The sequence below is a fragment of the Colius striatus genome, chromosome 3 (genome assembly GCF_028858725.1).
Source record: "Colius striatus isolate bColStr4 chromosome 3, bColStr4.1.hap1, whole genome shotgun sequence".
NCBI classification, from domain to species: Eukaryota; Metazoa; Chordata; class Aves; order Coliiformes; family Coliidae; genus Colius; species Colius striatus.
In genome coordinates, this window is record NC_084761.1 from 51510391 (window position 1) to 51571338 (window position 60948).

The following is a 60948-nucleotide window of genomic DNA, read 5'->3' on the forward strand; positions in this document are numbered from 1 at the left end:
CTGTCATGTGAATGTTTGAACACACGTGCTTGTCTGAAAAGTCACTGACCTACAGGCTAGGGGAGAGTATGTGAGAGGGAATATCACTGTTCACCAGGGTTCCTGTCCTCTCATAATAAAAATTCACTGAGTAGCCCTGTCTGGAGGACTTTTTTTTGCTGCCAGATTTCAAAGGCTGCTGCTAAATCACTGGAGTGAGAAAGTTCTTCATGAAATGCCACAGAAGTCCTCTCATTTCCTAAAATGCCAGGCTGCTTAAAAGCAGCAACAATGGGAAGATGTCATATGGGTGTATGGGATTTGAAGCACCTGGGAAAGTATGGAGGGCTGCAGGATGGTGGTCCTTCCTCCAGGATGGGATGGCCTGATCACATTGTTTATCTGTGATAGGAGACGTTTCTACTGGTGGTATTGGCCTGTGTCCGACTCAGATGGGACTTCCTCACTGATTCAGCTGTGGAGGCTGGGTGTTTGTGGCTTGCTGCAGGGCTGCCCTTTTCTGAGGGTGTCCATGGTAGACTGCCATTTGCTGGCCATGGCATCCTTCAGGAATCAGCTCTCTCTCAAAGCAGGCATAAGCTTCAGTGTGAGCTTTTCTGACAAGGTTTGAATGGGATAACACAAAGTACTCTGTGGAGGTCAGAATTATCACATCTGCTGCTTGCCTTTATCTGTTAGATCTTTGAGGGAAGAAATTTAAATAGCTCTCAAGAAATCCCAGTCATCCACTTCTCAGACCCTGTATTAATCTCTTGGTGGCTCTGAATTAATCCTTTGTGGGGGTCGATTTTCCAGGCGTTGAATTATAGATCTGTAAATCAACTTCAAGCCTTTTAAACAGGATGCTAGTCTCATTCTGTGCCATTTCCTTGGTTCCACTCCAGCCCTGCAGCAGTTCTTGGAGAGCATGGCTGGGGAATTGGAGACGGCTCCTCCTCTGATAATGAATGTTTCTGTACACATTTCACCTCACTGGAAGTTCGTGAACCTCTTCTTTCGCAATCCTGGCCCATTTCCCGACCCCTTTTCTGCTCATCGTCATGGCTAAATGCTGGGGCAAGAGTTTGGCTCTAGGTGCCTAAGAGAAAGACTGCAAAATCTCAGCTAGTTATCTTTTTATCTTGGTGGTTTGTGGAGGGTAATTGATCCCTTCAGTGAGATATTCACCTCTAGATTCAATTTTTATGTGAAAGTTAAATGCAAGAAACGTAGCAGAGTCATCAGTTTCTTCCATTTGCTTTCCTCAAATGAACAATAGTGATGGTTTGACCTGCCCCTTGGTCCTCCTCTTCACCCTCCTACTGTTGCTTCTCATGTGCATCATTAGCTTTTTGGGACATCTCTTCTCTCTGGTGAGCAATCATTGGCAAGGCAAACACAGGGTACAGAGCTATCTGATTCAGTCTAAAGCCACTTGCAAACATTTGAGCTTTGCTAATTCTCAGATCTTTCCTTTGGTCTTCTCTTTTCTCTTTTCCTCTTCTCTCCCTTTTATAAAAAGCCGCTTGCAAGGAATTACTCCTGCAGCACTTTGATTTCAGCATGGACATTAGGAAAAAGATCTCTCACGAGAGGAAAGGCAGCCCCCCAGCAGAGGTCCTCAGAGTGGTGGTGGCTTGCCACCAGTGGGGGAAGTTTGAGTGTTAAACAGAGCTGTCTGGCCTGCATCAGTGTTGGCAACAGTCTTCTTCCAAGAGGGAAGCTGGACCAGAGACTGTGAGGGCTCTTCCAGACAATGCTGCTGTGGATCCACAAAAGAAAATACATACCAAAGCTGGGTTATTCTCCTACATTAGAACCACATTTGCATTGCACTTGGACACAGCAATCCTTTCTTTGGCCAGGTCTTAATGCCCTGCGAGGTAGCCCTGTATTACTCATATATCCAATGGAAATGTGGCACATGCAAAAAAGCTGACTTTGTATTCCTCCCTCAGACCTGCCACTACATTTGAAATAGCCTTAGCTGAATGCCTGAACTCCCAAGCTTATTGCTGAGCTGCCCGAGCTCCAGAATTTGGGATCTAATATTTAGAGCAGGGAATGTTTGCATCCCTTTTCGGTGGCCAGGACTGCTCTGGGTGCCTTGGGTGCTGGTGCCTCTTTCATTTTTTTTCTGTCTTTGCTGATACAGCAGTACGTAGGATAAGATGCAAGGCCACTGAGATGTGTTGTGAAGTCATCCGTGTTTTCTGCTCCTTTGCATTCTGGAACGAATGCCTGATATCAGGTTTATAGTGAGAAGCTAGTGGTGAGGTAGGTATGAGCTGGCATTCAGTTCCTTCCTCCAGACCTTCCCATTCATCTGGCCTCTCCAAAGTATCCCATGGGTACTCAACATGTCAAATAACTCTTGGCAGTTGTGGAGGCAAACAAATTATTGTATCTTAGGTGTCTGGTGGAGAAACCAAGGCCAAAGAATCTGGAGATGTGCCCTGGAGGCCAACAAGGTCTGGAAGAAAAGGTGCTCCCATCTTTTGGAGGCACCCACGATCACCCGGGCAGAAGCAGTAAGACCTTATCTCTTGCTGCCTGGACCAGAGGACTGACTGGACATGTTTTTGGATGGTGGGCAGAGAGTAACACATACAGATGGCTCAGCCTGGCTTTTCTAGCCTTTCATGCCAGTGCCTGCCTTTAGAAGATGGAGTAAGAGGCTTGCTCCCAAGCAACACCCCAAATCTGGCAGCAAAGAAGACACTTTTTTTTCCAGGATGTTCACTGCAGGACTTTGAAAATAGTGGCAGTTTACAGCTTGGTCCCTGAATAAACTTGCACAGGTCTTTGCTAACTACTATCAATACTCTTCCCTCAGCGCTCTGATTCACCCAGACCTACCTTGTTTTTGCATGCCAGCAATATCTTAGGAGCTGGGCAGTTATCAGAAGACAATGAATCACCTAAAACATCCGCTAACTCATTCTGTAGAAGCTCATCTTACTCATGGCACGAATTCCAGCTCTTAGCTGCTCTGAAAATTTTCTGCCCACAATATATGCAGCTGCTCCCCGTTGCATTTTGGCCCATCTCAATGAGGAACTCAGGCCCATATAGCTGGAAGACAAGGTCAACAGCTGTAAACCTTACATGGGGATCAAGGCTTTTCCTTCCATTCAGGAAGAGACCGTCACACATCCCTGATGCTTGTTTTTAGAGAGGATAGTTTTTTTCTATGGCAGAGGTTCCCTTTTTATTCTGAGTTTGGCTGGCACTACACCAGACAGAGAATTTTGCTCTGAGACTGGTGCCTCTAGCCCAATAACATGGCAGCAGACTTGTCTTTGCAGGGCTGACCTTTCAGAGAGATGCTCAAGTCGATGACAGCTAGGTCAGGTCTGCTCCTGCTTTTTCTTCTGCCTTCACTGGAGTTGCACCTGGACTGCTTCATAAATCATTGCCCAGTGACAAAATACCAAGGAGGACTGGGTCCATCTGATGCTGCTATGAGCGGTCAAATCTTATCTTTGCAAAAACAGCCCCTAGGAAAGGAGTTAGCACAGAAACATGCTGTGTATCTTCTGACTCCTCCATGGTTTGGGGGATTTGCAAAACCAGAGCCAGTTTGTACTGATGCCAAGGTACTGTGCCTGTTGCAGGTTACAATAATTTTGGCATTCCTGGCAGTGATTAGACTGGTGTCTTCTATCTCTTGCCTTATTTCAGTGCTGGTCGGGCTCCCATTATGCTCTGCATGAGCCTTCTCCATAGGTGATACCTACCCTGTGACAGTATTGTACTCTGCTTGTAAAGCACTTTTCTCGTCAGCATTATTCTGATGTGCACTGCCTTGCCTCATCTCTGCATGCTGTTCGTTGGTAGCTGTGAATATACCCCACAGGGGAGCACCGGCAGCCTGGTGCAGTGCCTAGGAGGAAGTCAGAGAAAACATCTTAGCGACTGTATGAGAAAGGCTGATAAATCCATGTATGCTGAAGAGGGCACGAGCATGCACTGCCTTTCCAACAAAAGAACTATGATCTAGAGATTGCTGAATAAAGCTAGCAAGTGACTCAAAAGAAGCAATAAGAGATAGTTCTTCCCCCAGCCCAGTTCAGAGCTGCAGAATTACTTGAAGCAAGATGTTGCATGGGGGCTCCTGCACTTTCTAGGGTCTCCCGGGGAAACTGTAGTTATTCATGGAAAAGTCTGGGAATTCTAAACCCAGAGACACCAACTCTAACCCAAGAAGCCCTGCAAGCTTGGTTGGGACCAAGAGACCTCCGGATGCCTGTGCTTTTTGGCCACTGCTGGAGACATGATTATTGCCTTCATGAACCTTGGATGTTCTTAGGTAAGAATGTTATGATGGGTCTCAGAAGAGGCACAATAGTATTATCAAGTGGTTGTGCTCCACGAAATTGGAAGGTTTGGCCATCGTGTATTTGTGGCATAAGCCCTTAGGAGTCCTGCATGGATTTCAAGACAGAAATCTGGTCAGCATGGCTTTACATTCTTATACTTCTATGTCTGTATTCTTATCCGTCACAGTCTCTGTTCCAGAGCTCCTCTAAACTGTTACCAGACCTCAAGTCCCAAGTGGCTTTTTGGAGCCTGGACTACAACATCCACTTTGTTCTGTCACCTTATTTGAGGTACTATCTCCCTGCTTAGTGGCTGTTCAGCAGCATCAGTTGGCTCAACACAACTAGCCCCATGGCATGCGTGCTCTCCTGTGAAGGGTCAGAGTTTGAGACTCCACAGCGTCTCTGGGGAAATGTGCCAGAGCTCAGTCACCCTCACATCAAAGCTGCCTTCCAGGGCATCGGCCCACCATCATGTATCAGATTCTCTAAGGACGGAGACTGCATAACTTCTCTGGGCAACCTGTGCCAGTGTTTAGTCACTCTCACATTTAAAAAGTGTTTCCTTATGTTCAGATGGAACCACTCAGTTTTTGCCTATTGCCTCCAGTCCTGACACTGTGCGCCACTGAAAAGAGTCTGGCTCCACCTTCTTTACACCATCTCTTCAGGTATTCGTATACATGTATAAGATTCCCCACTGTGTGTTCCTTTCTCCAGGCTGAATAATTCCAGTTCTCGTAGCCTTTCCTCATGGGAGAGGTGTTCCAGTCCCTTCACCATCTTCACGCCCTTGGTGGGATGCTCCATGTCTCTTGTACTGGGGACCCTCACCAATGCAAGCAGAGGAAAGGATCACCTCCCTCTACCTGCTGACACCACTTCTCCTAATGCAGCCCAGAATACTGTTAGACTTTTTAGGAAGGGCACATTGTTGGCTCTTGTTCAACTTGATGTCCACCACATCCTTGAGGTCCTTTTCTGCCAAGATGCTTTCCATCTGAGTGGCCCACAGCATATACTGGTGCCTAGGATTGTTTCTCTCCAGGTACATGACTTTCCACTTCTCTTTGTTGAACTTCATGAAGCCCTTAAACTACATTTGCTGTCAGCCCATCTCTCCAGCTTGTCCAGGTCCCTCTGGAAGGCAGCACAACTCTCTGTAGTATCAGACACTTCTCCCAGCTTCATGGCACCAGCAAACTAGCTGACAGCACAGTCTGCCCCATCATCTGTATCAAGTTATTGAACGGGATTGGACCCAGTCTTGACCCCTGGGGTACACCACTAGTAACTGGTCTTCGATCAGACTTTCTGCCACTGATCACTACCCTCCAGGCCTGGGCATTTGATCAGTTTTCAATCCAGCTCACTCCCTGGAGTTAGGAAAGCTAAAACCCAACTGGAATTGAGTCTAGATGGGAAAGCTCAGGCAATATTTCTGTCTTATCCCCAGGTTACCCACCCTTGCTCACACCCTCCTTATACTTCCTTTCTGTGTTGGAGTTTGGCCAGGAGCTCCTTACTCATCCACACAGGCCTCCTGGCATTTTTGCCTGGCAACATATCTGTGGTATGGAGGGGTTGATTCTTGACTATTAACCAGCTCTTCTGCCTGCCCCCCCGCTCCTCCCCAGGGTTTTATCCCACAGGACTCTTGCAAGCAGATTTCGGAAGAAGCTGAGGTGTGCTCTCCTGAAGTCCAGGGTCCCTAGATCTCACCCTCCTCCCTTCCCCTGGGATCCTGAACTCCACTATCTCATGGTCACTGAAGCGAAGGCTACATTTGATCTTCACATCCTCAGTGAGCCCCTCATTGTTGATGAGTTATGAGGTCCAGCAATGTATCTTTCCTTATTGGCTCCTCTGACACTTGTCAGAGGAATTTATGATCAATGTACTCCGGGAATCCCCTGGATTTCTTACTTACGTCCTGCTGTGTTGTCCCTTCAGCATACACCAGGGTAGTTGCAGGACATGAGGACACCAGAGGCTGTGAACACAAGGCTGCTCCATTCTGTAGTGGGCCTCATTCACTAGTTCTTCCTGGCCAGGTGGCCTGTAGCAGACATCCACCATAGTAACACCACCTTTACCTGTTCTCCCTTTAGACCTAGTCCATAAGCTCTCAGCTCATTTCTTATCCATCCCCAGACAGAACTCCACACACTCCAGCTGGTCTCTCACATGAAGGGCAACTCTCTCTCATCCCCCCATTCTGTCCTTCCTAAAGAGCCCGCATCGCTGCATTGCAACACTCCAGTCATGGGACCATCCCAGCAGAAGATCACAGCCCTGCAATGGCACAGATCTCCAATTCCTCGTGTTTGTTGCCCGTACTACATTCATTAGTGTACAGAGATGTTAGCATGTTGTGTTCCTGGAGAGGATTTGGGGGATTTCTCCACAAATGGTGCCTTGTGGGGAATTCCTTGTTTATATGCAAGTGTTGACAGCGACCCTGCCTAAGCCCCATTTTGTTCATTCTGTGGTCCCTTCCTGTCACTCCACCCGTTGCTCAGCCATCCTTTCTGTCACTCCCTCACAGGACTGCTGGCTGCTTTCTCTTTCTCCTGTCATTCCTAATGCAGAAGGTGGCTTTGAAATATCAGGGGTGTGAGCACACAGAAACTCTGACGTCTCCTGGCAGACGTGCCAGTGCTCATGGGTGTGTCAGCCAACACTAAGTGTGCCCGTTAGCTAATTGAGTTGTTCTGTTTTCTCAAGTTGCATAGATGCAATTTGCATTCAGTTGTCTCCCCTCTCCTGTGAGGTACTGCTGACTGCAACCTTTTAGAAGCAACAGGCCTGCAGCAAGCAGATTGGTCACCATCTTGCAACTTCCCGCAACTGAGAAAGCACAAACTGGGCATAAGAAGCTTCATCCTCAGCCTGGACACCTTGCTGATATGTTTCTAGAGGTGGCACAGTCCTGCTGGAGGCTGAGGAGCTGGTGACTGCATTTAAAAAGCCCTGATGCAGATGAGATGCTGCCTCTGTTCCCTCTCAGGGCTAACTCCAGTGAAAGGTTGATACGTGTGCTTTTTTTCACTTTCTGGTTGACTTGGACAATTCTCTTGTCCTAGGAGACACGTTTGCAAAATCTCGTGCAAGTACACCTTAGCTCTGAAATCCACTGATTTTCCCCAAAGTAAGCCTTCCTTTTGGATTTCTCAGGCTAGATGTAGCCTACAGTGGGGTGGTGTTCTCTGCACACGTTGTTCCCTGACAGCCAGACCAAGTCCTTCAGCTGCTCTTCTCTGAGAAACTGCAAACACTGAGGATGTGTCAGCACTGATGCTAGTTCTGCTAAGTGGAGGTGTTTCTGCAGGGAAATCTGGTAGTGAATGTAGCCCTGGGAAGGGGAACAGACTCTTTTGGAGTGAGAATTGACCCCAAGGTTGACACCAGGTTGATCCCTTTCCATAGGTAGTTCCAGGCTCCAAAAAATGTTCAGAAATTGCACCATGTTCATGTTGGCTTCAGGCGGTTGTGTTCCCTTCAACCCTGTGCAGGTCTGTGCACTTTGGGGTCCTCTCAGGCTCATCTCTGCAGAGCAGTGGAGGTCAGCGGGGCTGAGCTCCCCCAGATGTGCCCTGTGCAGTCACTGGGCCTGCCTTGCCTTGGTGTCGACAGAGTCCTTTCTTCCAAAGCGTGAGGATTGCTGTCTCTGTCCTCCACAACTTCCCTGCCCGACCACGTCCCAGTGCATGTCAGCCTGTATGCCTACAGCTGTGCTGGCTGGACCGTGGGTTGGACTCTCACCCTTTTCTCCCCCTTGCTTGAGACAGGCCTCTCTGTTTTGGGACTCAATCTTGGACCTTGTTCCCAACTCGCCCTGTGTGCTGGCACTGCCCATGGAGGGGCATAGAGAGGGGATGTTGTCGTGACTTGGCCAAATGCTGCAGTACCCCCCATGTTAGGGTTTTACCAACTTAAACCTATTCTACCCCCTTCTCAGTACCTTCACCCTCCCTTTTTTGATGGCACAAGATATGCAGGGTTGCATCCTGCACCTTCCCAGCATCCTTCCATCAGGGCTGACATGTCCTACTGGGGCCATATCAGCAGGTAAATGGGAATGGAATGGTCTGGGAAGGAGATGTGGGAGCTGCTCAATACTGCCAAAGATCCCTGCTGCTTGGGACAAGGTGCTTTTGGTCAATGTTCTGCCTGTGGTGTGGGAGAAAATACAAGATCACTAGGACATGCCAACTGCCCAGTGGCAGGACATATGGGAATGGAGCTCAGCTTCTTGCTTTGGCCTTTGATGCTCCCAGGTTGAGTCTGGAGATCTCTAGGGTTAGAGATCCTGCATGAGTGCTCTGCTGCTTGCATGTCTGGGAGGCTCAGGGATCCAAGGAATAGTGCAAGACCCTGAAAAGCAGGGACATTTGCTGACTGAGCTCATGGAGGCTTCCAAAGACCCTTTTGGGGCATGCAATATAACCAGTGGTCGGGGAAATCTCTTCCCCGTGGGTCTCCGTAGAGAGGGGAACCAGGTCACAGCACTGGGTAGGTATCCTGTAGGCACTGGCAGCTCTGGTCCTCCTGGGCTCTCCCGTAGGGTCCAGCTGGAGCAAGCCCAGCAGGGAGGCATGGCGAGAGCCGGCACGTTTCTCTTCTGGCACTCATCCTTTGAGGGAACTGTGTTTGGAGGCTTCCTGCCTTCTCTGAGTCATGTCAAAATCAGTCCCAAATATTCTCTTTGAAGCTCTTCGTGCAGCGCTGAAGCTCTCTTGCCTTCAAAGCAGTGCTGGAGACAGACAGGCTGCTTAAAAGGCACTTGAGCTCTCTCACATCGTGTTCAGGCTGTATTAAAATTTTACCATGCTGCTTCGCACCTCAGATGAATCACAGTCACTCCTGAAAAGCATCGGGGGCTGGGGAGGGGAGGAGGATGTGTGCAAGGAAGGGGCTTTTGAAAAGGATTATTAATGCACAGAGATGTTTTGGTGTCTGAGAGAGGCCCTGAATGGCAGCTCTGTGCTTTTTTTCTCTGTACTCATTAACAGTGAAGCGTGTAGCTGCTGAGGAGCTGAGCAATGGGAGGATATGGCTGCTGCTCAGGCGAGGATGAGGCAGGGAGAGGACGTGGGAACAGAGGGAGGTGGGTGCTGACTGTCTCCCTGAGAGGCAGTTTCAGGTTACAAGTTCAATGCCTGCCTCCCTTTGAGAGGTTGCACTACGGCAAGTCGTTTCTTGATGTGCAAACAATTAAAAAGAGGGTGTGGGGCGGGGGGAAGATGGAGAAAACAAACACCTCCTCCGGGATCTGGCTGCCTCTGCAGCTGCTCACCTAAGGCACCTCTTGCGGAGGGAGTTTCACACAGGAAAAATTGTGCTGGGGGCGTCAGGTTACTTGCGGGATGGAGTTTGGAAATGTGAGATCTACCTTTGGCCTCTGGGTATAAAGGGTATTCCTTCCTCCTTTGTCTGGGCATAGAGTGGATCTCTTGGATCATATCAGGGATTACTGTTGTACTTTTGCTGATACCCCAAGTTGCCCTGCAATACTGTAGAGAGGGGGTAGGCAAGGGGACAGAGGTGCCTTTCTTCCCCTCCTAGCAGCATCCTTGGCTATGAGGAGTATCTTTCCTTTGGTGGTGTCCAGAGACACCAATTCTTTGAGGGCTTAGTTTTCTTCACGTTTGTCACTGTCCTGTTAGTTCTGCAGACTCCTGTTGGGTCCCTCAGCTTTGTTAACTGAAGGACTGATTTCTGGTGCCCAGGGCAAATATGTGCATGACTGCCTCTTTCTTTTGCTTGACAGTTCCCTGCCTCCCTGCATCACTCTAGGCTTGTTGCCAATATGCCACTCAAAGCCACTCAGGTCTCGTGGACCAGGTGGAGAGACCAGGAGAGGAGGCAGACATAGACTGGTGGGGTGGGAAACCTCCTCCTGCCAGCTCTCTGGAGGCTGAGGTACCAGCAAAGACCAAGCAGCCGGGCTGGCACATCTTCCCATCCCAGCTCCGCGAACCTTGTGCATACAGGGCTGAGGGCACTCGCTGCCTGTGTGTGCCAGGTGCTGGGGCAGGGGCTGCCTTTGCCAGTCAGATCCAGCACATGAGGAGGGATGGGAGAAACCCTGCTGCTGACAGGGGGAAATGCTTTTGTATTTCTGATCACTTCCTATTTGCTCCAGAGACAGTAAGCCGGGGATGGGGGTGGGCAACCTCCATTTATTTTTTTCATGCTAATTTTCCTTTCTTCTTTGCCTGCCTCAGTCAGTGAAGCACCAAATGGAGGGCTTTATATATACTCTGGAAGTAAAATGCCCCCAAAGCCTTTATTTATTTCTACTGAAGCTGAAATGTGTCTTATCTAAAAGGGGGGAAGGTACACACAGGTCCCATCTGCCCTCCTGCCACTCCCACTGTCCTGATTGATTTGCCACTGCCATGCCCCTCAGCTTGCATTGATGCCTGTCACTCTACTGACAGCATGAGAGACAAACACCAGTTTGCCTTGGCCAGAAAACTTGCCTTGCAAAGAAAAAAAAAAAAAAAAAAGCCAGCTCAGGGCTTTTCACTTGGAGAGAAAGAGAGTGAGAAGAATAGACTTGAAAGCAAAGTCCCGTGTTTTTTTGCTTCGGGAGAGAGCTTTTCCCACGCTCCATTGGAAGGAGTGCAAGGAGCAAATGTTCCCCAGTGCCTGTAAACACCAAACACTGCTGAGGAGCAAGGGAAAAAGCCAGTCTTGTTGGAGAGAAGCAGAAATCAGCGGCTTTGCTCTCCTGCAGTGCCTCGTGTCCATGTGTCTGCTCTTAGCTTTTCCAGACCTGGCTATGTCTGCTGGGAGTGACAGACCCTGGGTGACTCTGACATGAGACCAGGTGTAAAGTTACACCACAGCACTGGTGGCTACTGCTTCTTTCATGATTGTCCCAGCAACCGGACTGGGAAGAGGCTGGTGGGGTTATTTCACAGTCTTCCATCTTGGAAGGCACTTGACATTTGTTTGCCTTCACCTGGTACTGGTCAAGGACCATTAGTGCTCTCTGCAAGACTTTTGGTTCCCCATCTGGGGAAGGCTGGGAAAGCAAGTCTGATTTGCGACATCTCCCGTGCCAGTCGCCCCATCCCTCACTGCCCTTCCCTGGTCTGATTCCTGACTCCTGTCTTTGTAGAACTGAAAAATCAATGAACATCTTGCCTATTGGCAGTCCTCAGCCCTGACTTTGGGAGCAACCTTTTTCAAAGCACCAAGTGCCTTGCCCACTCACTCTCTACCCCCTTAGCCTTTCCCAGACCACCTGTTTTCCACAGAGAGCTGATGTTTAGCAGCCAGTCTGTGCTGGGGCTGTGTGAAACCCATCCGTGCGTGGGAGAGCTTGCCCATGGAACTCACACCCTGGGAACCGGTTCACCAGCTCTGCAAGCGGAGGCCTGTCTCTGGCGAGGGAGTCTCTGTGTCTCAGCACACGAGGGGCTAGGTGTCTTTAAAATGCCCTGAAAAGGCAGATGAGAGATTTGAGGGCACCTTTTGGAAATGAGGAACTGACTGAAGCATCCACACGGGGATTTCAGCTCTTCAAGGGAACTGGTGTGGGGGGAGGTTTGGAAGCCAGTGTCCATTAGACACGTGGGCCCCGCTTCATCCCGAGGTGGCCGGGAGGGTTTGAAGTCTGTCCTGAAGGATGCTCAGCAGCCCAATGAGCCCACCACTTTTCTCAACTGGCCAAGCAAAGAGCATTTATGATAACAAAAGCCCTGCCCAGGGGTCCCAGTTTTGAACAAAGCATTGGTGTCCCATTGCGGGTGCATCTTAGCATCTTTCCATCAGTGGGAAACCATCTTCTTATCCCCTCCCCTTGCCTTTGGTCTTGCTCATAGAAAGCCGTGCTGACAAGCGCCGTAGCCTGCATGTGCCTGTATCTGCTTCTGTGATCTCCCTTTGTTTGGCTGCCAGCTTTCTGCACCTGCGTGCACGCCTGCTCTCCCTCCCCACTGCGGTTAGTCCTTTCCTCTCCTAGCCCATGGGCAGGAAAGTGGGTTTTAGCTGGGTCCAGGGGATAGGGCAATGTTCGGCAGTGGCAGGCATTCCCACTCCAGCAGCAGCCGTGGGTGGGATGCAGGGACACCAGCAGCTTCGTTACTTGTAGATAAAGTGCAAGCTGCCCTGTGATGAACCCTCTGGAGGAGTCCTGCCTACATCTGTCCCAATGCAAGCTGAAATTTCCATGTTTTCCTTGCTAATTGACCCTGGATTGTATTAGCTAATCCCATTCCCAAATCCCCCAGCTGTTCAAAGCTTAATAAGAGCAACCACCACGGATGCCAGCTGGGAGGCTGCGTTCATGTCCTGTTGGGATAGGGATTACAGAAACAAAGTGTGCAGGGGCTTTGGGGTGGAGTATTTCTGCTTGTGGGGTTTCTTTTTTTTTAGGGGGGGTGGGATATTTTTTTTGGCAATCTGTAGCCAGCTGCCATCATCACTATGTCACCATCCACACAGAATATGCATCGTAATTAAAACCCACTGTCATCAGGTGATGACAGGTGAAATAAAGCCAGGGATAAACGGGGTTAGTATCCGTTGATACTGTGTGCTCTCACGCTGTCTCTGCCATGGTGCCCACCCTCAGGCTCATTCCTTTACTTAAACTGATCACTGGGACAAGCTGGTTCAGAGACGATGGTCTGCCCTGCACTCTCCCAGGGGCATGCTTCAGGTTGCCTCCAGGCTCCCTATCCACACCACCAAGGCCCTTGGAGTAATGGCAAGAAGCAGGTGAGGGCCTTGGCCAGCATAGGCTGCAAGTATTCACCAGCTACAAAGGGAAAGAACAGACACGCCCGAGGACATTCCCTGTCCAGGAGGCACCGCAGCAGCCAGACCAGGAACACAGAGCAGCCTCTGCTCTCCAGAGCCCCTGTCTGAATGGCAGGAGGAGATGCTCTGCCACTGTTTTGATTTTTTAGAGGGAGGCAGGGATAGAATCATTAAAATCTTATCTGTGTCATGCTCATTTGCTGAAGCTTTTGCAGCCTCTTCTCCCACCCAAACTACCACAAGAGGAGGCTGTAGCAGCTGTGGGAGCCCCTGGCCACAACGTACAAAGCCCACTTGTTATCGGCACTGTCATATGCCTCTCTGCCCCCTCCCCCTTCCCTGCCCCACCACAACCGCTACATCCCGAAAGCACAGGCCAAGCATCCATCAAAAGGGCTATTATCCTGTGATTTCTGAACAGCCACTGTTGCTCTTGGGTACAGAGAGCCGAGCTCCCCCTTTGACACAGTCCCCTGCGCAAAGGAATAGTGGTGCCTGTCGCTGGCTGGCATACTGATGTGCAGCTTGGCGCAGTGGCCAGGGTGGGATGCGAGCGTGGGATGGGGGGCTGCTTGTGCTAGGGCTTTTTTCCAGTCCTGCAAGGTAGACAGGTCCTACAAAGATCATATTTCATAGTGGGGGGGTAGCTCCCATGGAAGATTATTAAGAGACCACATTAGGTTTTCATTCTTTATGGCTAATGCTCTTAATCTGCACTTCCCAGGAAAGAGGGGCTGGATTTTGAGGGTGTTTTGGATTTGGGTCTTACAGTATCATTTTGGACAGAAGGAGCACCTATGGCTTCTGGTATGTTCTTTTCCTACAGCAAGATGGGGTGTCAGGGTGGGGACAATCTCCCCAAAAGCAAGGAGAAGTCTCAGGGGAGGGAGGATGGGCACTGTAGGGGGCAGCCAGCACATCTGCTGCAGCAGGAAAGGAAGGGCTAGGGAAGAGAAGGGGCACCATGGCAAACAGTCCCTGACTTCTGGAGTAGGAAATGTGTCTAGAGTGCACGGAAAGACACTTTCCAGGGGCATGCACATTGACCTGGGCAGCAATTTGAGTGGCAGCAGGTACTGATGTCCTGAGAGCCTGCTGGAGGATGTTGCTTTGCTTTTGGGTCAGGCAGGCAGTAGGTGCTGGCACTGATTGCCCTTTTTTCCATCACAGATGCTTTTATTCTTGCTGCAAATGAGCAGACAAATCAGAACATCAGCACAAATGGTGACACCTGACTTCCACCCAAAAGATCTACCAGCTGTGACACCATGGGTAAAGCTGGAGTCCTGACAGGCATGGGAAGGTGCTGCAGCACATGGGGGACCATGGTCAGAAGGAAGTCTGTGCACTACAGGTGGAAACTAAGATTTGCTCAATCACACAGTGTGCAGCATAACTGATAAAAAGTGTGAGGTATTTTCTACTGCGTTTTTTTTTAAGTCCTCTGGAGTAAAAGTCACCATTGGCCCTAGCAGTCTTGGGAATTGAGCAGCTTTGCTGAACTCATCTCCAGCAAGCTTTCCTTGTTCAGTCTGCCCAAGGAGAAACTCTCTGTTGAGCTATGCCTGTTTGTCTGCCCGTCCTCAGGGAGTTTCTCTGATAGCTGACACACTGAGAACAAGACTAGTTGATGGTCTCACTTGTGCCAGTGAGGGATGACGTCTGACGTTCCAGTAAGCCTGAAGTTTCCCTTTGTGCCCTCAGGTTTGCTCCAAGCCATGTGCCTTGTTGCTGAGTTGGCATCTTGGGAGACATTTGGCTGGCCAGGATATGGGTCACATCTCAGTGATATGCACCCTTTTCAACTTGAGAGGGATTGTTTCGTGCAAGTTCTCTTGGCCACAGAGAAAATGCCTAAAATGAACAAAGATGGGTAACTGTACTGGAGAAGCCATGGGAGCTTACAGGAGAGCAAAAAAAAAAAGCTGCCATTCTTGGTCTCAGACCTTACAGAACAGTTGTTTCATGAAAAATTGAGGTTGTTCAGTTTTCCACTGAGATCTTTGGACATATAGAGGATGATTTTACTAGAAGAAGAATAAAAAAAAATCATTATGTCATAATCCCAAAGTCTCTGGCATGCGAAAAGTTTTCCTGCCTGGTGTGAACATCTCAGGACAGTTTGCTCAGCAGGTCCAGTGCTGTTCCGCTGTGAGCCTAGGGTGAATTTTAAATGTGCTTTTCCTTCCCTAAGGTGTCCCTGACACTAAGGTGGCTCGCTGAGAAAATTGTAGCACCTCAGCTTTTAGAAAATTATAGTGCACTTATTGAAAAGAGCAGAGGTTCTTTTAAACTTACAGGTGTGAAATACAGATGCTTGAATTTGGGGAAGTTTACCATCCTCTGGAATTAGCCAGCCACACAGACCTCAACTACAACCTCAGCTGGAATGGTTAGAGCTGGGCTCTTTCATTCAGAGCTTTTAAAACAGGAAAATGTTGGAATTTTGGACCTCTCATTTTCCCCTCTCAGAGAGGAGCCGTAGCTCCGTAGCTAGAAAAGAGGTTTCTATCATGCTGAAAGCATTTCTGAGAGCTAATTTACTCATTCGACTGACTGGCTACACTGGCACCGGGATCCTGTGGCAAAAAGACACAGCAAAAACTGATTGCGAGGGATTTGCTTGGAAGAAGGAGCTGGAGGTGTGTTAGGCAGATATCTTCATGGCAACATGGAAAATTAAGTGGAGGAGTTCCCACAGTTTCCTGTGTTTCTGTTTACTGTGAGGTCTCTGGACTATTTGAATAACTGATCAAAAAAGAAGGGAGAGCACGAGCAGCCAGCCGTAGCTGCGGAAGACCAGCCAGCTGGGATGTTTGCAAGCAACAAGGTTTGCAAGCTGTGGTACTGCCAAAATTCTGCGAAGGAGAAGATTTTACCGGGATGATTAGTTCCCGAGAGGGATTTTTTTCTATGTTAAGTGCTGTATGTCTCTTCAGCCTCTGGTTTTCTATTTGGGGCTTGGATTTCTTATTATGCAAGACTACTTGCCTTTTTAATCCACTATTTTCTCCTGAAATGTATGAGACCTGGAATGTTTTCCTCTGCTAAAGGAGAAGTGGCTTGAGTAAAGAACTGAGCTGAAGGCTCCAGCCAGGGCAAGGGGAGACCTGTGGGTTTTTCCCTAGTCTTGGAGAATTTAGGTGCTCAAAACTAGACACCTGAGAGCAAGTGCCAGAGTAAGGGAAGACCCGTCTTTGTCTAGCCTGCTCTGAAACACAGCTCAAACACAACAGGGAGCAAAACCTCATCCTGCTCCCTTTTAACGACCTCCAGCCCAACAGAAGGTCGGGACTTTCCTGGGATGCTGTCTGCACCTTTTTGCATGCTGGGAGCAAATCTTGCTTTTCAGTTGCTGCAAACTTCTCTTCCTTCCCCATCGTCCCTCCCCTCGGGCTGAACTTCATCATGTCCTTGTCTGGCAGCCTCGGGCAAGACGAGTGAGCTCTCTAGCCCCAGCACCTCCCGGCTGGATCCAGGGCCGTGTCGGGGTGTAGGGGTGTAGGTGCGCAGGCTGTGCCCCTGCAAGTGGTGTGGGAGGCTGTGTGGTGTACGCAGGGTTGCCGGGCTATGTGGTACCCACGAGGGACGTGGCTGAGGCGGTGCGTGTGAGCGCTGCTGGGAGGGGGTGCGTGTGTGCGTCCCCGCAGCGGGTGTGCTTTGTGCGGGGGAGCTCCGCGTGTGCGTGGGAGTGGGGCGCGGCTCTGCCCCTCCCGCCCGGGCCGCTGCCCACGCCGTGCCCCGGGGGGCGGGCCGGGAGGCGGGCCGAGGCGGGGCGGCCGCTGCCCCCCGGCACACGCGGGGCCCCGCTTTGCCACTCGCCCGGCGGCGGCGGCGGCAGCCGTGCCCGGGCGCGGCGCGGAGCCGAGCGGACCGTGAGCTGGAGCCGAACCGAGCCCCGCCGCCGCGGGAGGCTGGTGAGCGGGGAGCGGGGCAGGGGGCGAGCGCCGCGCCGCCGCCGCCGCCACCCGGGACAAAGCCGGGCGGGGAGGGACCCCGCCGCCGCTCGGAGCCAGGCCGGGGGGCCGGGGCGGCGAGGCCGTGGCCCGCGCTGATGCCCACCGAGCATGCGGGCGGAGGGTGGCTGAAGCCGGCACTGGGAAAAGCGTCGTCCCGAGAGGCACCGGCGGCCGGCCCGGGAGCTCCGGCGTGCCGTGCCCGGTAAACTTTTGCCAGCCCCTGTGGCCCCGGAGGAACCGTCTGGCGTCCAGAGCTGCCTGGGTTAGGGGTTGGGGTGGCTTACTCATTTTTAGTGCCGAAGCATCCTTGTGCTGCATCCTGGCATCTCTACACCGGATACCAGGTAGCCTTTATCCCGGGTCGCTGCGGGTGCCCCGGGCGTGCTCCAGAGGCCGCTCCTGGCCCTGGGCTCGCCCGAGGGGGCCGAGCCCGGCCGGTTTCCCCGCGCGGCGCCGGTTCCGGCCGCGAGCCCGGGCAGCGTGAGACTGCGGCTGGTTTAGCTGCAGAAAGGGAAATCCCGATCTTTAGAAGGCAGTTGGCAGCGCCGATTATTTAAGTAGTGAGGAGGGGGTTTTTCTGTCTCCGGTTGCTGCTTTCCTCCCTTTGATTTTTTTCTATCTCTTGCTGTCTCACCGAGGCACTTGCTCAAGTTTGGGTGGTGCCAGACGCACTTGCTGGGTCTGGAAAGAAACAGAGAAACAATGCTAAAGTATCTTTAAAAGGTGTTTTCCCAGCAGGTACTGTTAATCTTGTTGAAGGTGTTGGGGTTCATTGAAGAGTGATTTGCTGCCTTTCAGTTAGTTTGAGTTCTGTGAAATCCGTGAAAAAACCCCCTTTCTAAAGCAGGCTCTGCCCTAAAAAGAGAATGACATGCACTAATCTAATTCATGAATTCCATTGATATTGCCCTTTTTTCTGCTCTTTCATGGAACAGATCCTAATTCATCAGCTTGCCAGACAGGAGTCTGCAGGTACTTGTACTTGAGTGGATCAAAGCCTCCCTTCCCAAAGATGGCATTTGAATTTAGATGGTGTTTGTGGATCAGTGGCTCACCCCCCTTCACTTTGTCGAACCCAAGCTCTCTATTAGTAGGAGTAGGGTGGCAGCTGGAGAAGCTGGCCAAGGTATCTCCAAGCCCAGAAGCAGGAGGCTTTACTGAAGTGTAGGTTGGTTTGGAGCTGTGTGCAGGTGCAAAGGTGTCCATAGCTGTGGTGAAGTTGCAGTATGCCAGTGCGGAGGAAGTGCTGAAGGATCAGGCTGGTAAATTGTGTTCTCATGTAGTCGGGGTTGTGGCGTAAAGGTGCCTGTTCTCTCAGAGACCTGCAGGGATGGATCCCTAGTTTGCTTTGCCTTTGCATTGGGGTCACCTGGTGGGGAGATGATGACCTAAAGTTGGCTAGGTGGGGAAGGGATTCTGTGGAGTGACACGGAGGACTTGTGTGCCCCGACACTTCTAGTAGCTGTCTGCAATTTTCCTGATCTAGTTGCATTTTCTGATCTTCTCTTCCCTCCCCCACTGAGCTTTGTGGGAGTCCTTGTCTGAAGTATCTCCAAAAGTTGTTAGCTCCAGGTAGCTGCTTGGCTGAGTGCAATCAGACCTGGCCATGTGGGGAGGGGGGGCCTCAGGAATGCAGGAATGTCTTGTTCCCGGGGCATTTCCTCCTGGAGAAGGAAGATGGGAAGGGATCCTTGTCTGCAAGTAATCCAAGAGCAAAACGTTTCTCCCATTGCAGACAATGAATCATTTCAGCGAGCTGACACTGTTATTTGCGGCTCCTGGCAAACCAGATAAGAGCTTTCTGCCAGGCACTTGCTCAAATCAGTGCCAGCCCCAGCCTTGCTGATTGCCTTTCTCCTGCACTGGGTGGGAGAGAAGCCTTTGTGTACCACAGTAGTAATCTCGGTGGTGCTTCTGAGTGAAGGGAGGTTGTTCCCGGTGCCCTTGGTTACACAGTTGCTGATTCTGGTTCCTCTGTCTCCAAGCCTTTTTATTTTCTTGAGAGAGGATGCCACTTTAGAGGAGGAATTTTCCCTGCCTGGCTCTGCTTGTGGGGCTGTGAACAGCTATTTCCGAGACCTCTTTCCTCTACCCTTGATCTAAACCTTACACGAGGCTGGTTATACATGCTCATTAAAGAGGGAATTAAATCACATAGGAATGCTGCTTGCTTGATGTCTTCTGTATTACAGAGCTATGCTTAGAAGTTGAGGCTTTTTAAGTGATTGTGTGGGCTTTAGCTAAGCTGTGGAAAAAAAGGCTTGTAAACAATAAGCCTTTGTGATGAAGGCAGAGTAAGCGTAATTATCACCTGTCCTATTAAAAACCTTCCTGTTCTGGGGCATAACCAAACTAATCAGACAGTGTTGTGCTTTTCCAGATAACTAAGTGATCTTTAAGAGAGGCTCTGGGGAGCAAACGCAAAATGAGCAGCGGAGGACAGTGCAGAAGATGCAGAGGGCCCTCGGTCTGAGCCACGAGGATTTGAAGATGTCTGCGTGCAGTGACTTTGTGGAACACGTTTGGAAGCCCAGCTCCTGCAAAAACTGCTTCAACCCAAAGAGTTCCCATTGGCTGCAAACACCCCCAGACGTGGGAGCTTGTGGGGCGCTCCCGAATGGAGGTAGGACCAAGCCTGAAAACCCTGTGTTGGAAGACGAAGGTGTAAATACCTCCTTCTTCTCAAAGCCAACAATTGCTGTGAAGCCAACAATGATAAACTCAGATGTTCCTGACCCGTGGGCGGATGTGAATATGAATGCAGATCTGTCACAGGTAATGATTAATCCAGTCAAAGCCTAACTTCCCGTTACTTACCTTTCCTCTGGAGTGCTAAGAGTATCTGTTAAAACAGTTTCCTCCCCTTTGTTTTGCCCTCTAGTCTTGATTCAGGTTTTTAAGTCATAAATTGGCTTCTCAAACTATCTTTGGCTGGAGCTGAATGAGCTGTTGCTCACGAGGCATGTGCAAAGGAGCTTAAAAATACGTTGCTTGTTTAGGAGCTTCCGGATTTCAAATGAGAATGCGGGTTAAGGTTATTTTCCTGGGAAGATACACTGAAAAGGAATCCTCTCTGATTACAGTCAGCACTGACTGGATCCATGGTCTTCGTGAGTGAGGAAGAATATGCCCAGCTCCTTGGGCTCCCAGACTTTGCCAGAGCAGTAATGCCCTCTGGGTATAGCACTGCCTCTTGCCCAGAAAACTGGCAAGTACTGGTGGTTGGAGTTGCAGTCCAGATGCATCTCCTGTCCTTGACCAGTTGCTATCAGCACTGCATCAGCCACACAGAGTGATGGGTCCTTGCCTCAGAGGAGCGTCAGGGCTTGCTGGCTCTCTTCTCTCTAGCCTCACGTTGCTCTCCCTGGCTTCTCTTCTGGGGGTGAAGGGTATAGGAGTGCAGGCCACTGGTCATAGATGGGGTTTGTGCAGATATTTTGCCCCAGGCCAAGTTTTACAGTACGAGAGCAGATTCTGCCATCCTGGGATGGGAGGTTGCATGTTGCCCTCTGCCCCTCCCACTCCTCCCTTGGCAAGTAGGATAGATCTCCCTCAGATGAAGAGATTTCAGATCCATTTCCCCGCCTGCTCTCCAGTCCCTACTGCTGAGCATAGCCAAGCTGCTATCCCAGGACAGCCAGCCATAGTCTCTGTCTGTGCTCTGGAGCGTGTGACTCTGAAGCAGCAGTGTGAAATGAAATGAAAATAAGCAGAGGGAGGTGCAAATATTGCTTCCCCTTCTGAATCTTTAATTGCACAGTGATTCGCAGGCAAGATGACAGTTTGGACACGTTTCTGGCAGGGAACCCACAGAAAGGGAAAGGAGAATGTCTTATTTCACTGCATTGCCATTGTTGGTAATGCAAAGATTGCAAATGATCCAGGAAATAGGACAAGTGTAATTGAAGTAGAAAAGGTTTGTGGTAGTTACTGGTGGTGTGAGCGCAGAGCAAAACAGACTGAGAATGCCAGAGGGCTTTTCTGTCGAGATGGGGTTTTTCTTTTGTGATTTTGTCTTCTTAATATTTCTCCTTCATTTGGCACACTCACATCCTGACAACGCGCTTGTCTCTTTGGCCCGTGCAGGTCAGCTGGGGCATGGTTTCTGGCAAACACCTCCTTCTGAAATCGGGAGATGCGCAGCAGATCTGCCTCGACAATTTTGGCAATGGTGGTGTGAGAAAGCCCTTCCTCCACAACCCGCCGAGTGACTGCTTGTCTTGCTGTCCTCCTAGCTACTCCATGGTGGGCCTGCGCAGCCTGGAGAGTCGAGTGGAGAGAAACGTCTCCATCCACAGCCTGGTGCTTGTTGGTGAGGTGAGCAAGCAAGAGGACAGAGCCAAAGAGAAGTTTGCCCTGCCGCATCGGGCCCCTTGCCCTCATCCGCCTGCCCTGGGGGACAGAGGCGCTGTGGACTCCAGCGGAAACCCTTCTTCCCAAGCCAGAGAAGGAGCAGCGCTTCCCTCAGAGAGCAGCTGCGGTCTCCTCTTCTCTGGCCTTGAAGGTGAAGGGGGCGAGTACTGTTCGATCACAGACTGCCCCAGGGAGCGCCTGGCCTGGCGGGAGCTGCACTGCTCGGAGGGGAATGTTGCCCGGTGTGAGAAGGAGAGCCCCGCTCCCTGCGCGTGGAGGCAGCGGGGCGCTCCAGACATTCCCAGGCCAAGCGGCAGGGCCGTCAAGTTCGGCGAGGAGGAATGCAGAGCTGTGAATGTGGCCCTGTGCATCACAAAAGACCAAGGTGACCCTCTGCCCTACATCTTGCATTCGGAGAGGAAAAAGCTGGATCTCCATGCTCAGCCTGTTGCCCCCGCTGAGAGCACGGGGAGCGGCAAGTCACCTGCCATTGCTTCGTCTCAGGAGGACGAAGACTTGCCTGTCCCCGGAGAGCCCCCTGTGAGTGGAGGCCCCTGGCCTGAGGGTTCAGGCACTCCTCAGCAGGCTCTGGTGGAGCCGCAGCGGCCTCACCTTGCCTCGCTGGCCCGCGGCGATCCCATCTATGCTGAGAGCAGCAAGAAGAAGAAAGCGCAGCTGAAGGCTCTGGGCGGACAGTCAAAAGGGGAGCAGCTGGCTCGCAGCACGGGCAGGGAGCAAGCCAATGGCATGCGGAGGGATGGCGGCTGGGTTCTGGGTGCTGAGAAGGAACACCAGGACTCCACCGGCCAGGTGGCAGCAAAGATAACTATCATGACTGCACACACAGAGGATGACCACAAGACAATATTCCTCAGCAGCCCGGACTCAGCGGTAGGAGTTCAGTGGCCGTGCATCAGCCCCACTTCCCACCCTGATTTTGGGACTCCCTCACCTGCAGTTGAGCCTGGAGAGATTTTTCAAGAATCTGGAAGCGAAAACAGCTCAAGATTTCATCTGCCAGCTCCTGCCAAGGCCTCAGTTGCTGAAAGTCCAGCCATTCCCCCAAAGATGTCCAAAAACAGCCAGCCGGGCAGCGAGGGGAACCGCATGCCACCGGTAAGCTCCCGTGTGGCAAGGTTTGGTGATGACAACAGCAACGATGGAGCTGGTGTTCAGCTGCTGCCAAGGAGCTGTGCTGATATGGGAATCTCTGGGGCATCCTCTTCTCCTTGCGCTCTTGTCAATGGGGTTTTGGCGGAGGAGTCCGGCAGAGGCCTGACAGGCTTGTCCTATGACAGGAGGCAGAAATACTACACCCCAACGTGGACCAAGCAGTGTCGGATAGAGGAGGAGGAGGAACAGGAGCAGGAGGAGGAGCAGGAGCTCTTAACCCACCCATGGGCAGTGGAAGCTGAGAATGGAAGAGCTGGTGCCAACCTTGCGGATGAAGGCCCAATGCTGGAGAGCCAGACTGGGATCAGCAAATCCTTGTCTTTCTCCTTTGATTTCCCTAAAGACAAGAGCAACGGCTTGGAGTTTGCACCACCGCCGCCACCACCAAAAAAGCAGTCCAGGTACAGCTCTGTGAGTGTGTTGCAAATGTTTGCTGGTATGTTTGCTGCAGGGATTAGATGACAAGGAGGTGCCTCCCATTGTTTTTTTAATTCCTTTCCTGTTCAAAGGTGGGCCTTCAGGAGCATGGGTGGGAAACTACATACTTTTTTACTCTGAAAAGTTGACAGATCCTTGCAAGTCCTGGTTCAAATGCTGCATGAACTTGCAAAAGCCCTTCATGGCTGCAAGGTAGAGCCCTGGGTCCCAATACTCAAGTTAGAACAAGGTCCATGCCCAAGGTGGCTGCTGTTTCCCAGGTCAACTTCATTCTCTCACTGCACAATTCCATCCTGTTGAATAGGATAGTAATTCTGGGTTTGCGAGCTCCTCTTGCAGGTGAACCTGGACAATGTCTCTTGGTGTTGATGATAGCAAAGGCCTCTGAAATCCTTATTTGCAGTTTGGCTCTAGTGTCATTTTGCTTTTGAGGTTAAGTCTTGAAGCTGCAGTTTCCCAGAGAGGACTCCTCACCTGCAAGCAGGTGATTGGACCTTGCCTAATGTGTGCTCATGATGCATGGGAAGCCTCCTGGCTTCAGGCGGCCTTCCCCTTGCTGCTCTCCTGGAAGTCAGGTTTGCAGGCAGGTTGACAGCAGGCCCTACAAAACATGTGAATGAGGGAGACCTGTCCATCTGGGAAGGAAGTAGCTCTGCTAAGCAATTAAGAAAACAGGCTTCTGATGCTTAGTGTGCGTTTGTTATCTGCAGCTGTGTGTATCACCAAAACAACAAAAAAAGGAAAATTAAGGAATAAAAATGTTTTTTCTTTCCATGCAACTGATGGATTAGTTTGTCTAAACATAGTGGGGAGGGATGCTTTCAACTTCTGTGGGTGTCCTGTATTTGCTTTATGATGTTGCCTCAATTTTGTTACCTGGAACTGTACATTGCACAACAGATGTGACTCCAGCTCCTCTATTTGAAAGCTGAGAGAAGAAGGGATTGGTGTTTGAGGGAAAACTTGCTCTTGGGGTCCATGGTCAAGCTTATGCCTAGGCATCAGTGACCTCCAGGCTGAGACTGTTGTTGAGTTGGCCCATCCTCTGTTTTGCCCTCACACTGAATTTTCCATGTTTTTAGAACTGACTAGCCCAAGAAACTAGTGTTTTTAATTGACTAAGTGGTGAACAAATTAGGTTACTCAAGGAAAGGGAAGAGATGAGTAGGAGGCTTTAGTTCTCTCCAATGCTGGGCTTCCTGCTGTGATGCTATGTGCCTCCTCATGTCAGAGGAGAGAAAAGGTCCACAAAAAAAAAAAAAGTGAGCAATAAGCTTTATTGCCTTTAAAATCAGAGGACACTAAGCTGTGCTTTAGCTTTGACCCTGTAAACTTTCTTTACATGGCTCCTGCCACTTTGTGTCCCCTATCAGCCTGTGGCTCAGGGCTATGTTTGCCACATGAGGTGTTGGATTGCTGAGGCCCAGCAAAGCTGTGATGATTCAATACTGTCAAGCAGTGATCATTTATGAAACACCAGTTGCCTGCTGGAAGTGCTCTAGGACCTAATTCTTTCCCCTGCAGAGCAGAGGTCACTGGGCAGGCCAGAAGGGTGATGGCACTTAAATTCAGTGATATATATCCCAGCAGAATCTCCCACTTTCAGTTCTAGGACCTCCTTCCACCAGTCAAGAGCAGCCATGCAGAGCCCTTTGGCCGTTCTGTGGGCAAAGATGCTTCCCAGGCAGTGCTTAGAGTCTCCTTACTGCCTTCACGAAGGCTGGGAGTGGAGGCAGGGGCCTTGTTATTGTGCCAGGTTGTCTCCTTGACTGGAGAGCATGCCAAGCCAGAAGCATGCTCTGCTGTTGCTCTCCACATGGAGTCACAATCCATCCTGAGGGACATGGAGCACTTTCTGCTCCTTGGAGGGGCTGTTTTGTGCTCCTGGTGTGATTGGCCTGTGCCAACTGTTAACAGATGCTTCTCTGAGTCATCCTGAAAGCATCTGTGTGCTAGAAAGCCTGTGTGAAAGCAGGCAGGGAAACTGAGGTCAGGAAACACATAGCATCCATGACTGGGATCTCTGGCAGAGCCATAAACCCTGCCAGGTGGTTGAGGTAGGTGCTGGCATTGCTTTTACCCTCTGTGGCTGTAGGCAATGTGTTGGTCTCCTAAATGCCTTGTTGCCTGCAGCTGAGCCTTAGGGCAACTTACTCAAGAGCACAGCACTCCCTCCAGCTACTGAACCCCTGCACAGTGCAGTGCAGTGCAGCCTGCTTGCAGAGGGATCTGATCAGATGGCAGGTTTCGCAAGCCTTGCAAATCCAGCTGGTTGCTTTGTTTGTTTGCTTTGAGGGTGCTCTTGTTTTTGTCTCCAGCGTGGCTTTGCTGAGCATGTCAATGCAGGACTCAGGATGTTGTTACCTGTGTGCGGAGGTGGGTGGGATGGCTATGTGCACAACTGGTTAAAATCACCATAGTGGGACTGCGGTACCCTCGGCAGTCATGGCTCGTGGCTTGGGGTCATGACATGACTCTGACCTGGTTCTGGACAAACATCTCCTCTGGTACCCCGGGCTGCAGCCTGAAGAGCAGAGGAGGTCTTGCACAGGAAGATGCCTCTAAGATCCTAGGTCAGGCAAGTCTATGTGCATGTGCCCTTCTGTAAGGGGAGAATCACCTTCTGTTATGCTGACGTAGTCTCTCGCTGAGACAGCATCTCAGCCCAAGGTGTTCCCTGGTGGCACAGCTGCAAAGGCTCCTTTGCTGGATGGATGTAGATGAAGCCGGTATAGACCCAGCCTTGGCACAATCTTGGGGCTTGGCACAGCAGGGTTCATTTCAGCTGCAGGAAAGGCATGTAATAATTCTTTTTAGATCTCAAGCTTCAGCAAGGTATGTGATTTCATGCTGGAAAATGAAACTTGCCTGTTTGACTTTCCTAATTAAACTTCTTTGCTTATTTTAAAGAAAACTTATGTGTGTGTGTTCAAACTAGTTCTAAAGCAGAGAAAGAAAAAGTGAGTCTCTAGAATTTTTTTGTTCGTCTTGGCCCCAACAATTAAAAGGGAAAAAAAAAGTTTTTAGAGGGTAAATTCCTGCCAGGCATTGAGGAAGCTCTGGTTTTGCAGTAAGCTCTCTCTTAGGATAGCGGAAAGAGTGATTTTTAGGGAGTTTTAAAACTTGTCACAAACAGGAAAATAATGGATTTATGCCTGTTTCACCCTACATAAGTCTACTCTGGACCTCTCAGAACTGTTTCTTCATACCATCACTTTTTCTTATTTGTTGGAAAGATTATAGATATTTAAGGCTTGCTTGGTCTGAAACAGAATGGAAAATGAGTTTAATTACAAGAGGAAAGACATTGGAAAGGGAAGATGGTGTCTGGTCTTCTTCCAAAAGCTGGGAAGGTAGTTGGTTAAGGGAAGAGCTTAACAGGGGAAGTAGGATCCCCAGGACTTGTATGTGCGATGATGATTTAAAGGTTCTTTGGTATGAAATGCTCTAGGGTGGCCTTCAGTTTCTTGCATGAGGAATGAATCTTTGATGAAACTTATGTCTCTCTTAAGCAGAGGATCAGGCTGAATGCAGCCTGATCTTGCAGTCGCTGCAGTTCCTTCTAACCTGCAGAACCCTGGCAGTTAATTTATTTCATGTGCTTCTTAAAGAAAGGAAACGGTCATGCAGTTTTACATCTTGAGCTGTGGCATAATTAATGCCACTTTCAAAAGGCAGCACCGCAGACAGCATCTGCAATGTGCAGAATGCGTTCACTTGGGGTAACAAAGATATGAAGCACGTCCTAACACCCGCGGCACATCCCGATGTCGCTGGAAGCAGCCAGGACAAATGAGCTTGAGGGGTGCCAAGGCTGCGTGTTACGGTGCTGCTGCTGCTGCTGCTGCTTGTTGACAGAGGGAACAGAAAACAAGAGTGTTACAAAAAACTGGTAATGTTGGGAATTGGATCACCAGGAAAAGAGCCAGGCTTCTTCCTCACTGGGGAGCTGGTGCTGGCTGGCGGGACTGTGCTATGCATTCCTTGCCAGGAATTGATCTGTGACGGAGTAGTGCTGTACCTCAGACAGAATATACCCTCCTTTTCTTACTGTTCCTGAGGCACCCATTTCTCTTTGGAGCTTGATATCAGGGTGTACCCTGGTGGCAAAAGGAGACTGGCTACATGGGGCTGCTGTGGCAATTACAAATGCAGTTGGGAGTCACACAAGGTCACTAATTTTGACCCTCTTCTCTGTGGCTGTGGATGACAGCAGGGACTTGCTGTTTGGTCTAGGTAGGACAAGCCAGATTTATTGTAACTAAAATAATAAATGATAATAAATAAGAAACCTTGGATGAAGTCTTTTGAAATACATAATTCATATTTAAATAAGTAAATGAAGCAAAGAAGGGAGGATATGGATCAAGCAGGAGAGAGAATCCCACTCCAAAAAAGGGAGAGAATACACCTTTTGGATTCCTCCTGTATTTTTTGTCTGAAACCATTTGGGAATTTCTTGTGCTGCTTCAGCCAGTGGATCATTTTCAAAAGGCTATGATTTATCAGGCAATCTTTTAGGAGAGTTTCATTTTAAAAGAAACAAAGTAATTTGCTTCTGTGTGTTTCCTATCTTACCACTTAAATTACAAGAGCTGGAAATTGAAATGAGATTTGTTGTGATTGCAGTGGTTTAATGTTTGTCCCATCTACAACCCATCCAAATCCTTGTTCTGACTTAACCTGTGCAACACAAAACCTTTTTGTTACAGGGAGGAGTGGTGTAGTCCTCAGGACAGAGCTAGGAGTGTTTTACAATTCTCTCTTTCCCTCACCTTGATTTTGGTTTCTCCACGTTTGCCAGCTGTTAGCAGAGGACAAGTACAAATCCAAGCCTCAAATGTTAAAAGCTCCTGTATGCTGGTTTTAAACTCTCCTGTGCATCCAGGGAAAGATGCTGGAACAAAAAGCAGTGGAGGGAGGAGGAGGATATAATTACTCATGTTTCATGATAGACAAGCATATGGTACAGTGGTGCTTCCTCTTGTGTAATAATTACGCCCAACCATGTGTTGTGTTTGATGCTGTAATGCAGTCAGATCTTTCCCTCTGCTGCGCATAAGTTTCAGTATTTTATTCTGGGAGGGAACTGTCCTGTTGACATTATCACCAGACTTCTCCTGGAGTACAGTTTGGTTTGTGGTGACTGCTGCGTGTTCTCTGCTCTCTTCCCTCGTGTGGTTTTATAAAGCGCAGCACCTCTGTTATCTGTTCAGCTCCTGTTGTCTGTGCTGAGAGGGAGTGATGGGCACAGCAAAGCTGAGAAACCCCTGAGATGGGGCTGTGGAGCGGGCATTCCTTGTAACTGGAGTCTCTGCATGGGGCAGAGATGCCTTTCAGCATCCTCCACGGCTGCCAACAGACTACATGTGCGGCACCCTCTGAAAGGGAGCATGTGGGAGCCTTGCAGCTCCTGTGTCCAAGCGGCCTTCTGCTCTCAAAACCTCCCTGCCCCTTGCACTTTTGGAAGGTAACCAGATCTGCATGTCAAATCTCTGGCAGGAAATTCAAGCCGAAGGCATGCCCAGAGCCCAGGGGATCCCTGGGGCGATGTCCCAAGGCACGTGTGTCTGCTGCAGTGAGGGGAGCCATGCTTCGGTGCCCGGCTCCGCTCGCTCTCCGCGGAGCACAAGGCATGCGGTCAGCGATGCCACAGTCCCACAGCAGTAGCAGGTGAGACCCTGATCTGTGAAGAAATGTGAAATTAAACACATGGCTACTGCTCAAACGTGAATCACGGGAAAGAGGAAGCATGCCCTGGACAGAGATGTAGCATGAGGCACAGCAAATGGTCTGGGTCCCTTTACAGTGCTATAGAACTACAGACTAGGGGGGGAGTTGTTGGTTTTTTGTTGTTTGGTTTGGTTTTTTTTTTTACAAGAACGGTGTTTTCAACCTTGACTGTGGGAATTGTGTGGAAAGCCAGCTGTATTAAATTGTTTAGGATGGGAAAAGTGGGGAATAGTGAACAGGAAGAGTCGCCTGAATATGCCAGAGTCTTACTTGGAGGATGTTGAGTAATCGAAGTGTATTTAAAGCCACCAGAATAGTTTGGACAGCTGGAAATCCTGTCTTTTTAGTTTATTGGTTTGGGAGAGCTGACTCTTGTGACCTGTTCTTTATGCACTGGCACATGGAGGAATCTCTGGTGCTGCTCTTGAGGTCACCAGTTACATTTAAGGTGCTGGCACATGAAAGAGACTGGTGCTGCTCTTGAGATTGTTTTTTAAAATGGAGATAAATTAACCACTGCTACATCTTCCTGGTGAGGAGGCAATCACAGTGATTTCTTCAGATTTAAGACTGGTTGGTGTTTTTCATTTCCAACATCCTTTGGTGAAAAGGGCAATACAGAGGACAGCTACCTGTGCCCTTGCAGCCATGAATGGTGGAAGGAACCCTGGAAACGCAGAAGTTGGGACTAGCTGTAAATCAGGATCGCACAGGCTGTTGTAGGCTGTAGGTGTTCAGCTCTTGGAGTGGAATTTGACCATAATGGGAGAGTTTGGCTGTATTTTAATCTTTGTGGGTTGCAGCCTAGGCTTCAGGCAGCTCATAGGAAAAGAGGGAGCTGTAGAGTAGAGGGAGAGACGTAGCTGAGGTATTTCCCGGTGGTATCAGCTGCCCCGGCTCTGAAACAAGAGCAGGATGTCGTTTGAGCGGCAAACGATTTCTATTTCGGTGTGCCTGTTCAGGAACTGCATTTTACATAAGTCACAGCGGCCCTGAGAGGAAACGGGGGCTCCCTGTGCATCTGAGTAAAGCACGGGGCTGAGGCGAGCAAAGACAGCAGAAGCCAGCCCGGTTCTGGGGGCAGGAGCCAGCCCAGTTCTGGAGACAGAAACCAGCCCAGTTCTGGCGGCCACCGCTTGGCACACAGGTCGCTTGCAGGGATAGGTGTGGCTGTGCGCTGTGGACCTTGGACTCCGGCGAGCAAAGTCCCATCTCCCTCTGAGTGCGGGAATGGTAAGGCAGCTCTGCGGATTCGTGCTTGAGTGATGGGATGCAAACACAAATGCGCCAGCTTTTCTTTGGGGGGGTGTGGGGAGGGGAGGAATGTGTGAGAAAACCTCTCATCCGTGCAGATCAAGACTGGCTCTCTTGCAAAATCTTCTTCTTTTCTTCTGGATTCAAATGCTTCCTTGATTCTTGCCAGGTCAGGCAGTGCATACACATGGGTGTACATCCATGGGTTTGGTTCTTTTTTCCCTCAAATTATTAAAAGTTAAACATCTGAGAAAGTTATAGGATAAAGATATATCTTTATAATAAAAAAGGAAAAGGGTTTAAGTCCGATTGGTTGCTTTCAACAGCATGAGTAGTAACAGAGCTAAAAACCTCAATGTGTGTCTCTTTCAATCTCTCTTTTTTTTAACTGTGACTTGCGTGGTGCATTAGGAAGTTTTGTAAATCTTCCCCAAGAGGTTTGCCATGGTAAATTCATCACTGGTCTAAGACCAATGTCTCTGCTGAGTTGTACCTGAGGTGGTTTTTAGAGCCTCTTTTTCATCAGCCCCTGAGTATTTTTAGACCAAGGCTGCTCAAGCAAATGAGGAAGTCTGGCAGAAGTTTCTTCCGGGCTTCTCATACACTCTGCTCTCCATGTGGTGGTGTGGACATGAGAGTAAGTGCTTTGTCTGGATGGGGGATGAAACATTTCTCAGTCTCCAGATAAAAATTGCCCGTGGCATCTGCTGTGCTTGGGGGTTTTGGAAGAGGAGGGGCTCTGTGCTTGTGAAAAGGGTGCCACAAGAAAATGGTCATGCGTGTCTTTTGTTTGTCTTTCTCAGCAGCCATTCAGCCGTCTGATTAGGAAACACCGGATACTTTCTAGCAAGATAGCTAGTGGAAGTCCTTTTTCTTCTTTACAAGTCTGCCACTAACCTTTTTATGTTCTTAATCAACGAAGTGTTGTCAGTTTTACTTTAAAAATGTGGTCTGATAACCTTCGTTTTCTTTCCAATAGAGAGTCTGAACTGTACCAAAGCTAGGACTGTTTGTGCTCTGATGTGCTGCCTGTTTTCAAGCTTCTGTTGTTTTCCAAGGAGGAAAAAAGAAGAAAATGCAAGGCAAGCTCTTTATCCTAGCAAACAGTCCTGCTTGCCTGCAACTGGTCACTTGAACTGTGAGCTGGTGGTTATAAGCCCAGTTTAGGGTTTGTTTGTTTAGGTTTTTTTAGATGGAAGCTGCATGGAAAACTGTAGGTCTTACATTAAAAACTGCATGATAGGTCCTGAGTTTGGCATACACTTGTTCTCTGCAGAGTCCCTTCTTCTCTCAGAAGGTGTCAGTTGTTATTGTGGTGCACCAAGAAGATGACAAGCACTAGGGATGGATGCTGCTTCTTCTTGTGCCTCCACCATGAAGGAATTGGCTTCAGCCTCAACCTGCTCTTCTTTAGAATGGGAAGAGGAGTAACGCTACTGCCTTCCCTTGAGAACTTTACCAAAGGCAAATGCTGGTGGATCCCCACTTCCCAGTGATGATGACCAAGATAGGATGTGGCCAGACCCCACATGTGCTTGGCAGAGGAGGTGCAGACTGGGGCTGGATGCCGTTGTCCTGGTCTCTCTCTCTCTCTGCTCAAGCACAGCTGGTTTGTCACTGGGAGACCAATATGGGGGCTGCGAGGCTATAACCTGTTCAGTGTCAGTGAGGTGCTGGAGAAAGAAGAAAAGTGTGCAGGAATGAGGTGCTGTGGTGTGGTGTGGTAAAAGGCTGCACAGTACTCATACAGAGGGGCAAGGACCAAGCTAAGGCTGCTCTTGGTATTACCCTACGTGCACTTGTGCATGGAGGCTATCTTTTGCCATCTGTCTCCTGACTTTTCTCTTTCGCTCTCTCTAGGCACGCTCTGAAAATGAATCCAAATAACGCTGAGCTGGAGAGGGTCAGCAACAGCTCTGCTGAGAGCCTCAGCCCACCTTTCAGGAGCATGCACGTCAGCTTCACGGCTGGCTCCTCTGACAGCCTCGACTCGGACGCGCAGACCGGCAGTGATGGCAGTAAGTGACCATTGGGTGTGGGAGAGGTAGCGCTGGACCTGAGGAAGGAGTTACTTCCCTCCTGAGGGCCACTGCTGGGTTGGCATCTTCAGAGCGGGCATCATGAATGTCTGATCACCTAGTTCCCCCAGCAACCCTTCATCTTTCCATTTCTACTATCCTTCTGCCTCTTGATGTACTTAAGATGAATATGGCAGAGTCAGGCCAACACCATGGGTGTTTTCCTCTTTCATTGTCAAGTATGAAAATCATTCATCCTGTAGCTCTCCTCTTGTCTGGACAGAGCATCCATCTGAAAGCAACTGCCCCGATCCTGCTTGTGCTTCATACATTGTGTGAGGTCACAAGTAGCCCTGCCGAGAAAAATCCTCTGTAGATTTGAGGAATACCAGAAGGAGCTTTCTGCTAGAGATCTGTCCCTCTCCTTGTGTTTCCAGTTATTTCTTGAAGGGGAAAAAAAATCTGCCTGCACTTGTTTTACCGAGATTAAAAAATAGTTACTATGAAGTCACTTTTTTCATCAGTGCGTAACTTAGACATGCGCTAACGTGTTCAGCAGCTCAGAAAGTATTTCCTTTGCAAAAGCAGCCTTCTTGTAGTGGAAGTGCTGTCTTTCCAAGAGCAACAATGTGCAGCAATAAAATTAAGAGCCAGGGCTCTGGAAACTCTGTTTTTCCACCACTAACTTGGAGTCTGACAGTGAGACCATGCCAGGGAATTGTACAGAGGGAAGAAAAACTCATATGTTGAGACTTTACCTGCTGGTCACGGAAGCAATTTGCTGTCAAAAATGACATGGGACAAGACGATTTCTCTGACTCCACTAACAGAAGAAACTATTTCAACTCATCTCGGGAAAGCTGAGTTTTTAAGTGAATAACCAAAATGCAGTTTTTCTTGTTGATGCAAGCAAGAAGCTATGCAGTCAGTCACTGAATGAGGTGAGCTCAAATTAATTGGCTGTGCTGTCAGATGTTAAAATACAAAGTGAATTTTCAACCCGTTGACATGCAGAAAGGACTCTATGCTGAAGGTACAGAGCACTGTTAGGAAAGTTGGGAAAGGGTTTCACGTGTTACCCTGCACTTGGGGCAGAGCCCAGAAGCATGGAAAAAAAAAAACCAAAAAAAAAGGGTAAGCGCAGTTTGGCATTTGTGAGCTGGGCTTGTGGACTGGCTGCCAAAGCTGCCAGCACTGACATTTGTTCTGTACAACTCTGTCAAGTAAATCTTACCTCATTGAAACAAGAGTTTCAGCTGCATGTCCTGGCAGAGATGCCTCTGTTGAGTTGCTCTGGGATGGTTTTCTCTTGGCTATATCCTCTGTCAAAGCCTCTTGGACTGTAAGTGGCAAGACATGCCATGCTGGGCAATCCCTGCCCATGGCTTTTGGCAGGGTTTTAATGGAGGGGGTCTTTCCCATGGACCCAGCAGAGTGTGCTGGAGATGTCTGGGTTTTCCTTAAAGTTTGGGAAATGCATCTCTGTTAAGCCATGGGCTCCACAGTTAACTCTGCAGCTGCAGAGTAGCTGAAACTGGAGAGCAGTCAATTGCTCAGCGACTGGGTGTACAATGTGGGCACTCGCCTAAGGCAAAGGCCCACCAGGAGTCAGCACCTAGAAACTGGCACCCAGGAACTGGGCTGCTGCTTCACTGAGCTTCACAGAGCTGTTTATGAGCACGTTGTCAGAAATGGGGAGCCAAAAGAGCCTTGCATGGAAAGCTTCTCTTCTGCAGAAGCTGAAATAGGTGCCATTCACTCCTGGGGTGTCTCTCGGTGCTGGTTGCTTGGGACGTGCTGTACTGCAGCAGGAGCATATGGGCAGCCTCAGCAACAGATGGGACAAATGAAAAGTGATGTTGTGCTACCAAACTGTGGTGGGGAGGGACAGGGACAGATCATGCCTGCATCCACTCTGGTAGCTGAGAACTGGGGGACCTGCCCTCACCTTGTGTCGTCTCAGGTGGTGAGCAGCTAACAAGGATTGCTGTTCTGGCATGGCTGGTACAGCTTTGCACTGGCATGGGACAGGCCGGGACAGGCTGGGAGCTCTGGGATGGGAGAGCCTCTGCACTTGGAGGTTGTTCCTGGAGCTGGTGAGTCACTAGGTTTGTGAGGGAGACAAGTGCTTGCTTCAGGCTGACATGAAACTGCCCCAGGGCATTCCTGTGGAGCAAGCAGAAAGCCACTGTGAGGAAGTGCCTGCTGGCAGCTGAACTCTCACTGGTGGCCTTGTGAGAAGGAAGAATGGCTTGCTTCCACTCTACAGTTTTGGAAGCTAAACTCACAGAAAGCAATACATCCTGCTATCTGCTGAGCTTGCACGGAGCAGAACCCCACCATGAACCTTTCAAGGTCTACACTTGCATGCAGAGCTCAAGTTTATCGAGAATCTTGCCTGTCATCAAGTGGCATTGAAAATTCTCTGAAATAATTATGTCTGTTCTTTTAATTTCCCCTGCAGACTACTCCACTCCTCATTCATTCTGTCTCCATGACCTGAAACTATTGTTCCTTATTTCAATGTCAAATCATGAGGGGTTTTGTGGTAGGCTTTTTTTTTTTTTCTTCCATGACATGAAACTGTATTACCTGTTTCCAGCCTGGCCAGGGTAGGAAAATAGCTGGTACATCTGCAATCCTGAAATGAGCCAGCCATCCCAACCCAATCCATATGCAGCTGGCACATGGAGCTGCTTGGGGTTTAATGGTATGTAGCAGGGCCAAGTTGCTCACTGAGCAAAGATGTCTAGCAACAAGCTGGGGGACAGGCAGCATGAAGGGGAGGCTGGATTTTTGTCTGGAGGATGGAAATTGCCAAAATCCCAGGCCTTGCCCAGTGATCCTTACCCAGTGTGAGGCAGAGAGACAGGTTCAATATACTCCTTGGGCTGCTTTGGTACAGCTGGAGGGCTGGAGCTGGGTAGCGTGAGTCACTCGCTCCTTATCACACCATGCTGCGGAAGCCCTGGGTGGCAGCTCACAGGTGAAACAGGCTGTGTTTAAGACATTGTCCTTGTATCCCGAGTGCTTCAATTTTGCCTCCCTGTGGATGACATCACAGCTTAAATATTTACCCTCTTCTAGCTTTTTACAACTGTGTATGCCTTTCCTAGAGGAGTGGTTTTTGGGCTGGGGGGTGGGGTTGAGCATTCCTCTAGATGGCTGGTTGCAGACTGTTTTGCAAACCTGCTGTATTACACTGAATTAAATCCCTAACCCCTTCAGCAAAGTTTTGTATTCGTGAATAAATGATGACTGTGTGCTGAGTTCAGACCTTACTCTGTTTCCTGGGAAAGGTAGCCCTTGGGGGTGGCAGGGGCACAGAGAGGGACCCACACTCCTAGCCCACAGTGGCCACTAATGACATCTTCTTGTGTGTTGCTGTCTCCTAGGGCACTCCTCTGAGCCGAACCACTCGCCCCCTCCAGCCGAGAGCCAAGTGTTCCCCCCTGGTGCTTTCCTTCCTGCCTCCAGCGAGGATGGTGCCTCCTCTGCGTCCAGCTGCCCGCCCCCTCTGCCCCAGAAGAAGACAGTGAGCAGAACAGTGTCCTCCCCAGATGGCTTTTTTGGGGGACAGGCGTCTTCAGGCAAAGCAGCCGGTGCTGCCAGCCCTAGGCTGAACGTCAGTCACTCCGAGACCAACGTCTGCCTCCGAGAAGAGCTTCCCTTCATCCACCCAGCCGGCTGGGGGGGCCGCCCTGGTGCTTTCTCCTCCTCCGAATCCCTGGAGAAAGGCTCCAAAGGAAACGGCTACTGGGGCTCAGCCACCAATAAGAGCACAGGGGCTTGCATCCCCAGCAGAAACCACCAGTCCCTTTCCTCCTCACAGCTCAGCGTGTCCAGCCAAGTGTCGTCGGGCTCCAGCCTCCAGCTCCACAACCTGCTGAGCAACATCGAGAGCAAGGAGGGGGTGTATGCCAAGCTGGGGGCCCTCTACGCCGAGTCCTTGCGCCGCCTGGTTGCCAAATGTGAGGACTGCTTCATGCGGGAGCAGAAGAATGAGCTGCACTTCAGTGAGAACAACTGGTCGCTCTTCAAGCTGGCATGCAACAAGCCATGCTGCGATTCGGGGGATGCCATCTATTATTGTGCCACCTGCTCCAAGGACCCCTCTACCACCTATGCTGTGAAGGTAAGCCCACACACACGAGGCACTCGGGCTTATCTCCAACTTCCAGCTGGGAGAATGAGGCAGAGAGCTGCAGGGTCCAAGGCGGCTTGGGGGTCCATAGCTGAGCTGGCACTGAACCTTCTTCAAGCTTCTTTCCCCCTCCTTTCTGGTGTATGGATTTGAATGAAAGAGCAGAAAGCAGGCTTAGTGGTGCACCTTTGAGCAGCACCATCAGCACACAATAGCCTGTTTTCTCTGTGTGTCTCTCTCACAGGTGAAGTTTGGCGAGCAAAGCCCCCTTCCAAAATTGCCGCTTGTCCCCTACCACTTGCAAAAGTTAATTTGGAGATGTAGGTTTTGTTCTAACAAGTGACAGAGATGCTCATTGCTACAGACTAGTAGGATCTGGAACCCAACCAGTTTCTCTCTAAAACAATCTTTCTGCAAATACCGTGTTGTAAACTCACAGACATCCACCTGTGATAACACAAGCTGATGAAAGGCTGTTCAAAAGACAGCATTTTTGCCTCTGCCTACCTTTTAAGTGGGAGATCTGACCCAGAAACCATGTGAGTGCTTATGTGATCTTGGAACGACAGGCATCACCTGTCAGGCAGATCCTGATTAAATGATGCGAGGCTGACCCAGACGTGCTGTGTAAGGTCAGGTCTGAAATATCTTCCCGTAACACTACAGAAGCCATGTTTGAAATGGAAAGTTGAGGTGCAGTAGTTCAGCTCTTTGAAACCTGGATAAGTAAGTGTATCCAACCCATTCCATGGATTTTAGGTTCTTGACCCATGTTACTACTTGAATATAGAGCCTTTAATTTCCATTCTGACTTAACCCTAGGGGCATCTTGTTGTTGCTTACTCTTTGGGTTGCTTTCAAAACCTAAAGTAATCATTTCAGAAAAGCACTGTCAGAGATGCATTAAGCAAGAAGAAGGAAAAAAAAATCTCAGCTGAATCGTTTCCACCATTATGAACCTCAAGGGGTTTTAGTCGATAGCTTCAAAGCCAATCCATATTCTAAAGGAAGTACAATCAACCCAACAGGGAGGCTGTAAACAACCAGAATGGAGTTAGATGAGATTTTGCGCCAATACTCCTAGTCGAGTGCTCGGAGCTGCAGCATCTCTTATGTGTTACACCTAAATCCAGCACGAGTTTCCTCCTCAAACCTGAGAGCTGGGTGATGAACTGCTGTGCTGCTTTTCAGTCTGTGGTTCCCTGTGGCATGCACACACCTCTGCTCTTGCCTGCCGTGTTAGGTGGGGTTCAGAGGCTCAGCTCCTCAGCTGTAGCATGTGAATCCTTGCCAAGGCAGAAACAGCCCATTTTAGTCTGTTAGTGGGACTGTGCTTGTGTCCCTGCCTGCGGTCTGGGCTTACTCTGTGCCAGTGTAAAGTGAAGTTGTCTATGTGTTTACACTTGTGCATGTGTACACCTCCTGCAATGTTCCCATGTGCCACCTTCCTTTTGGTAGCCAACGTAGAGAACAGTCATGAAACTTTACAACTGCCTGATTCCCTCCTGGCTTCTGGGATGGATTTTCTGACATGAAAGACATCACAGACCTGTAGTTAAAATTAGACTTGGAGAGTTCAAAATGGACAGAGGATTTGACTTGAGCCAAGGAGCTTGGTGAGGAGCAGGAGCCAGAGTTTGTCCTGTGCACGGGCAGGCATGGCTATGTGTAAAACAGAAAGAGACAGAGTTACATGAAATGGCTTTAGAGGAATTAAGCCAAGATATGCTCCATGCCTTGGCTTCATTCTCCGCTTAAAGATGCGTGACTAAGCCAGCCCCAGACTCCTGCTTGGAGCTTACTGCATGGAGGATGCCTCTGGTGCAGCCAAAGTCATGAAGAATGACTGGCCTGTGCAAGATCACCCTGTCTCGTTTGGTTGCAGTTATCCTTCCACAGACTTCTCTCTTGCAGGAGCTTCTCCCCTTTCTCTGAGCCTGACATGCTCTCCCTGTGTGAGAAAGAACAAGCAAGATTGTTAGCAGAGGGCTGGAGAGCCTCCTCTGCCTTTGGGGCCCTTCTGCCTCTTCCTACATCCCGCTGCGTTAATCTGCCTTATGCCTAGCTCCCAAAAGCTTGTCTTGCCACAAAATAAGCACACAGCCGTGACAGGGTATTTTTGTTTAGAAAAAGGACGACAACAGGGATTTGTAATGCCCCATTGCCACAGTATGGTCTCATCTGAGTAAATTACCTGCAAATGCCTAGATTCAGACCCTTGCTAGAAGAATACAAAAGCAGCCCTCTTCTCCAGCTCCTCTCTATTCTTGCATTTATTTTAACTCGGAGGAAAAATTGATTTCTTGTCCGATTTTGCACGCATGCTGTGACTGGCAGTGACATGCTCCAGGGTTTGAAACCTTTTATGCTGAGTTTCAGCCTGTTGCTGACTCCTGTGGGTGAGATATAAATATATCACTAAATAAAAGAGAAAAAAAAAAATAAGTGTATAATAGAAATGCCAGAAGGCCCCCTAAGCTAATGGATATTCCTATAATAAACTTGGGTTTGAGTTTTTTAGTCTTTAATTCAGTCATAAAGCTAAAGTACAAAGCAAAATGAAGTAAAAAAGTCATGTGGGTTTAAGAGAATGCAGATTATAAAACACTCATTCCCTTTGAGTTTGCTGCACTCTCACTTATTTCTAAGCCTGTTTCTCAGCTCCCACTTTTGTCCTGTTTTCTTTCCCTATGCTGATGAGTACAGCTTGTAGCTGGTTTCCTTCAGCTATTGATCAGGGGGCTGAGGGTAGTCGCAGAACACGAGGAAGTGGAATGGTTGAGGAGGATGTGAAAGTGGCTCCAAGGCTTAGGAGCAGGGAAGAGTTAGGTGGGAAGAAAGTGCTGGAGGTCTCTGTCCACCCCTCACTGCAAACAGAGCCACTATCGCAGCCACTTCACGCAGCATGGGGCCTCATCCAGGCAATTGCTAACCACCTCTGGATGTGGAGGTGGCACGGCTTCCGCCACAGACTTTGCTTTTCCCTCTGCAGAATGTCTCCTGAGTTGCAGGGGAAAATTTTGATGACATCTGTGACGTACATGCTGTGTTGCTTCTGTTGGCAATGAAGCAAAATCTCCAGAAGTTACTCATGGGAGGACTGCCTTCCTCCTTTTCTGCAAATATTCAGCATTGCTTGGCACAGGAAGCATGTCCAGAAATGTAACCCAGACACCTGGTTGCTAAGGCTGGGGTCTTGCAGGACAAGAAAGATCCTCAAGCCAGGAGATAGTTTAAAGCACTGAAGGGATCAGCGCGCATCCTGCTTTTACTGTCTTCCTTAGCATCCACAAATCTCAGCTTAGGAACCCTCCCCTGAATTTCTGACGTCTATCATCTGTCATCTCATTCCATCTCTGACTGATGAGACTTTTCTTTTGGTCTCTCCTCACAGATTTGTAAAACCCAGGAGTCCAAGGTGGCCACTTCGTACTGCAGCCCTGCAGTGCCAGTCCACTTCAATATCCAGCAGGACTGTGGGCATTTTGTGGCCTCTGTGCCCTCCAGCATGCTGCTGGCCTCAGATGTGGGGAAAAGCATGCCTGGGGATGGCCTCCACCCATCCCGCGCTGCCAGTGAACACGACTGCGTGGTGGTCATTACCCGGGAGGTGCCCAGCCAGACCACTGCCGACTTTGTGAGGGACTCGGTGACGTTGCACCAAGCCAAGCCTGAGCTGTACGAACGGCGTGTTTGCTTCTTGCTCCTCCAGCTCTGTAACGGCCTGGAGCACCTCAAAGAGCACGGCATCATCCATCGTGACCTGTGCCTGGAGAACCTCCTGCTCGTCCCCTGCAAGCCCCCCATGAGCTGTGCGAAAGCCAAAGACGACAAACACTTACCCCGCCTCATCATCAGCAATTTTTTGAAAGCCAAACAGAAGCCAGGAACTGGAGACTCCAAACTGAAGAAGAGTCAGGCCCGGCTGGCCCCGGAGATCGTGTCGGCTTCTCAGTACAAGAAGTTTGACGAGTTTCAGACTGGTATTCTCATCTACGAGCTGCTGCACCAGCCCAACCCCTTTGAGGAGAAGGTGCGCCTCAGGGAGCAGGACTACAGCCCCGAGGACCTCCCTGCTCTGCCCAGCCTGTCCATCTACTCCCGGGGACTGCAGCAGCTGGCCCACCTGCTCCTGGAAGCGGATCCCATCAAGCGCGTGCGGATCACCGAGGCCAAGCGGATGCTGCAGTGTCTGCTCTGGGGGCCCCGGAAGGACCTCACCGAGCAGCCCCTCAGCCACGAGGAAGCTCTGCGCCGGGTGCTGCAGAACTGGGTGGACATGAAGCGTGCCCTGCTCATGATGAAGTTTGCGGAGAGGGCTGTGGACACAGAGCGGAGCATTGAACTGGAGGACTGGCTGTGCTGCCAGTACTTGGCGTCAGCCGAGCCGGCCTCCCTCTCACACACGTTGAAACTGCTGCAGCTGCTCTGACCTAGGGCGCGTCTCAGAGGCAGCTGAGGGCTAAAGGTACGCAGCCCCCTGATGCGCCAGAGGCTCGGACCTCGGCTGTGAATGCATGTGCAGCTCCCACCCCACAGCCCGATCAGCGTGGCCGAGGCATGTTCAGTACCGTCAGCACTGTTAATTTGCAAGCGGGCACAACTGGGAACCCACCCCCATTTGGGGGGATTTTTTAAGGGGTTTTTTGTTTGTTTTGGTATGGTAAGTCTGTGGACTAATAAACTCCTGCCTGCGTGCGTGCATCTTTCTGATGAACTCAATGTACTTGAGTTGATTTCTGCACCTGTGCAACAGTCCTTTGATCCCCACTCCCCTTAAAGCATCAGAGCCTTTTTGCTCAGGAACACCACTGCTCTCCAGAGTGGGTGGCAGGTAGGAATGGCGGGCTGCTGCTGCTGCTCCTGGGGACCAAGAGCAATTCACGGACTGCTCCTTTGCATGGGAGAACGGGGAAGGGTTTTCAAATTCCCATCCTGTGTGGGTTTTCACATTGATTGTGCTTCTCATTTAAAAAAAAGAAAAACAAAGAAAAAAGACTGCTTGCTTCTGCATATCAGCTGTATTCTCCACAGTGGCAATTTGATATCAGCTGCCTGTTACCTTTGTTAGATACTACTACAGCATGGCTCTCCTGTCTAGTGGTGCAACTGCACAAGCTGTTGATTGTGAAAGGGTGAGAGAGAGCCCAGCATGGGTCTGTTCAGGAGGGTGGTGCTGAATGGTGGGAATTACCCCTTTTAAAGTTAATGAAATGGAAAATCCCCAATTCACCTCCAAGGCCTTGGGGGAGAGAGTCAGGGCCAGGTTGCATTGTTTTCCCCATCTCTCCAGCTCCTTCCCTTCACCTGGCAATTCACTTGTCCCTCATGTCTAGCATTTATTGGACCCCTTTATCAAGAGATGAGGTAGCGTATGAAAGGCCAGGGCCCCTGGCACGTGGTCTGTGAGGGTCTTATTGCTGCTGGTGTTTGAATTAGAAAAGTGTAAGGCTGGGTGCACTGCGAACATACTCCTACCACAGGTGCGATGCGAAGAACAGCACAATGGAAGAGGGAGAAGCTGGCCTGGCTCCCTTCAGCCTCTTCCGTCCATCCAGAGATACAGCAGCCACTCAGCTTGGTAAAAAGGCTGTGCTGCTGCTCAGAAAAAGAAATACGGTTCTCCAAAAAGGTTGTGGACTGCTTTTGTTGTTCCATCCCAACACAGGGCAGAGATGAGCTGCCCTGCGTCTGGCACCAGTTCTGCAGCCCTTGGAGAAGGGGTAGGTTTGGGACACGTGGAGACAGCACCTCACCAGCTCCCAGCTGAGACACCCCCTCCCAGCCCAAAATGGGGAGAAATTCTTAAGTGCTTTCCTCCAGCCTTGCTTCACCTCCAGATCCAGCCTGCTGTCTTAGGGAAGTCTCAGTTCCCCAGGTTTTTTGACACTTGATACGCTTTCTGTGAATCTTTTCCACCCGGATTTTTGTTTGGTTTTTTTTTCTTTCTAAATCCATTTGGCTATGGATACTGCTGATGGGAGGGGATGGTTCCTTGGCTGGGCACCCATTTGTGATGAATTTCCCCTGATCCCCTTAGGCAGGAGACCGTGCACGTCCCTGCCTGCTGAAAGAATGTGGGATGGCTCCAACTGCGGCCGTCGGGGGATTTTTTTTTTTATACACTGGCTTTCTCGTGTCTGACTCTTGGGTCCACTTCCCTCCAATACAGGTTGCAGGAGCCTTCTGGCTTTGGAACCACTGTCCCATGGACTGTTGTGGACCCATTGCCCTGGAAAGTCTGACCCTGGCTAGCTGCATGTAGTCTCACGTGGATGTGGCCTCGCATCACTCAGCAGAGTGATGAAACAGCTGGAAAACCTGCCTGAAGGAGCTCAGCATGTTTTTCAGAGATAAGATGAACAGATGACTCAGTTTATCTAAGCATAGGTATAGGGAATAAGTTGGAGGCAGCTTTGCAGCACAGCGCTGAAGGAGACAAGAGTCTGGCCGCGATAAATCCAAGCTGTACTGGCAACAGGGAGATTATAGGTGGGGCAAATGGCTTGCAAGGCTTCCTTGGGGTACACAGAGGGACTCGGGAAGTAGCCAAACATCCACCCAACCCAAATAAAACAAAGTTTGATCCCTTTTGCATGCAGAGTTTCAGTTTAGTGACAAATGCTGATACAGGTATTGGCACAGGGTTTGCACAGCATGGGATATTAACCTGATCAAAATGCTTTTTCTTGAGTCTGGGCATTTGAGACTGGTTCTGGTATCCTGCCGCAGCATGCCCAGCAGCCCAGAGGCCAACAATAGTCTTGTAGTATTTTCAGCTATATTCTTTTGAGATGTGGTGGGTGGCTGCTTGCTCTCATACAGACAGAAACTTTTAGCTCCATGCTTTCCCGATACCTTCCCCTATGGTATCTTGTGCTGCTTTTTCAGCCCAAACAGTCCTAGCCTTTTGGGTCCTAGGCCAATGTGTGAACTGGAGAAGCGCATTAGGGTTTCTGCTGTGTGTCTTAGTGAGGAAAGCAACACCTAAGCCTCAGTTGAAAGCCACAGCCGAGTTCAAGGACTTTGCTGGCTTACTCCCCCTTATCTATGCTGTCCTCAGCACACCATAGCCCCCCTTTTCCTAGCAGGCATTCTTGCCTCCATGCCCAGGAACCTCTGCTAAGAATGGTGGAGGGATGGGTCACCTCTCTTCCCCATGTGGCAGGAGACACAGCTGACCCTACACTCTGGGGACCATGCATAGGAGCAGGTCTTGCAGGAGACGTCTAGTCAGGACCACAGTTTGAGCTTCAGTGCTGAGGAGCAACTGCTGGAGGAACACTGCAGACCTATTCACCTTGGCAGTACTGCTGGGTGGGTAAACAGGTGTTTCTTGTCTTGTGCTGCCTCCAGACAAACTGCCAGCCCCTTTCCCTGTGCCCAGGCTCCCAGTGGTCCATGCTCACAAGAAAAGTGGCAAGGTAGCACTCTGCCAGTGCCTGCTATCACCACGGAGGACAGATTCTCAGGAGCTGGACAAAGTTGCCAACTGGTGCATCTGTAGCACAGATGAGTTTGGTGGGGAAGTCATGCGGCTCCTCTGTAAGATGAGGCCGAAACCCAAAGTCCCAAGACAAAGGGCAGACGGTGCTGTTAGAAGCCCTCTTGCCCACTGGTGGGATGACTTCTCCCTGTTTCAGAGCATCCCTCAAAGCTCGGAGATATCCCAGGAGTAGAAGCCAACCTACTTCTCTGGAGATGCTGTTACATGAACTTGCTGGCCAATAGCACTTCTCACCCTGAGTGCTCACGTGTGCAGGGATGTGCCTCACCAGCTGCACAAGCTAGCCCAGGACAAGGCTCAGTTCTGCTTTGGCTTCTTGGCAAGCAGCAGAAGCAGCAGCATGAGGCCATAAAAGACGGGAAGGATGCTGTTGCAGGAAGCCCAGAGCAGGCAGAGCTTGGAGAAGCTTTCAGTCTCTACAGCCACCAGGATGTAGGTGACGAGGAGCTGCGTGAAGACCCAAGTTGTGCCACGGTAGAGGAGCTTCCTGCTCTGGGAAGTGGCCTGGGCACTGAGGAAGGGATGGATGCGGTAGTCAGCCTCCACCATGACTGCCCAGCAAAGGAAACCAAAGATGTGACCAGGCCGGAGCCCATGCCACCAGGCAGAGAAGGCAAAGGTGGCTAAGAGTGGCTGGGTGGGGCAGCGCTGGAAGACAAGTCTCCTCAGCCAGCGGGACGTGCTCTTGTTCCAGGTCCGGGTGAAGACGGCCAGGCGGTGCGTTGTCTCCAGCGTCCACAGGTCGTGGATGGAAAGGTCTCCCTGGCCTGCCTCTGGCCCCAAGCCTGACACCTCGAGGAGGGCCTCATCCAGCACCCAGTGCAAATAGTAGGCCAGCCTGAGGAGCAGCGCCCATGCCCAGATGTGGGGCAGGCAGCCCAGGCTGGTACAGCCCAGCCCCGCTGCCAGCCCCACGCGCAGCCCCTGCAGGGCCAGCACACAGAGGCACCGCCAGCCCACGGCCCTCAGTGGGTAAGGGGCAGCCCCGCAAGACTCAGCCTGGGCCTGAAACCTGCTGAAGGAGCACAAGGGACCTCCGAGGAGGGCTGGGAAAGAGAGCAGGTAGCTGCAGAGGGGGAGAGCGCGCTGCAAAATCCCCTGGTCTGGCTGGAGGGGCACGAGCCCTTCGTAGATGTCCAGGGACAGAGACGTCGCCTTCTGAGTGAGCAGCATGATGGCAGAGAGGGCAACGGCTGGCCTGGAAGGAGAAGGCACCTGAAAACTGCTGGGAGTCCCTCCAAGGGAGCATTAGAGACACAGGCACAAGGCTGTCCCACGTGCCCCAAGCACTGCAGAGTCACCCACACATACCCCAGGATGCAGCCGGAGCCCTAGGGGAGACTGATGGCTTTGGAACAGTGAGCCACTGTGGCCCTGGAGGCCTTCCATGCCTACAGACAGGGAGGGCCCTCAGCTCACTGAGGGGAGGAGCAGGAAGAAGCCAGGGCTGGGATGTTACCTGGTGTCCTCTGGGCCCAGCTCCCGGCTGCAGAGACACAGGTGGCAGAATGTCTGCCAGGACATCTGTAGGGCGAAGACCCAGGTGTGGGCACGGGCTGGGCTGACGGAGAGGAGGATGAGCACGCAGCCAGCAGCAGGGATAAGGAGCAACACAGTGTAGCTGCCCATGGCTGTGCCAGCAAGGAGACATCCTCCAGCGAGGAGAAATATGTACCTAGAAGAGAGCAGATGCCCTTTGACTGCCTTTTTGCAAAAATGGGGCTTGAAACTTCTGCCAGGGTGTTAAGTGGGGCTTCATCTGGATCCTGTGACTTCCACAGCCCCCCTGTAATTTGCCTCTTGGCCTGCCATGGGGCTGATGGATCCCCAGGGCCACCATGGCTGCAAGCAAGAATGGGAGACAGGGCTGGGACAGATATTGCTGATCCTGCCCAGCCCCCATCCTGTCACACCAGAGACAGTCCCCACTACCTGCCCAGCCCCCTTGCCAATGTGCTCATCCTAGTACACCCCTAAACCCATTTCTCACGACACCAGAGTGCCTTGTCTGGCTGTTTCATCCTTAACGACCTTGAGCTGTCCCCACTGCAGAAAGCAAGGACTGGAGACAGCTCACGTCCAAGCTATACAAATGTCCCTACCTGAGTCAGCAGCAACTTTCTACCACACATCCCACTGCACCTCTGGCCAGGAGAGCCCCCAGAAGGCATCCCCAGGCATGACTTGCCCTCAGCTTGGCAGCAGGGGTGATGACCACCTACCGGGCAGTCAGAGAGAGGCGCCCTGAAGCACAGAGGTGGTGGAAGAGAGCAGCGAAGGGGAAAGCCGCCAGTTGGTATGGGGCTGCAGGGAGAAGGGCAAGCAGGTCTGCCCAGAACATCGAGCACCTTGCTGCTTCAACTGCCTCCGATGCCTGGAGAAAGGACTGAGACAAAGGCTGCTCTGTCTTCTCTTTATATGTAGCAGGACTTCACAAAACCAGACCAGAGCCAGGGAAACAGAGGTATCTGCAGGAAGAGGAGGATGTTTTCTGCATTTGTCAGTGCTGACTCCTTCAAGCACCTCTGTCCCAAGGTTTGTGTGTAGGTGGAAAAAGTTGGGCTTGGTTATTTGCTCTGTGAGCCGCCTGGGCCATTACCACATACTTAGAAGACAGGGAGAGTGAGCTGCCGAGATAACAGCCTCTTTGAGCTGCCACAGGTGCTGTGCTGGGATAGACCTCAGAGTAAAATCCCCGGGTACTCCCAAGGGCTTGATCCTTCCTTTTTTACTTCCTCTCAGTTCAGCCCTTCACCAAAAGCTGTGGCCTGGCCTTTTCTTAGATCACTTGTTATGGGGTAGTGGTGGGACTTTCCCAGTATTCAAACCCCTGGTCACAGAAAGGAGAGGATGGGTTCTTCCACTTCTCAATGATGAGGAAGGGTAACCCCCTCAGCTGCACCTCTCTCGGATCAAGCTATAGGGCCTTTTCATTTACCAGAGTTAAAAGGATAGCTCTATTCTTTGCAATCATTTTATTTCTTCAATTAAATAAAGAAATTTGAAAAGTGTTAGACTCAGAGGTACTTGCGATGGTAGAAATTACTCATTGCATTTAAACTGTTAAAACTGCACATTCATTTGAAAATGTGCTATATGAGAAAGCAAAAGGTCCCCTTCAGGGACAGACTTGAAAGGTGAGTTGAAGAGTCATCTCTAGGGTGATGTGAAGCCAGTTGCCATCGCTCTCACAATGTCACCAGCAGTTATTTCATGTTAAATATATTTTGAAAACCCAAGAAAATGAGTACACAGGACTTGGCTCTTCTTTGTGAGATACAGCTAAGAAAAAAACAGACAATTTGAAATGGAAAGCTCATGGATTTTTTTTTTAACTCAAATGATATCTGCATTATTTTAGACATGTGAACACACACAGGAATACCCTGGAATTTCCTTCTGGAAGAAAAAAATAACATATTGGAAGGACAGAATATGTAAGGTTCTCCCCTTTCTATGATGAGTGCTTCAAAATATTAATATTCATCTGTTCTTCAATAAAAAGAGCAAAATTGGTGCATAAATTTGCAGAAAGAACTGTGCTCAACTAAAAAAAGTGATTTTATTTTAAAAAATTTATCAGGTCTGACTTTTATAAATGCATCTACTCTTCACCGAGCTTTTCACAAGCTATTGTGATGTTGGAAAGCTTGCCACGTTGTTTGGATGAGTTACTTGGTTCTAGGAAGGCAGGAGACCAAAACCCCATAGAAAAAAAAATATAGCAAATGCTGCAGAGAAACCAGCTGTATTTTGCTGTATTTGTGCAGGGTATATTTTAAAGAGCAAGCGATAGCATTGGAGAGAAGCTTTTTCCATGTCACTTTTGGCATGCATGGCATGCAGCAACAGCCTGGTTTCACGGGACTCATTCTGCCAAATCCATGGAGCCCAGTATTGACTTTACAGAGTAAATGTTTTTGAAGGCTTTTGCAGTGCCTGCTTAAGCAATTCCTTGCTATGGTTCTGCGAAAATGCCAGTCCTTTTCAAGAAGCAGAAATGAATTTCCACGGTAGCACTGGAAACGTTAACACTCTGCTCATGCCTCTCATTTTACACCATCAGATGCTGGGTGGTAGAAGTGTCATCTTCGAGCAAGCCTGTGAGCCATGGTGAAGCCTGTGAGCGAGCATTATTTGCTTCCTGGGCACATACTACACAAGCAACAGCCCAGTTCCTGGCTGAGGAATTAATACAGCAGGTGAGAGGAACAGCCTGACCGCTGCCAGAGCAAACTCCAGGCACGACATATGAGCAGGTATGACTCGGACACTGGCTTTGGGCCAGTATCCAGAACACTCATTGTTGCTCTGTTGGTGGAATATAGTGCTGACTGGGGAATGGTTTGGTTGCCTATTGTAATGCAGCCTATGCTGAGCTGCACACACTGTGCAGGACACACTGCAATGTGAAAGACGTACAGCTGAAAGCAAAGAATAAGGTGATTATAAAGAAAAGGCCAGACTGACAGGGTTTCTTTCTCCGGAGAAAAGCACCCAAATGGGAAGGGAGGCCATTAAATAGGGTGTGAGAGGCCTGAACTCAGACTTTCTCTGTGACCTCAGGAAAGCCACTGAACTTCCACCCACAAAACAGAGGTGGCAGTTGCTGTCTCTCTGTGCTGTTAGAAGGCAGAAGCAACCACAGAACTTGGGGCTTTACTTTTGGCTGTGACAGGCCAGACATGAAGGTACCTAAATGAGAAAGGAATTAAGAAATTAGTGCAATGGATCATTAAAATGCAAAAATGCAAAAATCCTTCCTTCATTTCCAGGCACCAGCCCCATGGCTTTTCCTACTTGTTGCTATTACAGATTTGCTGACTGCTGCCTGGAAATGGCCCACTGCTGCTCATGGCAAAAGCCTTTTTGTCTCCCTGATAAAGGGCCACATCCCAGGAGATTAAGGGTAGTGCAGAAGTCTCCGTAACAGCCATGATCCCACTCACAGAGGTGTCAAGTGATGCCTGGACAAGGAGGAGGAAGCACATTTCCATAAGTTCTCCTGTATTTTTTTGTATCTTCTGTGCTTCTCAATACCCAGATTGGTAACTAAAAGTGTCTCTTAATTGGCAATTAATTCAATTAAGTGAAATTTCTGCAAGTGATGTTTTTGTCTGCACTATGGCCTTGCAATTCCTGAGCTCAGACACATCAGCTGAACTTTAGTGAGGAGCCAACCGTGTGCCCTTTTTGGTGCCAGCGGCGGCAAAAGAGGTGATTTCTTTTTAGGGCAGAAGCCTGTGAGGAACTCCTTTTTTCTCTTCTGATGTTGAAAGCAAGGTTAGATGGAGATGGATCTTCCTGAAGTTTTGGGACACTTAGAAAAGGGACTGATGTCACTGCAGACCATCCCCTGTGCTGGTTCCCCTCAACCTCACCACAGAGCTCCTGGGATAAGAGGTATGCAGCTCCAAGGACCATGCACAGTACCAGGGTCCAGGGCTGTATGCTGTTCCACTTGCACCCCATGTCACATGATATGCAAGCTGGCAGAGAACTAGTTGTTGTCCTGGCACCCCCTTTTGGAGATGGCAGAAACAGCTGCAGTTTTTCAGATCCTCCTTATGAAGCCAACTGATCAACTGGTGCTTTGCCTCAGAGGTAAAGTACCTGAGTATGATCCCTATTGCCACTGGCTGCCAGAAAGAGTTGAAGTTCTAACACTGTCAGGATGATCCTGATTCCCTTGTGACTGAGTGTTTTCACCTTTTACCTTCACAGAGAACAGACACTTATGACTCCTGAAGAAGCGGAGTTGTTTCCTGGGGGAAAACACAACAGAGAGGTGAACCAGTGGTACAATAATGGGATGGGATGTGCCCTGCAGGCAATGGGAGATGCCAGGAACAACACAGATTTTCCAGCACACTCAGGCAGTCTCAGTGTGCAGGGCATCCCACAAGTGGCATTACTGCTCTGGGACTGCTGCTCAGAATTATCTCCCCAGGATGGGTGCCACCTCTCTCATGCTCTTCAGAGCCTGTAGTGCAAGGCTCGTAGGGTAAATCACACTGGTGATATATTTCTCTCTCAGGATCATCTGAGCTGCCAGAGAACAGAGAGGCTGGAGTCCTCCTCCAAGGCTTCAAGAATCAAAGTAGAAAGAAACAGAGCAGGGATCAAATCCCTATACTTAGAGAAGGTCATACCACCTAGCTCCTCCCATAGCCAAGGATGGATCAGGGTGGAGAAGTGAACCTGCTGGAAGTTGTCAGGCCAGGAATGCCCCAAATGCCCTTGAAAGACCCCAGTTCCTCTCCAGTGTACAGGGAGAAGAGCTCTCTTCACAGGGGCAAGGCTGAGAGCTGGAGCTCACCAGCCAGGGTGGGCCCTCCAAGTGCCTTTCTGCTGAATTCCAGAAAAGCAGCACCTTTTCACCCATGGCACATAAGGATGAGACATCTTGGGCAGAGAACAACTGAAAAGGATCAGGAAGACCATTTGCTGTGCTTCTTTTTTTTCCCTCTGCTAGAATTTCTGAGGGCATCCGGGCTGCCTTTCTGTAGCAGTGCAGCACCTGGATGTCAGCACTGGTACCGGAGTCCTCAGGGACCAGGGCAAAGAGGACCCCCAGCCTACTGGGCTGTGTTAGGCAGGTGGTGTTGCCAGCAGGCATAGGGAGGCGATCTTCCTCCTCTGTTCAGCACTACTGAGGCACACCTGGAATGCTGGATCCAGGGATGGACTCCCCAGTACAAGAGAGATGGGAACAGAGTCCAGCAAACGGTTGATGATAATGATAATGATGAAAGGACTGGAGCACCTCTGATGAGAGTAAAGGCTGAGAGAGTTGGGATCATTCAGCCTGGAGAAGACTCGGCAGGGGAAGCTTATCAGTGTGCTGAGAACTGGTGGGGAGGAATGAAGACAAGGCAGCCACACTCCTCTCAGTGGTGCCCAGAGACAGGGCAAGAGGTGACAACCACAAGCTGAGACACATGAAATCCCATCCATACTCAAGAAAAGACTTGTTTCTGTAGGTGTGTGCATGCAGTGTGTGTGTGTGCGCTTGTGTGTGTCGTGTGTGCTTGTGCTGTGCGGGTATGTTGTGTGTAGGAGTGGGTGTGTGCGCAGTGTGCATGTGTTGTGCTGTGAGTGGTATGTGTGTGTGCACACAGGGCATGGTCTGTGTGAGTTGTGGGTTTGTGTGTGTTCAGTGTGCATGGGGTGGTGGTTCAGGGTTGCATGTGGCCACAGCCACTGCTCAGTTCCATGGGGGTGTCAAGAGGAGCCTCAGCCCCAGAAAGGTCCCAGATGGTGTCCTAGTGAAATCCACAGGTCCCAGAGGCAGTGAGAGAGGGGACTGTGGGGCACATGAGGGTTTGAGGCAGGCATGGGGGAAGCTGTGGGTACTCAGGGGGTTATGAGGCACATGGGCAGTTGGAGACCCTGTGGGAAAGCTGTGAGGGAGCCCAGGACAGTAACGTGACACCCACAGGGTCGGGAATCTGGGGGAGAGAGTTGGGTGCTCATCAAGGGGACCCTGAGGGGCACCCAGGGGAGGGAGTTGTGGAGTACCCAGGAAAGGGGAAGTCTCTGGGGCACAGGAGGGGTCGGAGGCGCCCTGGGGGCTATGGGACATCCAGGAGGCTGGCAAATCCCAGGGGTTTGTGAGGCACAGTTCCACCTCGGCTGGGGTTGGGGGCACCCAGAGAGGGGCGCGGGCTGGCAGGGTGTCCCCAGAAGCCGATGCAGAAGCCCAGGCCTGTGGCACCTCCTTTATTGGCGGCGCGGCGGCGCGTCAGGGCGCGGGCGGGCGCGTGCCCGCGAGGTGCACGGGCAGCCCGTCGCGGCAGGCCACGCGCACGTGGTGCTGCAGCTGGCGCGCGCGGTAGGCGCAGGGCTGGCGCGTGTCGCCGCCGCGCAGGCGGCAGGCCGTGAGCGGCAGCGCCGCCGCCGTGCTGTGCAGCCCCGCCGCGTCCGCCGCCGCCGAGCACGCCCCCGACAGCTCCTCCGGCGACGCGTGCACGAACGTGTTGGAGGGCTTGCAGGGCCGCCCCGGCGCCGTCACCCCGCGCCGCGCCAGCATGTTCTCGCAGTAGCGGTGCGCGGCGAGCACCGGCGTCCGCGGGTAGTCCACGTGCTGCCGCAGGAACTTCTCGTAGCGGCTCTCGCCCAGCGCCCCCGACAGAGCTGCCAGCACCAGCGCCGCGTACAGGGCCCAGCCCGCCATGGCCACCTGCGGAAAGCGGCGTCAGGGCCGTCCGGACTTGTGGGAGCCCAGGTGTAAACCCCACCCCGAACACTCCATTCGTCTACAAATTCCGCTTCCCAGACACCCGGGTTCCTTACAAATCCCTTCCAAATGGATGGGCGTGTCCCCCAACCCCTCTCAGATGCCTGTGGATCCCCCTACACAACACCCCACAGTCACCTGGGGCCTTTGCAGTTCTGCATTCCCCAGAAGCCTGGATCCCCTATGGAACAGTCCCTGGACCCCTGGGTCCCCTATAGACCTCCCCCCTACTCAGCCACCTGGGTCCCCTACATATACTCCTTTCCCCTCTGGATGCCCCAGTTCCTCACAGTCCCCTCCCGCAGATGCTCTGGTCCCTCACGCGTCCCTCACCTGCACCTGTGTGTATGCCTCAGTTTCTCTTCTGGTCTCGGGGATCTCCGGGATCCCTCCCACTCCTCTGTGCCTCTTTTATACTGGCCCCAGGTGAGCCCAATGGGCAAGGATCCAGGAGGAGGGGCAGGACAAAGAGCAAAGTCCAGCAGATGTGTTGGGAGAGCCAGACATCCAGGAGGCCCCATTCTCCCTCATGCTCCCCCCCGCCCCTTCCCTGCCAAGGTCATTAGGTAGTCATTAACGAACGACATGACTGGCTGCCCACATCTCCTCGGGTGCCCCCTGCCCATGTTTCCTTGGGCCATGCATTCTGGCCTGGGCCATGTGTGCCATGGCGGGCAGGACATCTGGGTCCCCTCTGGTAGCATGGCAGGATAGTAGCTACCTCTGGGGCAGCTGACAAATGCTCCTGCACCTCTTGGACAATGTGGGATGTCCACAGCTTCCCTGCACTGCTCCAGTAGCTGTTTGTCCCTTCTCCCCATGCCCTCTTGCAGGCAAGCCCGAGGAGTGCCAGGATGCATTGTGCCTCACTTCTTCTGCAGTAGCAACCAAGTTTGACCTTGAGTTTGTCAGGGAAGACAATGACACTGGATGCTGATGCTCCATGAGTGGGCCTCAGTGCTAGGGTAGTGGGCTGATGAGACACTGTGTGTCACCTTCAGACCTGACCTACTTGTCCCCAGGTACAGCATAGCACTTCCCCTTGTCTATCACAGGCTCATCATGTCCTTCAGCTGGGGCAAGCTCAGTCCTGGGTACCACCTTCCCCAAAAGGTCTGGAAAAGCGTGGCCACGACAAAAGTGGACAGCGCTCTGCCCTGGGCTGTGGTCGCATCTCTATGGCTCTGTTGGCCTCTCAAGAAATCCTCCTCAGTGATACCCTTCCTTGCAGTGGGAACAGCTCAGGCACCTGGCCAAACCTTGCAGACATGGAAAATCAGTGCAGGCCCCTTGCTGAGTCCCTGAGAATCCTCTGCTCCTGCTGGGCGGGTAAGCAGGATGGGGGCTCTCATCACTATCTCATGCATGAAGTGTAAGACTCAGACTCACTGAAAGCAGTTTCACAAAGTCAAGGGTTGGAATTTAGTTTATGAGCAACCGTCCCTGAAGGTGTTTAAGAGACGGGTGAATGTTGCACTTAGGGAAATGGTCTAGTGGTTGATAGGGCTGGGATAAAGGCTGGACTTGATGATCTTAAAGGTCTCTTCCAGATGAGACGATTGTATGATTCTATTACAGCAACAGATATAACAGATTTAAGACTGCCACTGGTAAATACACTTACTGCAGTAGCACTCATATTTGATGACACTGCCAGCAGTACTTATCCCAGAGAATTCCTCATCACAGAGTGAAAACGCACAATTCTTACCAAGCAGATGTCCCTGTCTTGGTGCAGGAACAGGAGTATGGCTGTCTTGTCTGGGTCTTCAATCTCTCTCTCCCTGCTGCGTCTAAGTCAACTTGAGAAGAAGCAGAACAAAAGTACTCAAAAGGTTAAAAATCTAAAAAAAAAAAAAAAACCCAAACCCAAAACCCCTCTATCTCCCTCTCCCTGGGGACTTTCATACCCCGAACTCTCTGCCCCCTCCCTGTGGTGACACTTAGCATGATTTGGGTGGGGAGCTGAAGAACATAGTCATCTATGTTCAGCATCGACCTCTTTCTTTTCATTATTATATCTAGGGGTATTAAAAGGGTGTTAACTTTAATACCAATTTCATGGTTGATGAAGCAATTCTCTCACTCTGGGCACTGTGGCACTGCTGAGGCTGTTTTGAAGCTGTTTTTCTGCTTGATCCCATGATTTCAGGACCACCTTGCCTCCACAAGGCTTCCTCCCAGGGCTGCTCCTCATGCTGATCTCTCAGGCTTCCACTTCCCAAGCCTGCACAATGGTACTTTTAACCCTTTGTGTGCAATTTCCATCCCTGGACACACCTTGCCTTCCACTGAGCCCGTGTGGATGGGAAGATGGTGCCCACCTCCACCAAGCCTGGACACCTGGCAAGTGTCCACATCAACCTGTGTCCCAGCACTGTCTCTAGCTGGCATGAAGCAGGTACATGTGCTAAAGCCTGCCCTACCTGGGGGACCCTCAGGCATCCTTGCCAGAGGTTGCTGTAAGGTTTGTTGGTGAGCTGCAACCTGTGATCCCTTCTTAAGGTCTCAGGGGAGCTCCAACTGCCCGGCACTGGCCCAGGCACAGCATCTCTGTCTCGCACCCCTGCCTACACGGGTCAGCCCTACCCAGAGGGAGGAGGCAGGAGGAGGGTCGGGCTGCCGCGACCTGCTGGGGCTGTGTTGCTGGGGAGCGCGGTGGGGACGTATCGCGTGAGGGCTGCGCCTGCCCAGGCGAGCGCACACGACAGGCGACGCGTCGGAGCGACAGGCTGAGGGCTGCGTGTGCGGCTCGGGGAGGACAGCGTGGCCGAAGGCGGGCTCCGCACCCCGCTGCAGAGGGGAGCGGAGCAATAGGCCCCAGCCCCTGGGGCTGCCCGAGCGGCAGCTCCCCGTCGTTCCCCACCTTCCCCGCGGTGTGGGCCGGCGCTGTCCAGAAGGGCTGCCCGCGCCTCTGCGGGCTCAGGGGCTCCCGTTCTTCCTCAAGCCCTTGAGCCCTTGGAGAGCGACCACCGTCCCTCGGGCTCTGCCCTGGCAACGCAGCCCGTCCTCGGCCTGAGGCACGCCCCGCAGGAAAAGCCCCCGTCCGGCGAAAACCCGCGCGCCGCGGGCACCTGTCTGCACGGCAGGGCCAGGGCAGCCACCTGCTCCGCAGCGTGCCGTGCCCGCCGTGCCCGCCGCCCCCACCGCCGCACAGCGCCGCCGGCCGGCGCCAGCCCCGCTCCCGCACCTCCGCTGTGCGGCGCCGCGCGTGTCCCGCTCGGGGCCGCAGGGCGGCGCGTGCGGCCGCGGGGCGCGCGGCGCAGGGCCCCCGAAAGGCGCTCTGAGGGCCGCGGGCGGCTGCTGGCGCGCTCGGGGACGCTCGGACGCGGGACGCCGCCCCTTCTTCCCGCAGCGGCGGGAGGACACCCTGCTGTCGCGAGAGTGCGGCCGCCGCCCGCAGGTCTCGCGCGAGCCCCACTCTCGTATAATCTCGCGTGAGCGGCGCTTTCCGGCCTTTTCGTCGGCGGGGCGGGACCATGGCGGTCGGCAAGAACAAGCGCCTCACCAAGGGCGGCAAGAAAGGCGCCAAGAAGAAAGTGTAAGGGCGACTGAGAGAGGGGGAGACGGGGCTGCGGGGCGCCGGGCGGGGCGCGGCGGCCGCAGGATGGCGTTGATGTGGGGCGGATGGTGCCGACAGCGGCCGAGCGGCGGGCCGCTGCTGTCATGGCGGCATCCGGGCGCGGGGCGAGCTGCGTGGCGGCGAGGTGGGGGCAGAGAGGCCGGGACGGGAGGCAGCGGAGGCTCTCGAGGCGCTGGGTGGATTCTTTGTCGTCTTAATCTCATCGTGTTTCAGCAGTTGGTTTCCATTTTTCTGACGTAAGTTGAAATGGGTGCTACCCCATAGGAGGGGGTAGTGCTGCCTGTGTTAACACGCTTACCAGCCTGTTTGCCTTGAACACGATGATCGCGTTAAGTGATGATCCGTTTCGCAGAGCAAAAGAGGAGGAGGACCTGCCTTCAGCCTGCTTTAATATGAGGAAAAATCGCTGAAACGTCTTTTCTGTTTTATTTAAATTAAGGGTTGACCCTTTCTCCAAAAAGGACTGGTACGATGTCAAGGCACCAGCAATGTTTAATATCCGAAACATCGGGAAAACACTTGTCACCAGGACTCAAGGAACTAGTGAGTACTGGGGGATTGTGTGGTAGAGGGAGGTGTAGTTGTTCTGTCTGCTGGCTCCAAATGAGACTTGTTTGAAGAACTACCGACAAGTAGATTTTGCTCATAATGTTAATGTGCAAGTTTGGGGGTGGTTGTGTTGGGTTTTTTTTGTTAAGATAGGTGTCTCAAATTTATTTGCTTCATTTGAGTTGACAGCATTGCTTATCAAAGGGAGCTTAGTTGCAGGGATGTTACTAAGGGGTGGTCCTTGTTTCTGTAAGAGAGCCATATCATGGATATGCTATTGAAGAATGTACCTGGAGTTGCTAATGAGCCACTGTGGTGATGTGATGAGTTAAGAAGTTAAGAAGTCGCTCCGATGATGGCAGAGACATGGAGACAGTGTTACAAGAGATCTCTGTCATAATAGGATCATAAAATGAGATCATTGTGTTAGAATTCTGGGACTGACAGTTGAAGGTTGTAAGTAAAGAGACCTCTCTGTTGAGAGAGTTACTAACTTGATGGGAGCATGAGCACGTGTCTCGCTGAAAGGGAAGAAGTTTTGATGTCATGTGGCACACCTTAGGAAAAGAAGGCCAATGTTCAGAGTACAGGATGATCTGAGTACAGATAACAGTACTCTTGGAAGGGTACTGTGTAGAATGGCTACATAATTGAATTATGCTATTCTGCTTGCACTTAAATTTACAAAGGTGGTCCTTATCTTGAGCTGTATGTGTGTGAAACAAGTAAAATAAGGATCACTGTAAACCAGGTGTGATTCAGGCAGTGTTAGAATGTGTATTGTTAGAGGCAGAGCTGTGACATGACTACTTGGGTGGTTGTTGCAGTTTTTTGTCTGCTTGAGGCATTTTGTTTTCATTATTGTTCATGATTTCCAGACACTTTGTTGTAACCCTTTCCACTTCAAAGAAGGAATGCTGCTTTTCTACATGCTGGACTCTGTGGTACACTGCCATTTGTGTCCAGTGTCCAATACAATTATCTTAAAAAGTCCCACAAAGTGAACAAAACACAGGATTTGTTTCTATGAGTTGATTTAATCTTGTTCAAGAGAAGTATAAACTTCAGAGCTTTGAAGCTAGTGGTATGGGAGTCTAGAGTGGTAGGGGTTGGAAGGGACCTCTAGAGATTATACAGTCCAAAACCCCTTGCCAAAGCAGGTCCACCTCCATCAGGTGGCACAAGTCACCCACCGTTGGAAAAGATGGATTGCAGTTTGGTGTCTGATTTGAATAATGTTTTTCTAATGTTAGTGAAAGGTGTTTTAATTTGCTTTCTAAACCAGAAATTGCCTCTGACGGGCTGAAGGGCCGTGTGTTTGAGGTGAGCCTGGCTGATCTGCAGAACGATGAGGTTGCCTTCCGTAAATTTAAACTGGTAACCGAGGACGTTCAGGGCAAAAACTGTCTGACCAACTTCCACGGCATGGACCTCACCAGGGATAAAATGTGCTCCATGGTCAAAAAATGGCAGGTGCGTGAGGAGCGGGGCCGGCGTGGGTGGATGGGTGGCAGTGGCTGCAGGCACATGGGATGGCATCGGCAGCCGCTCTTGGGGGCGTGTGGCTTTGGGGAGCCTGTCCTCTGTGCTGATGGTGAAGGACTCTCTTTCAGACCATGATCGAAGCCCATGTGGATGTCAAAACAACGGATGGTTACCTGCTGCGCCTCTTCTGCGTGGGTTTCACCAAGAAGCGCAACAACCAGATCCGCAAGACCTCCTACGCCCAGCACCAGCAGGTCCGGCAGATTCGCAAGAAGATGATGGAAATCATGACCCGAGAGGTTCAAACCAATGACCTGAAAGAAGTTGTCAATAAGCTGTAAGCTCTCTGGGTTTCTCTTTTTCCCCTCCTCTGCAGTTTAAGTAGCTGTTTGTTGGTCAGTCATTACCGAGGACCTGAGGATGCTCGTGCTTCCTGTGCTGTTTGGCAGACTAGGCAGGCTGCCTCTCATGGTGAAAACCGTTGCTGTGGAATACTTCCTCTGCATTGTATTTGACTTCCATCAGGCTCTCCAGAGATTTTTGATTCCTGTTTCTCCAGACTAAAATTGTCATTCTGATCAGCTGGGGCTGTGAATGTTGTGGGAACTTCTAATAGAAGGAAGTTTTCCAAAGTGAGTGTCTGCTTCCAAAAGTTGGATCGCAGATGTGCTCTCAAAATGAGCATGCTTGCACCGTATCCCTTTTCACATTGCAAGGAAAACATCCTAGAAGCTAAAGATCAGGGAAATTGTCAGAGAGCAAAGGTAATGCTGATGATGCAACCTCCTGCCGAATATTATGTGTGCGTACGCATGTTACATGCATATGTATGCCTATAATACGAGCGTTCTTTGAAGGTTGCGTTGCTGACGAAGAAGCAGGGGCCATTTCTAATGTCGTCGTACTGATGTGCTCTCTGATTTCCCAGGATCCCAGACAGCATTGGCAAAGACATAGAGAAGGCGTGCCAGTCCATCTACCCGCTGCACGATGTCTACGTCCGCAAGGTGAAGATGCTGAAGAAGCCCAAGTTCGAACGTAAGTCAGTTACAGCAAAAGGACGTGGGATGCCCTTAGTTGAAAATGCATTTGTTTGTGGATAAAGGTGTTAAAGCAACATCCTAAGCTCCAGTAGCTGTCGTAAAAAGGCTTTTCTTTCTGGTCCCATGTTTGGCTTTCGGATTTGAGAGCCAAGCAGTGATTGCTCACTTCAGAGCCTTTTAGGACTCTTGCCCTTGGAACTGCTGCTGGATGTGTAAAGGCTTTGGCTTGGGAATGAATGATGACAAAATGTTTCGGTCCCAGATGACACAGAGTGATTCCACTTTTCCATTTTCTGACATTCCCATATAATGCAGTAGTAGGTGCTTGACTTTAAACTTTTTATTTTTTTAAAGAAGGTAATGTTTAGTTAGATTATGTAGCACTTCTTTTGCTGCTTGTTGTCGTGTGACTGTCAGTTGCTGCAGCAGCATCTCCTTGTGGGAGCTTTTCAAACTTGAGCTTGATCATACCTGCATCAGTTGTCGTTCACGTGGTTTAGCTGGTATACCATGAGTGATTCGGTAGCATAAAACTGTCCAAACAGGTGCATCTCTCATTCTTTGTGATACTTCTTGTTTCCAGTGGGCAAGCTGATGGAGCTGCATGGCGAAGGTGGTGGTGCTGGGAAGCCTTCTGGGGACGAGGCAGGCACGAAAGTAGAGCGAGCTGATGGATACGAGCCGCCCGTCCAAGAGTCTGTCTGAAACTAAAAATGCACGGAAAATAAAAGTTTTAATGTATGGAACTACTGTTTGGTGCCTGTGTTGCCGCTGGGCAGGGTTAGTACTGGGTATGAGGGTGGGCTTTTTTATAAGGCAAACATATTGCCTTGCTTTAAACAAAGAAAATACTTTCTTGGAGAGCTGTTTTTTCCCACTTGGCCATGTGGGACGAGTGGCAGCAGGAGGATTGTCCTTTCTGAACAGAGGGAAGTGTAACACCCAAAATTCTGTCTGTTGTCTCCCAGTAACACCCAGAATTCTGTAGAGCAGAGACACTGTAGGTGTGAGTGGTGGCTGTGCTAGTGACAGGCGCTGCAAGGAGCTGCAGCGTGTGGGAAATGGGTGCCACACAGGGAAGCTTCATGTACCACAGCCTTGTCTTATGGGAAAGTCTGGGATTTATCCAGGTGACTTCAGAATTACCATGTATGTCTGAGCTTCCTGGTGGCAGCTTGGTACGATTTCTTGTGGGATGGATTTGGTCTCTGATGGTCCCAAAGTGTTAAAGGGTCTTGGGTTCTGATTTTGCTGATAAAAGTGGTGGTAGTTCTGAGCAATGTAGAAATGCTGAGGAGCAGATTTATATGTAGTTTTTAAACCTCTCAGAACTGAGGGCTAACCAGGGGAAACACAGTGGTCTGTGTTCTGAAAAGAAAGGTACACTGAAGTCAGTTGCTGAGTAATTCAGGAGTGTCTTTTTGCTTGCTTGTTCAGCTTCTGCTGGCTTAAAAACTGGAGAGTGTGTTCTTCTGGCTAAAACAGGTGGGTATTTTGCACCATCAGCATTGTTCATTTTGGATTGGGCAAGAAACAACTTTGCAATGAAATTGGTGTTAAGTTTGTATAAAGTCTGAAAACAAAATGGAAGAGTGACAGATTTGGAGAGATCACGGAGGTGGTGGTGGCTCTTACAGTGAACTGTGAAAGAACTGGAGACAAGGAATGAATGTTTCAGTAGTGGAATGTTACTGTTGCAATAGAGATGGCGGGGGAGGGTGGTGGTTTCACCTTTTCCTAGCTGGTGATTCTGGTTTGAAGCAAGAAATATGCAAAATGAAAAGAATGTTTCCTAGTTTATTTAGAAGTCTGCAGGGGATGTGATTTCATGGTGTGATTCCAAGTGACTATTTCAATATGAGGGATTATGCTTCAAATGGCTTATGACTTCGACCTGCTGGAGAGCAGCTCTGCAGAGGGACCTGGGAGTTCTGGTGGGCAGCGAACTAACCATGAGCCAGCAATGTGCCCTTGTGGCCAAGAAGGCCAGTGGCATCCTGGGATGCATCAAGAGTGTGGCCAGCAGGTTGAGGGAGGTTCTGCTCCCCCTCTACTCTGCTCTGGTGAGGCCTCATCTGGAGTCCTGTGTCCAGTTCTGGGCTCCTCAGCTCAAGAGGGACAGGGAAGTGCTGGAGAGAGTCCAGCGCAGGGCCACCAAGATGATCAGGGGACTGGAGCATCTTTCATATGAGGAAAGGCTGTGGGAACTGGGGCTGTTTAGCCTGGAGAAAAAGAGACTGAAGGGGGATCTCATTAATACCTACACATTTTTAAAAGGTGTATATCAGGAGGACGGGGTGGCACTTTTTTCTGTAGTGTCCAGTGACAGGACTAGAGGTAATTGACATAATCTGGAACACAAAAAGTTCCACTTAAACATAAGGAGAAGCT

The 60948-nt window shown here is 50.6% G+C and overlaps 4 protein-coding genes and 1 non-coding gene across 9 annotated transcripts; 3 read left to right on the forward strand and 2 right to left on the reverse strand.

Annotated features, from left to right (window-relative positions):
• Nucleotides 1-16966: 16966 nt before the first annotated feature.
• PRAG1 (PEAK1 related, kinase-activating pseudokinase 1) lies at nucleotides 16967-40837 on the forward strand. The gene is made up of 6 exons (XM_061993350.1): nucleotides 16967-16996; nucleotides 19419-19813; nucleotides 21125-22965; nucleotides 31850-32007; nucleotides 35403-36142; nucleotides 39546-40837. Exons 2-6 carry the CDS (start codon nucleotides 19490-19492, stop codon nucleotides 40581-40583), a joined length of 4101 nt encoding a protein of 1366 aa, XP_061849334.1. The 5' UTR covers nucleotides 16967-16996; nucleotides 19419-19489; the 3' UTR covers nucleotides 40584-40837.
• A 3118-nt stretch (nucleotides 40838-43955) lies between these two features.
• MBOAT4 (membrane bound O-acyltransferase domain containing 4) lies at nucleotides 43956-45999 on the reverse strand. The gene is made up of 3 exons (XM_010196280.2): nucleotides 45881-45999; nucleotides 45118-45333; nucleotides 43956-44856 (listed from the first exon to the last, which is right to left on the reverse strand). Exons 1-3 carry the CDS (start codon nucleotides 45997-45999, stop codon nucleotides 43956-43958), a joined length of 1236 nt encoding a protein of 411 aa, XP_010194582.2.
• A 5366-nt stretch (nucleotides 46000-51365) lies between these two features.
• On the reverse strand, nucleotides 51366-55149 carry LOC133625189 (ribonuclease CL2-like). Of its 5 annotated transcripts, none has more exons than XM_061993598.1 (3): nucleotides 55088-55149; nucleotides 53609-53699; nucleotides 51366-51840 (listed from the first exon to the last, which is right to left on the reverse strand). In XM_061993598.1, exon 3 carries the CDS (start codon nucleotides 51832-51834, stop codon nucleotides 51403-51405), a length of 432 nt encoding a protein of 143 aa, XP_061849582.1. In that variant the 5' UTR covers nucleotides 51835-51840; nucleotides 53609-53699; nucleotides 55088-55149; the 3' UTR covers nucleotides 51366-51402. The 5 variants fall into 5 exon arrangements, with proteins under 5 accessions (XP_061849582.1, XP_061849583.1, XP_061849580.1 ...); XM_061993599.1 differs by lacking the exon at nucleotides 55088-55149 and adding an exon at nucleotides 54972-55038; XM_061993596.1 differs by lacking the exon at nucleotides 55088-55149 and adding an exon at nucleotides 54764-55036.
• Nucleotides 55150-55329: 180 nt separating this feature from the next.
• Nucleotides 55330-59303, forward strand: RPS3A (ribosomal protein S3A). The gene is made up of 6 exons (XM_061993594.1): nucleotides 55330-55438; nucleotides 55920-56023; nucleotides 57315-57502; nucleotides 57643-57851; nucleotides 58443-58552; nucleotides 59141-59303. Exons 1-6 carry the CDS (start codon nucleotides 55377-55379, stop codon nucleotides 59260-59262), a joined length of 795 nt encoding a protein of 264 aa, XP_061849578.1. The 5' UTR covers nucleotides 55330-55376; the 3' UTR covers nucleotides 59263-59303.
• On the forward strand, nucleotides 58789-58858 carry LOC133625256 (small nucleolar RNA SNORD73). Its single transcript, XR_009818570.1, has one exon. It is a non-coding gene; the product is annotated as a small nucleolar RNA SNORD73 (small nucleolar RNA).
• Nucleotides 59304-60948: the final 1645 nt, after the last annotated feature.

Bases quoted from the DNA above. Each gene is read 5' to 3' on its own strand.
- PRAG1 (XM_061993350.1), top strand. From the start codon at position 19,490: ATGCAGAGGGCCCTCGGTCTGAGCCACGAGGATTTGAAGATGTCTGCG. The intron at 19,814-21,124 runs GTAATGATTAAT...TGGCCCGTGCAG, and splicing joins TGAATGCAGATCTGTCACAG to GTCAGCTGGGGCATGGTTTC. The intron at 22,966-31,849 runs GTACAGCTCTGT...CGCTCTCTCTAG, and splicing joins CCACCAAAAAAGCAGTCCAG to GCACGCTCTGAAAATGAATC.
- MBOAT4 (XM_010196280.2), bottom strand. From the start codon at position 45,999: ATGTTCTGGGCAGACCTGCTTGCCCTTCTCCCTGCAGCCCCATACCAA. The intron at 45,334-45,880 runs GTAGGTGGTCAT...GCTCTCTTCTAG, and splicing joins CGCCTCTCTCTGACTGCCCG to GTACATATTTCTCCTCGCTG. The intron at 44,857-45,117 runs GTAACATCCCAG...TTCTCCTTCCAG, and splicing joins CTGGGCCCAGAGGACACCAG to GCCAGCCGTTGCCCTCTCTG.
- LOC133625189 (XM_061993598.1), bottom strand. From the start codon at position 51,834: ATGGCGGGCTGGGCCCTGTACGCGGCGCTGGTGCTGGCAGCTCTGTCG.
- RPS3A (XM_061993594.1), top strand. From the start codon at position 55,377: ATGGCGGTCGGCAAGAACAAGCGCCTCACCAAGGGCGGCAAGAAAGGC. The intron at 55,439-55,919 runs GTAAGGGCGACT...ATTTAAATTAAG, and splicing joins AAAGGCGCCAAGAAGAAAGT to GGTTGACCCTTTCTCCAAAA. The intron at 56,024-57,314 runs GTGAGTACTGGG...TTTCTAAACCAG, and splicing joins CACCAGGACTCAAGGAACTA to AAATTGCCTCTGACGGGCTG.